This window comes from Protopterus annectens, chromosome 2.part0 (genome assembly GCF_019279795.1).
Source record: "Protopterus annectens isolate FY-2018-M chromosome 2.part0, PAN1.0, whole genome shotgun sequence".
NCBI lineage: Eukaryota > Metazoa > Chordata > Ceratodontiformes > Protopteridae > Protopterus > Protopterus annectens.
Window position 1 is genome coordinate 115,582,763 of NC_056728.1, and position 72,089 is coordinate 115,654,851.

The following is a 72,089-nucleotide window of genomic DNA, read 5'->3' on the forward strand; positions in this document are numbered from 1 at the left end:
AATGTTTTGGTGTAAATAAGCCAATCACACTGCATGTGCTTGCAAGCCAAAATGTAATTGGTGCAGAGATACTGCAAGACAGTAAAACAGTTGCCTATGGGTTAAGAGATTTTACTGTAAAAGACATGTGTTCTGACAAAAAAAGCTGTTAACCATGTTATATTGTTATTTAAAATTCCATGAATACATTTATGGGAAACAAGTGATTGTAGAACATGCACATAATACATTACAGTATACATTAAAGGCATTATTGCACAAAGCACCATATAGGATATAATTAATGTTACTGTATTTACAGAAAGATGACCCGAGTGTGAGTTATAAGTACTGAAAGAAATGTTTATAGCAGAAATGCTAAGTCATTCATAAGTTTGCCAGAGTCAGGAAAATTTGACTGGAGATGACCAAGTAATTCCACAGTTGCCTATGTCTGAGGTATGTTCAATGCACTGAAAGCTATATTAGCAAGGCATGGTGTGCTGGATGTGGTTTATCAGATAATGCCCCACAGTATATATACATGGAGTTCAAGAGATTTTGCGGAACAGTGGGAATTTCAGCATATTATATCAAATCCTAACTATGCATAGCATAATGGTCATGTTATAAGAACACTGATTGTAAAAAAGATGATGAAGTCACAGATCATAAACAAAGACTGTTAGAGGGACTGTTGCTTGGCCTTATTAGAATATAGAAATGCTCCATTAGAAGGTGATCATCTATTGCCTGTTCAGTTTCTTAATGGACATCGATTAAAAGGTTCATAGGAGGCTATTAGGCTAGTGATCCTAGAGCCCTTACAAGTCTAACCATGTCAATCCCAAAGTGCCCCATTTGTCCTTATTAAGTAAATGTATTTTGCAGAACTAGTTTATGGTCAACACTGACTCCCCCTGCCACGAGGACATTGGTGCCACCCCATGGTTGAATTTGTGATCTCCCATCCATTTGTCCAGGTTCTGCTTGAGTCAGTGAGGAAATCTGCCTCACATGAACTGGAAGTTTGTTCCAGAGGAGGGGCAGTCTCTGGGAGACATATTTGTTTCTTCAGCGTGTTCTGTTAATGTCACAGGCTAGGTTAAGATCCCAAGAGCAAGTGGCTCCTGTGCCATTAGATTTGTGGATGTGAAGCATATACATCAGAACATGGTCAAATTAGGTTCAAAACAGACTGAAACCAAATCAATCAAGCAAAATTCTAGAAACAACTAACCACAAGTATTTCTTTTGAATAAATCTTGGCAGCCAAGGTAATCTGTTGTTTAAACTACTAACTGCACAATGTTCAGAAGGAACAGATGACATTTGTTCAGAAGATATGCCTCTTGGTGATTGAGGCAAATATTATCTCTGATGCCTTCATAAGCCTTAAATGATGCTAATTAGTGCCCAGAGATATATCCAAAGGTGTCTCAAGAGATATCTCCCCAAAGTGTTTGTAAAACCAGAGTTTCATGATGAACTATCATGCAACCTGATAAAGAGATTATTACTACAACAACATTTATGAAGATAACTGAAGCAATTTAGTCCTCAAAGTTTTTCTGGATGTGGGTGGTTACTTAGAAGGCCATCTAGATATGAAGGCAATTCATGAACTGGCAAAATGTAATGCCCTCTGGAATGCATGTATAAAAATGTGTTGTTAGTTAAGCCTTTTTGTAGTAGGGAGATACTATATAAAAGGGAAAAATGCACAGGGCCTGAGTTTAAAGTGGATATCCAGGCAAAGATGCAGTATTAATTGCCCTCAGTGAATTATCTGTCTTGTGTTAGTGGTTAGTTATATCAATATTTGCATTCATTCCTCACAAATTGTAGTTCTGTGGGTCCCTCTCACCACCCCCATTCTCAGGAACAAATCCAGATCCAGCAGCCGTTTCTGCTCAGTATCCTCTTGTCACTAATTCTCCATTTTTGCATAATTGCAGCTGAAAGCCCTCCAGGTGTAGCATCTCTAAGCCACTGAGGACCTGATTGCTTTGCCGCCCCCCACTTGTATGAGCAAGGAATCCTCCCACTCTAGCTAAAAGCAAAGAAAACTCTAACCAGCAATCATCCAGAAATAGACTGCAGCCCCTGGTTTAACTCCAGGAGCCTTGTTGTTGCCGCTTGTGTCGTAGCCACTGAGGACCTGATCGCTTTGCCCCCCCCCACTTGTGTGAGCAAGGAATCCTCTCACTCCAGCTAAAAGCAAAGAAAACTCTAACCAGCAATCATCCAAAAATAGACTGCAGCCCCTGGTTTAACTCCAGGAGCCTTGTTGCCGCTTGTGTAGTATAGGTACCAGCTTTTGTAACTGCTGTTATGCCTTGTTAAAATCTGTTGCAGTCAGCTAGAGTGCATACCCCAGGGGCAATAGCTGCAAACCTTCTTCCTCTTAGCCCACCCCCACCCCTTTCATTCTGTTTCACTGTTGATAATTTGTTATATGTGAATGTATTTATCCCCTCTCAGTAGCCATAGCCTTCAGTCCCTCCTCCTCAATACTTGTTCTTCACTAAACACCAAACAGAGGTGCAAAGTCTCCAGCTGCTTTTATCTTTAGCTACATTGTGTGCAGCAAACAATGAGCAAAGGGGAATACAAATATAAAAGAGAATAAAATCCGCCATTACAGACTAGTAAGCAGCATACAACTTCCACCTGTGGTGTCTTCCTACACATAGTTTTTCTTGGAGAAACCTTCCAGTCCTTGAACAAGGGTGCCTGTATGTTTACCTTATTTCCTTGGCTGTCCTTGATAATTGGCTAGGTTTAACAGAGTCCTTTGGATTCTCCCCTGCTACTTTAAATTCCAATTGAAAGTTTCCCTCCCTTCCCCCACCCCCCAAGTGATTGCTCAGGTACAACACACCAAAGGTTTTAAAAACCCTGGATGCCATATTTGCTCTAATTGCAGCTGAAAGCCCTCCAGGTGTAGCATCTCTAGTAAGTGATAGTATTATTTTCTTTTTTTCAGTGTTGTATTCCACACTGTAAACTCACTGTCCCCGCATAGAGTATTACAGTAATTTCTCTCTAAGGTAGCGTTCCAGTTATTTTTTTTATTTTTGCTGGTATAGTTTATATTTGTATATCAGAAGCTTATGTTTTTGTTTTTGCTTGCTCCCAATTTTAGTAAACCTGATTCAGAGTTCCTCTAAATGATAGTTTAGACTACTTTATAATGTCACAGTACTACTAGCTTAAAAGTGATTCCAATAGCTTCTTTCAAAAATAAGGGCATGAATATAAGCTACTTTATTAATTGTGTCTTCATGTAAAGCTTTTTTGTTTGTTTAATTGTCATAACCACTTGCTACATGCTAACTCTTTTTTCTCTCCCCCACGTTCATCTCTCTTTCTCCCTAAAGTACCCTGCTCCCCATTGCACTGTTTCTGATATAGCCCCTAAGAACCTACCTGGTGACAATTGACCCTATCGAAATACCTGTGGTCTCATCTAACAGCCTTATTTTCCCTGCACCCTCTCTCAAGGAAGCAAGAAAGTATGTGGTTGTCTAAGTCCTGCTTGTAAAGCAGACTACTGTCTACTATAGCTTCAGAGGTTCTAAAGTACACTGCGAGTCTGAACAGCCAGCAGCCTTTACCCACCTATCTACCCTGTATCCAACAAACCTCTTCTACTTTATAATAACCCCTTTACTAGCTATCACTCCTTCCCTAGTTCTAAACCAGCTAGCTCCCTTACATACTTATCTGCAGTACTAGATCTGCCCACTAGGTGGCACCCGTATCCCACCCTTTAGCTCTTGCTTATCCCTCTGTATTTCTTCTGTAATTACACTACATCTCTTAAGTCGACCTGCTCTTATTTTCTCACTTACCCTTTACTTCAAATGTCTACACCCACCTGTTTTTTTTTCTCATAGACTTCTGTTTTATCTCTGATCTTTCCCACTCCTGACTTGCCTAACTTTCCTTCAGTTACTAGCATTGCTGATAGTTTCTTCTCTAGCTAGCTTCTCCTTCACTTGTCTCTACCCGCTCCATTCACCCTGCGGGCTCACTCTGCTTCCCTACCCCCAAATTCCACCCACCCCCAGGGTCCTACTCATACCATCTAACCACACCCCTTTCCTCTTCCACCAATTACAAACCCATCACCATTGGCCACTTAACTCCAATTCCCACCTTTCACTTACCACTCCCTGTCTCTCCCACCACACCTTCCACCTATTCCTTTCCATACCTAGTATACCTTTGAGGCTATAACAGCAACCTAACAATTTACGCTTCCAGATGTATAAGCTACCCACCCCAGCCCTCTTACAGAGGTTACTCATACTTACACTTCTACCACCTCTAACTTTAGCTTACCTGCTAACCTCCTATGAACATCCATTATATCCACACCTTCTCTACCTCAATAAGCTATCTACCTCTCCTTCTCTACCTATTTTCACTAACCATGTTAACACAACATCTACACCCAGCTATTTATTAGCAAAATACCATAGGATAGCCCACATTAGATATGACTCTCCCAATCCCAGAAAATCTCTTTTCTTTAAAAGATGGAGACATTCACCCAAACCCTGGCCCAACAACTGCTACTACCACTCAACTCCTCAACCCCAGCCCCTCTACTATCCATTCCCTTACCAAACCACCTAACTCACTCTTATTAGCTCACCTCAACATACGTAGCATTAATAACAAAGTTGCACAACTCCATGCTCTCTTGGAAGTCTACTCCTTTGACATTCCTTGTTTAACAGAAACTTGGTTAAAACCTGTAACTAAAGACAATGAAGTCATCCCACCCGATTATAATATTTTGTGACTTGACTGTGCAACCAAAAAGGGTGGTGGTATAGCTATCCTATTTAAATCTGGGTTACAGATTACTACCTATGACTATGAACCACTTCAAGACTCCAATGCTGAAATTCTTATTACCAAGCTTCAACTTAACACATTCAAATGCATCTATATTATCTGTATCTATCTTCCTCCTGGTAATAACATTGCCACCATAGAAAATATCCTTTTGTTAGTTATCCCAAAATTTACCCCAAGAAACCACAATCCTAGGTGATTTTCACATTGATTGGAAGTGTTGTAGCAGTAGCCACCCTACCAGCCATATTAACCTTTTTGTTTTTTTCTCAAACCATTACCTCCCCTACCAGGATAAACAAGCCTAATAAGAAAGAAAGCACCTTAAATTGGATTCTCATAAATAATCATCCCCAGACATATGAAGCTGGAACCCTCCCTGATGATGCAAGTGACCACTCACTAACCTACATCATCAGGCTTAAATCCAATCTACCTAATCCAACCATATCTAGGACAATTAGAACCAATAAAAACTTCAAACCCGATCTCTTCCAGAGAGAACTAAGACCATGTAACTGGTCTCCCTACACTGGAGGAAGCTGTTAATTACTTTAATTCTAACTTCCTAGCCATACTAGACCACCATGCACCAACCCGTTCTATTAGAATGAGAACTAAATCTGCCTCATGGCTTTCAAAAGAAACCAGGCAAAAAATCCATCTCAGAAATAAATACTGGAATAAATCTCATTTAACTAAAAACCCAGTAGACCAACAAAACTTCAGACAGCTGAGAAATGAAACTAAAAAAGCTCTACTGTCTGACAAAAGGAACTACTACCTACAATTCCAGCAGACTCACCATAATAAACCACAAAAGATCTGGACGAATATTAATCAATTATTACACCCAAGTCAATCCATCACACCAAACCTACAAGGCACAGACCAGGAAAATCCCAAGCAGACTGCTAATGCCTCTAATACCTTTTTCACTGAGGCTATTCAAACTCTTGCCAGTCAGTTATCTACTCAGAACTTAACTATATCCAACTCTAACCCATCCCCTCCATTTCTCTTCCAACCATTCCCAACAACATATATCCCTACCCTTATCTAAAAACTGAAACCGTGCATTCCTTCAGCAGACCTACTACCTGCTGAATATCTGCAAAAGGCAGCCAAATCCATCGGCTATCCCATTTCCATTCTCATCAATAGAACCATCAGTGAAGGACACGTCCCTAAAATCTGGAAAGTATCCCATATTATCCCCCTTCATAAGGGTGGAAACTCTACTGAACTCTCCAATTACCGTCCCATAGCCCTACTGTCTCCCTTAGCAAAGATCATGGAAAAATGCATCCACATACAATTGCTAGACCACCTAATCCAAAATAACTTACTTTCAAACTCTCAACATGATTTCAGACCTTCCCACAGCACTACTACTGTCCTCCTTTCCTTTAATGACTGTATTAACAAAAAACGTAACCTCAATATGTTTTCCTCTGCACTGTTTATAGAGCTGTCTAAGGCATTCAATATGGTAAATCACTGGATACTTATAAATATTGTCAAATCCCTGTCACTAGATGCACTAGCTATAAAATGCTTCCAGTCCTACTCAGATACAGACAACAGGCTGTACTTTGGCTTAACATTCTATCTACCCATCTGCCCGTTAACATTGGTGTTCAAGGGTCCTCTCCTGTTTTCTATATTTATCAACGACCTTCACCTAGCAATCCCCCAAGCTACATGCATACAATATGCAGATGATTCCACACTTATATGCTCAGCCACATCTATATCTGAACTTCACTCCCTTACCCAAAATGTGTTTAACACAGTTGAACAATGGTTTACACAGCGCTGTCTCCTTTTGAGCCCCCAAAAAACTAAACTCCTTTTTACTCCTACTTGTAAGTCCCCCCCCCCCCAATAGACTTCACAGTAACATCCAATAATGGCACTCTCATATCCCCAGATCCAACTACCAAACTACTAGGTATCACCATAGACCTTAACTTCGACACCCATATTAACAATACTCTAAAATCTGTTAATAGAAAGCTAGGCTCTCTCTACAGGATCAAACCTTTCCTCTCTCCTGCAGCTAGAATAACTATTGCTCACACCCATCTAATTTCTACTCTCCTCTATGCCTCACCCATATATACTAATCTCTCTAAAAACAACCTTAATAAAATGGAAAACTCCTACAATAACATAGCCAGATTTGCTACAGGTAACCCTTTCAGAACCCACCACTGTTTTAATCTAAAGCAGCTAGGATGGCTTGAATTACAAAATCAGCTTAAATTCCACCAACTGACCATTGCCCATAAAACCATTTACCAACCTACCAATACCCCTATACTATCTACCCTCATTACCCCTTACAACAATCTAAAGACCTTACAATCATCACATAAACTTCTTCTAAATATTTGTAAATCAAACAACAGGGCTGGGGACTCTCTTTTCTCCAATACTGTTGGAAAATCCTGGAACCTTCTTCCTCACAAACTTTCCTCTCTTCCCTCTATATCACTCTTTAAAACCAAATTGAAACTTTTCCTCAGAACACACACGTTGTGCCCCTGTACTAAACCTGACTGATCAACTAGCTCTTCTTACTTGGTTCAGCCTACTCTCCTCTTCTCAGTAAAAACGTTCCTTTTCTTAATAACAACTTACCTTGTCCTTCTACACTATTACTTACATCTTCAGAATCTCATTAAGGAGACTACTTTTTCTGATATATTGTATAGTTTTAGCTCTTACTTTTTCTTTATGACTACTTGTATACTAATATATTGTATAATTCAGCTACCATCTTTTTCTTTATGATGTATTGCAACTACATTTTGTATTGTACTAATTGTATCTGTATATTTTGCACTATGTTATGAACGAATGACCTCTTTGATTATTCTCTGTACTGCACCTGCAATGTTCATTGTATACATTATTTTTTGTATATGTGATTTTGTTTGTTTCCTCTGAGCTTATCTCCCCGGGCCTCTACTGAAAATGGACATATATCCAGTTAGACTAGCCCGGTCAACAAATGTAAAATAAATAAATAAAATCAGCCTTGTGACCTAACTGCCCTCAGTCCTCTATATATCTATAAATAATACAAGTAAGGGTCCTTTTAAAAGGTTAAGGGGACCCTTTTCTACCTGTCCTGATGTGTCAGTCTGTTTTAGAAAGGTAAGCTAAGTGGACGAAATAATCCTCTGCAGACCCCTTTCACCAATGATCTAGACTACAAAGGTAAGAATAAATACAATATAGAAATAAACGTTTTCGGGAACTAGAAAGAAACCGGAGTACAAAAAGAAAATACTGTTTAGTTATTTATGGGGAGGACTGAAGTCTAAATTCCAATTTTGTGATGTAGCAATTATTTCCTAAACGTAATAAACAGTACTGTCCGATTGTTTTTTTTTTTTAACTAATGTACAGTGTTGTATTACATCAGTTAATTTGCTGCCCCCAAAAGAACTTGGGTATTTTTGTTTTAACAGTATAACCATCTATTTAAGTACCTGCTTATACACGCTACGACCCTCTGTTTGGAAATTGTGCCCACTGCTGGCCTGGGTTGGGGCTGAAAATGGCCTTAAAGTAATCATTCCATTTACCCGGTCAGCAAATGTCTAAATAAAGCAAGATCACCAGCAACAGGTTTAAACGACTTAGTTCCTACGATCTTTCATTTCTGAGAATGGTAATACACCCCCACCCCCATGTATTTATATAGCGAGTCATGTGAGATGGGATTCAGAAATCCGACACAACAAAGTTACACAATAACCAAGTTCAGCGACTGCTTTACGGACATCTCGGGCAACTCTATTTCTGCGCAGAGTAGTAGGAAAGGGTAAAGGTATTTTCCAGAAGTATGACTTTTTACTAGATTATAAAACAATTAAAAAAACAGAGAAACTAGTGGTCTTCAGACTTTGTTGATGAGCTCAGTCACAATAATTCCCCAAACCATGAAAACCAGGTAGTGTTTCAAAGCACCAAGCCTTTATTCGTCACAGACATAAAACGAAATGAAACTATCCTGCCTAGCTGACAAAATTGAGAACAAATAATGCGTAAATGACATGCCACGTTACAAGCGTATGTTGCAAAAAGGAGGCTCTTTCAAGCAACCCAAACAAGAAAAACATTTAAGCCCCTATACAAATATAAGGGGTCTCCTGTTAGCTATTGGCATACCGTAATAACTCTCGATAACTAGAGAAAATTACAATCTGAAGGTAATAGCATGCACTGTCAATACAGCTGTGACTGCAGCCTTCAAACTATTTTGCAGAAAATTACCTCGTGAAGAAACGCACGCTTGGAATCTGAGCAAAATAAGACAGTTGGCTACTAGTATTCATACTCCATGCGTAAGGTAAAAGAAATAACAAGTATGACTGTTTGCTAATGTTTCCTGATGTACATACAATTGCAATATCTAACGGTTCCTTCTAAAACACTTTTATTTACTGACATAAGCTTGAATCCTAAGTGCCGCCACTGCAGGCTATAAAAGTTATATCTTAAGAACCTGATAAAGCCCTTTTTAGACTGTACAGCCCACTGCTGCACTCACTGTCGCCGAATCACTCAACCAAACATCCAAACCCCAAAGAATCTTTTACTGAATGAAACCCATTTCGTTCATAAAAATCAGGCGAGCCGCAAGACGGTGATTGGTTTGTCCTGATCCGCCTCCTGACCATATTTTGCAAATCTGGGATCCAATTACTTGCCGCCAACCAAACCACTGCAAGCCAGTTGACTGCCCCCGCTTACGATTGGCCCCTCGTGTGACAAACAACTCGATGACTGACAGGCGAGCCAAACCAGTTAGTGTCTTTCTTGCGCTGTGCGCGAGCCTCAGGGAAAAGGAAAGGTATTCATTGAGAAAAGCTCATTCAACTTTTCCAAGTGGTGGGATGTAGCAAGCAGATCCTGAATGAATGCCAGCTGTGGATATTATATTTGTTTTTTGTTGTTGATTAAGCTCCTTTTTTTTTCTTGGAAGCTCTTCTGTCGAGGTGAGCTTGCAGCACAACTGATCATTTATTTACTAAATGTGATCGCAGAAGAATGAAAACGGCGTTTAGCATTTTACCTTCTATGTGAGAAGTACAAGTGTACAGTTAAGTCTTTGGGGTCTGTGATGATATCTTTTTAAGTGAATGCGACCGATCGCCATTTTCTTGCTTGGGGAAGCGCCTGGCATGAACGGGCGACCATTTTCTGCTGCTTCTGTGTCTGAAGAACGAGTCGGCTCGTGGTGCTTCTGGGGTTGCGAGGACTGTGTTTTGAGCTGAGGTGTCTGGTAGGGAGGTGGGGGGTGCAATGGTATGGGGATGGACTGCACCCCAGGTTGCATTTATGTCATATACATTTAAAGACCATGTGGGTTTATACAGTAAATCTTAAGAGGATGTATTGGTGTGGAGCTGTTGCATTTATTTATACATTTGTTTTGTTCCTGTTTTATCAAATTACAATTTCCCCACAAATGTCAAGACCCTAACCGTAGAGCTTTATAACGTTTAAAGATTAAGTTGTCAGGTTGTTGTTGCAAAATGTAAGCACTTTTCCAGATTGTAAACTAGGCTTATGCATTTTGGCTATTGTTGTATACTGAAAATGCATTGTGCTTTGTGAGGGTAACTGCCCCCTCCCCCACGGTCTGGGCTGCAGACAATGCACCCTTCTGCATCAGTCGGTCACTGGGTTGTTTTTTTGTGAATGGGGCTCGGCGCTCGTGTCAGGTTACGTCCCACCTGACGCACTTCATTCATAAAAAAAAAAAAAACAGGCAGGGAAAAAACCCTGGGGCCCCTCGTGGGGGAGGAGGGATGAATGGTAGAGTCTGTTCTTTTAACACAGCCAGAGGGCTGCGATCGCTTACTGCTAAAATGAAGAGCGTCCTTCAGAGCAAATATTAGTTATATGCTTACCGATGACCCCCTCACACACACACACACACAAAGCGCAGATTTGTAAGTTAACCTGCTTTTTTTTAATTGTTGTAGAATATGCAGTTTTAGGTAATTCTACTGCACGTATGATATTTTTACAGTGCTGAAGTAAAAAAAAATGTTTAGGTAATTCTTTTTTTTCAGAGGGGTCCAGCCCCAAGAGAAGTTTTGTTATAAGACTATTTCATATGTTATGTAAAAGCAACTGTGGTTGTTGTACTTGAAAGGGTGAGGATTTTAATTTGTTAATATGCCTGCTTTTGTTTTCTCTCCTAGGTTAACAAGAGAAGAGGAATATACACTTTCAAAGGAGAGCTTTTTGTATATGGTGAAAGATTCTAGTGTGGTTTCATAAAAAGAAATTTACAATGGATGAATTTTATGATCAGCAGGTTCCACTCATGATCCAAGGAGTAAGTGTTTTTAACTTATGAGCAGCTTCTATGCTATTGATTTTACTAGTTTGGTATGTTTGCTGAGAATGAGCATTATTAAATTTATGTGTTTCTACATGCTTCATCAGAAATCTGAATATGCTGTTTTAGGGTGGTATGGGAGTTGAAGCGGTACCAGGTGCTACTGACTGTTGAGTGTGGAAAGTTTATCAGTGCGCATTCTGTACGAGGCAATACATGAATTTCAGTAGTTTGCCAGTCAAATCTGTTTAGAGTTTTCTTTTAATCTTCGGTGTCTTCTTGGTGAAATTCATTTCCAGTTAAGAGTTTTTTCAATGACTTGAGTTTTAGGGGGAGGAGACACAGGTTACTGATCTATTAACATTGTGAGTGCACTGGTCTGTGGGACCATTTTCGTCAATGACTTGGTGCCCATATGTTTTCATTTTTGTTCTCGTGAGCTACAGTTTAGTTTGAAAAAAATGGTTGTCATAATATTGGTGATGCATGAGCTGTAATTGGAAAGAAAAGACTGTTGTAAGCCTGGTGGTGTATCAGTCTGTGAAATGGTGCATCCTCTGTTGGTTTTGTGTTGCTCTTCTTTTGTTTGTTGGTTAATTGTGTTGGTACACTTGTATAGGAATTAGTTTTTGGCTAGGGAACTTCTATTTCCTCTTTAAAGGGAAAATTTCACCAGGCAAAATTTGTGACCTTGCATGGTCATTGCCATGGTGGTGTTCCACGATGTCTAACATGAAGTTTGCTGTCATACCGTTCATGCGCAGTCATGCAGTGTTAGTAATTCAGCAACTTGCACACAATACTTGAAGGCCATGGGTTTTGTTCTCCACATAAGATGGTTTTATTTACATTTGATTGTTTCAGTTTAATGTGGTAGGTGGACCATTCAAAATGCCCCTTTTTTCAACAATTTCATGTTTGAATGCAGATTTTAGTATTGTCTAGGAGATGCTAACAGGATGGATGACTTTTTTTAACAAAATGTTGAAAGTTAATATGTGCTTAAAAGTTTGACAAAGATGGTTGTAAATCCGTAGGGGCTTTTGTATAGCTGGTGTTATTTTCTTCCAAGGATAGATAATTTAGGGCTTACTGGTAAATATGATTTGAAACCACAATGGGGGAGACTTTATTTCGGTCAGCCTGTTCCACATGTCATGGTGTTTCATTCCCTTTTTGGTGCATTCTCTCCTGCCAGCTTCTTGGAATTGTTGCACATCTGTTATGGAAGATGAATGTTGGAGACCCTGAGCTGTTGCGTTGTTGAAAGTTGGGACATTTGCATTCAATTTCTTCTGTACTCTAGCTCACACCGTTTGCTGGCAGGCAGGTACCGTGCCTGTTTGTGCTGACTTTTCCTTATATGTGCACATTTCCATGCACCTGCTATGCTCTGCATTAAGTGGGTATATGACATCAACTCTAGGGTATAATTCTTAGAGTGAAATGCAGGAACCTTATTTAGCCTCCAGGATAGTAGTATTTTATTTATTTATTGACATTTGATGACCAGGAAAGTCCACTGGGCCATTTGGCCCATCTTCAGTGGAGGCCCGGGGAGAAAAGCTTCACAAAAATTGCTAGCTACAAAAGTTATGAACGTAGATAGATGATGCATCAGCTTCTAATAATTCAGTGTACAAGATAAAGGATTTTTTTTAATCACAGATGTACTATAGCAGGCTGCAAGGTTTACATTAATAAACAGTAATTCTTATTAATGTACCGTTATACAAATATATTGCTGTCATATGCTAGCTCATATAGCGAGTATGAACTAGTAGAACTGGTATTGTATGCTTACTTCTACCCTTGCAAATTAATTAGTGCCGGGCTGATTACTGAACATTAGATGTATAGGCCATGGTCCGGATTTTATCCTTCTGTGCAACAAAACTGACTTGATGTGGAACAAACATTTTATCTGGAGAAGGTTGTATTCTATAGATTTGGTTATGTTTTAATTTGTGATATTTGATAGATTTGTGAAGTTGCCAGACTTCTTTCTTGTTGATTTTTATATTTGAAGTGAAATGACTTGGTTCAGCAGACCAGTAGCTTCCTTCCAATTTTAATCCTTGTACAATTGATTTATACAAATTCACAATTAAGGCTTTGCTCTGCAAAAAGTAGACTGTTGCTGTGGTGATACCATTGTTGCTGTAGTGATGTGGTGATACCATTGTTACTGTAGTGATGTTCAGGTAATCCCATCTCTTATAAGTGGTTCTACATTTTTGATCTTTTTTCTAGTACTAGGAAGAGAATGCTTTCTGAGACCAAAAGCATTATGATGTAGATCACTTGTACTTAACAAAGTCTGCATTTTTTCCTATATTTGTGGAGAAGATCCTCTGTTTTTTTTTTTTTTTTTTTTTTAATTCTAAGCATATACCCTGCAACAGTTTGTTGTGGAAGAAGCAGTGTGCAGACTGGATAGATATCTTGTAATGGGCAAAAGGCAGAAGCAACTGCACTGACCAAGCAGACTTGCACTAGTTTTCATAATATGGGCCAAGTGTTTAAGCTTCTGCTAGGACACTTTGAGAATGCATTTTAAATTCCAAGCTGCAGGTGCTTGTCTATACATTAGCTTTTGGAGAGATCAAAATGGTTGAAAAATTGTCTGTAAGTAGCAACATTATGAATGTAAAGAAAATAGCATGAACATATTGTCGTGTATGGACTATGTAAGCTGTTCTGATTTGCAATGTAATAGTATCATCATAATTTAGTTACTTGCCTGTTGGCATATAGTTAACCTCTCTGCATATTTGTATTTTGTAGAAATCGCACCCAGGAGAATTTCGTGCAAGATCAATGAATGACAGAAAAAGGAAATTTCTGGACACGGATCTAGCTCATGACTCTGAAGGTGATTGATAATGGATGTTTGGTTTACTGGCTTTTAAGCATACACTCAAAACATCACTCTGCGCTCTAAATAGGAGGCTTATTGTGAATTTTGTATGCTAACAATTAGTTTTAGTCCATATAACATACAGTCAGAATTTGGTGTTGGGGGTGGAATGGTGTGAATGCACCATAAAGTAATGCTTCACATGGTAATAATGTTGCAGATGGAGAAAGTTTAATTTGTGGGCCTATTTTATTGTTGCAATAAGGAATATGTGCTTTCATCCATATTTTCATACATTGTATGAATGCTGCTTTGCTTTGGAGGTGTTCTAATGGTGCACAATTTGTTTCTCCTTGCAGAACTCTTCCAAGACCTGAGCCAGCTGCAAGAGGCTTGGTTAGCTGAAGGTAGGTTGTGTTCAAAAGTTAAACAAAAAAACAGCAGTGTAGTATTGTCAGAAAATGATTTACCCTATGTTTTCTGTTCTTGTTATAGCCCAAGTGCCTGATGATGAGCAGTTTGTCCCGGATTTCCAGTCTGATAACTGTAAGTGAACCTATTTCTTTCTGTTAAGTAGAAGTCCAAGCATATAACCATGCTGTTTCAGCACCTTGCTTGCACAATGTTTTGTTAACTGGCTACTTGCCAAGAATATTTTAAAAATATGTAGGATGTGTTGGGGAGGGTGTTTACATTTCTGCATCGGAGAAATGAACATTGGCGCTTTGCAGTGTTTGCCCCCCCCCCCCACACACACACACACTTTTTTTTTTTTGCACTCTGTTTAGAAAACAAATACAACTGCCCTTTTTGTGTTAGTTTAACAGTTTTCAGTCTAGCATTTTATACTATGTAGAAACTGAAGAAATACTGCTTTGTGAACTGTCACTGCAATTAAATCTCCATTACGTTTTGATGTTGGCATAAGCAGTTCAGCTACTTTTGTTAACAAAATTTAGGGTACCTTAAGTGGACATAAGGTCTAAAGAGCAGTTTGGAAGTACAGTTTGTGGAGTGCATATGTGGGCAAGTCTCGTTTACTAGGGATAATTCCCATAATTTTATAGAATATTGGCTCCACAGCAGTGAGGCAAGCACAGCTGGTTTTAGTAAAGTGTTTGTAGTTACTGTCTTTAACTGTATCATCTTTCTCTGTGTCTTTTTTTTTCTGTCTTCAGCAGTTACACTGTGCAATACCTATCACTCCACCTTTAGTGAGTGCTATGTTATCACATTCACTGCCTGACGCAGAGTTAACACTGGAAAACGGTACTGCATACTTTTTTACTGTCAACTTCATGTCTTGCAGCATTTTTTTACTTTGTTACAATTCACTCTCAAACTTTCTTTAAATTCACCTTGTGAACATTTTAAACAGCCTTCTTTTGTCTTACTTGTACCATGTCTTCACAATAGCATCATGGGAGTCATGTTCAGAAATAACATTAGTTAGTGTGTTGCACAACTCTTATTGGCTTTCTTCCCATGCTGCATGCAAGTAGTTTGTGCAGTTAGGGCAGTCCTCATCTGATTTTTGTGTGTGTGTTTCTCCCCATTTCATATTGTTTATACTAAATTCTGAATCCGTAGTTTGCCATGTTGGGACTTTTGATTTAAGTCTGGAATACCATGTAGGGTGCATAAGAAAAATCTCTTTTCTGTCATTTTATGGAATTCTTGGAATTATAATTCTTGGAATTATGCGAAACAGTTTTTAAGCTGTAATTATTTTTTTGTTACACGTGTAATTATGTCTACAGTGTTTTGTATGTGTGTAACTTTTGTAAATGTTATGTAAGCATTTGAATTTGTGTGATAATGTTTGTAGGAGTTCATAGGTAGGTAGTAGGATAGCTGCCCTTGTGGACCATTTTTAAGTTTTAGGCAATTTCCCTTGGTGAGAATCAAACCCCGTACCTCTGGAAAGTAAGCCCCATAACCATTATGCCATCCCATTTCTGTCTTTTTACAAATATTTTTTAATGTGTTTTGTCTGTATCTATCTGTAAATATTTATGTAAAATTTTAATTACTTTTTTGATATTGTACAGATGTACAAGATCAACAGGTAGTGGGGTTAAGCTATAAAGATTAGTGTGGCCCCTGGCATCCAGATGGCCTCCAGAAGTCTTAATTTTTGCATGATTTCTTGTCAGAATTTGAAATAATTGAAAATGTTCTTTATTGCAGTTGTTCACAGGTTTGCACTGACCAGTGTTTACTTTTGTCTTTAGGAATTATAATTCCCCCACCTTTATTCCACTGTGTGGTCATATTTCTGCAGTGGCCTGTTCTCCCATGTCTTCATTTTAATGAAAAAATTCTCACGCTGAACATATTTTATAAGTTCAGATACAACCAGGACCTCCTTACATTGTGTTCACTATTTTTCTTCACCTGATTTAATTCTTCTTTAAATCCGTCAGAATGGTTGTCATGCTGTGCTTCCCCAATTATGCATCTTGTATCTTCATATCTGGGGGGGGGGTGTCCTCCTTATAATACAGTTGTCCCCACTTGAGGAGTTCTAAGTACGAGACACCATTGTCACGGTATACATTCACAATCCACTTCAGCAATAATCCACCCCCATGTACATCCATTGACGAATATGACTGTTCACCTCCCCATGAGTATTCATTGATCAGATAACATGCATATCCATTCAATTCACTTTGTCTGTCTCCTGTATAATCCCCCCCCCCATATAAAGACATTGTCTCCTGTATAATCCCCCCCCATATACAGACATTGTCTCCTGTATAATCCCCCCCATATACAATACAGACATTGTCTCCTGTATAACCCCCCCCCCCATATACAGACATTGATTGGACTATGTGTTTTTTGAGTCTTAAAATGGTATGGCTGTATTTAACAAATGCCTTGGTGCATGTCTGTGTTGTACCTTTATTGGTGTTTGAGCTTTAATTGTTTACATGCTTATTTTCCGGTCACTGTTATGCAGATTTTCTTACGTTTTGGGACATGTTGCACTATATTTTTTTCTTTCTTTCTTGTTGACTTGTCTCTGTTATACTTGTATAAGGGTGTTCTTACCTGCAAATGGTCTGAAAGCTATTTCTAAAACCATTCACCTTGGCCTCTTTCCAGCTAGTGCTCTAGTTTCCTTTTTTTAACAAAGTTGCCTGATACCAGTTAGTTTCTCACCATTTATTACTTCATCTTCTAGTAAAAGTAGTATGTATAAAGTAGTAGTAGTACATGCCTGTATTGGTAGCAGAACAAAAGCAGGTGTGCATAAACAGAAAATGCACTTAAAGGGAAATAGTTGGGCAGATGGGGGGGGGGGGGGCATGAAGTCTCTATCTGACCTGAGCACCCGACTTCATGAAAACACTTTGCTATTGTCCACTCCACTGTTAAGGGAGTATGTGTGAGTTTAGCACTTAGGACTATGTGTATGTACAGCCTTCATCCTTCTCTGCAGCTTCCGTCCTTATAGTGAGTATTGTGGTTAATGTAAAACCCAGGAGACTGTATTTCTGCTTCAACATTTTCTGCAGTTGTTGGATTTGCATGCAGTTAGGTTTTGCATGTGTTTATCTTACAAGCGCAAGGTACAGAGTTTGATTCTCATCTCTGAAAACCATGACTAGGCTTCAAAAAAGAGACACCCTGAGATCATTAGCCTAGTAATTAGTAATTACCTGTGAACTTATGAAAATATCATGCTAACGCTGTTTTACCTAGAACATCTGTATCTCCTATTTATTGCATTGCAGACATAATAGCTTGTCAACATCTGATTTACATGACATTTGTAGTGTATTTCTGACTCTGACTGTTGCAGTTTGCATTGGTATGAGACCTGTTAATAGTGTCACTACATTTTCTAGTAGGGCGTGTAGTTCATCCCTTCAACACTCATTTTCAGGAAAAAAAAATGTTTTTCATCAAAACTATACATCTCAGTCCAAAACTTCAGAGAATTATTCTGAATTACTGCCTTAATTAGGTTTGATGTTCTTTGAATATTTAGTATGTAATGATTTTACTTTCTATGAGTATGTGTAAGATAAGTATTTTCTTAAACTTGCCTTCTGCCAGTTTTCCTGATCAGTGCTGTTATATTTGCTGCAATTACTATGCATGTGAAGTAACTCGGGTGAGTTGGGTGGGAGGAAGACTTTGAGAATCGATGGTCTTGATCCTAGGTTATCGGCTAGTCACAAAGCATACTCTGTTTTCGAGTAGTGTAATTAGCAGCTTGAGGAGGACTAAATAAAGTTGACCTTGTGCTGCTTGTTCCCCTGCTGCTTTTAGCACAGTGACGATCGTCTTGGCTTCATCGAAAAACAAGTGTCCCCCTCATCTGTTTAGATGATAGTTAAGCAGAAAAGTAGTCTTTAGTGTTCTCTACAACTTTTTGTGTATAGACTACATTGCCGATTTGTTTAGTGATCTGTGCTTCGGCACTTTTTTTTGTGTTATTGGGTGTGTGAGTCATTCACTAAGTGCTTCTGTTGTTGCTGTACTGTTCCCGGTTGCTGTTTTATAACCTCGTCTATTTACTTCAATCCATCAGTGGTTAACCTTCTATCATTCTTCATCGTGTAGCTAAATGTGATTCGATTAAGCATGGAAACCTAACCGTGATTCTGATAATGGAAAGAAATTCCATTTGCTGAGTGAAGCAGCTTCTAATGATTACCTCTATCTCCTGTATCTCTGTGCCCATGTAAACATAAGAGTTTAATGAATCTGTAATTCTTTACCTCCTGTCTCTCTGTTCAGAGCTACATTATACAGTCTATCTGCAGTTTGACGAGGCATTAATTCTCTTATTTGTTTTCCATTCTTTTTTTTTGGGGGGGGGGGTTATTGTTTCTACTATATGGAAAAATACACTACGTAACAAGAAAATATTCACATCAAGCCGTGTGGTGATCAAATAGTGGACGCTGTGGGGAAGGTGAATATGCCACAATTAAATAATGTTTGCACTCCTGTTATGCAGTTTCCTAAGTGGCACTGCCAGTTAGTGTAAACATTACAGTCTGGCTTCACAGGTTCCTTAACGACTCTGTCCTGTGCCCACACATACTTTCTATGATCATTGCCATATCTTTCTTGCACCAATAGTTGAGACTTAGCAGTGTGACCACTTTTACGGTAACTTATCTGTTCATTAACCTTCCCATCCATTTTAATTTGGTAGGCGAATTGTAACCTTCCCATTTAATTTGGTAGGCGAACTGTAACCTTCCCATCCATTTTAATTTGGTAGGCGAACTGTAACCTTCCCATCCATTTTAATTTGGTAGGCGAACTGTAACCTTGGTATAACCTTATGTTGGCTAATTGATTTTGCAGCTCTGGAACTTCGTGTTTATTTTTACCATTTTTTTCTCTGCACGTTGGAGGAGGGGAGTGCAATATTTTTTTCTCCATTCTCTGTTCTACTCAGTCCCTTCTCTGTTCTGCTCAGTCCCATTTGCAGACAATCTTGATTTGGGTTTATTCACAAACAACTCTTCAGAATTCAAAGTTCTTTTCTTCAGTTTTGAGTTTTTATTTCTAGCTAGCATTATGTAATAGTGCGTACATCCATCCATCTGTCCTCAAGCCCTTTTACCCATTTTTGCAGACTGGGTTGGATCATCTAAAGCCAAGGTTTACACCGATGTTTGTATGTAAAAAGGGTAGCATACTTTGAAGTGGCCTGCCAACCCAACAACCCCATCCCCCATTTTTGGGGTGCTCCTAGAGTACATGGGATGCTTTAAGTGGTATTTAGGATGAAAGTAATGATTACAGAGAAAAAGTTGCAAACTACACTGTTTTATAGCCCAGAGGATTATGTTTTGAGCTGTGCAGAAGTTTTACATACTATAGTATTTGTATTGTTTTGAAGAAATCTGTTATGTGGGGCCAGTACTTTGTTCTCCTGTGCTAACCTGGCTGTGTAAAGGTTGGCTTCATGGTGTACATAAGCAGAAAAAAGGCAGGTAATGCTGTCCTCATGAATATTCAGTTTATAAGACGTAGAATGTAAACCAGTGTTTGTGTCTGGGTGAGGTGGGGTGCACCATTTATGTGAGTATAATGGTTGCTATCTTTAGGTAGTTTAGAGATTTGTGATGAAGCTTTGTTCTGTAAACTGTTTTGACACCTCTCTTATTTAGTAAACGGCATACAAAGTGATGCTGATTTTCTACTACAATTTGAATCTAGTGAGCAGGAGAATTTATTCACCTCTATAATTTAAGTTTTTTTCATGGGGGTGGCCATCATTAAATTTAGTTACTGAGCAGTGGATTTACTATGCAGCAAGTACTGTCCTAGGCTTGCAGAAAAAAAAAATCTGCTTCTTTGGGGTTCAGTTTGCTGTGTAATTCCACCCCCCTCCATAAAAAAAAAAAATATATATATTTTTTTCATCAATGCCATGTTAATTTAAGGACTTGTTGAAAACCAGAAGTACATTTAAAACAAATGTATTTTTCACATTCTTTAAGTGGCATCACCCCCAACATACACAAACATGTGGTATGAGGGTTGCCTATAACTTTAATGATTTTTCAGGAAACTCAAATACTTTAGTAGTTGGTTTATTAGCTGAAATAATAGCTTGTGATAGTTGCTTTGTCAGGAAAAATATATATTTGTGGATATTACCCATGTAGTTTAACTTGACTGCAACAACAGAGCTGAAGTGATAGCTTTTTGGGTACTTTGTAAGGTAAAAAAAAAATAATGCTTTTTTGGATGTTGGTCAGGTTTTAGGTTTAACCTGCCAAGACAGTCGTTGCTGAGAACTGATGAAAAATGTTTTATCTTCATAGAGAAGAATATTTAGACAGCAGGTCTCTGTTAACAACAAGTCTGATGACCTTCTTCTCCCCTACTTTTTTGAGTCGTAAGTCTTGTTTTGTTTTGAACGAAGCATAAAAGTTTGCATGTCAGTGAGGGGTGTTTCCTTAATGGCCTTTCAGTGAGTACACCAGCTGTGTTGTGTTTGTCAGGAAGAAAATGACACAAGCTAAAACAGCAAAGTTTTATTATTTTTATTTTTTGTGGGGGAGAGTTCCTTGGATGATTACTGTTAACTCAATTAGAAGAAAGGAAAATACATTTATTTGCTATACAGTTCAACAACCCATTGTGGTGTGTGTGTGTGGGGGGGTAGGATTTTGTAAGTAAATAAATAGTTGTGTATTTCAAGTATAAACCTCTCTGGGGAGGTTATCTTGAAACTCACTAGATGATGTGTCTGCATTAGCGGCACTGTAAAAATGTGTGCCATGTTTGGTCTGAATTACCACTGGCTCAGAATGCTGGCTTAGTACCACCCTGTCATTAGGAGGACACGCCCAAGTGAAGGCTGCAGTCATGGCCTTTGTTAAAAACCTGCTGTGTATGCTAGTAGTTTTGTGCATGTGTAGTCAGCTTACAGTCTTTTTACTTTGGTACCTTCAAGAAAATGTGTAGCTGTCAAACATGGCAGCCGAAAGATGTCTCTGCAAGAGATTTAATCGCTGCAGGTTAAATATTTGCTTTTTAAGTGTGGGCCTGCATGTACTTTGATAATGTTGTGTTTTTTCTTTTGGGTGCCCTGGTTTCTTCCCATATACAAAAGACTTGATATTGGGCCAAGTAATTTGTGTGTGTGTGATCTTGGACTGGTGTCACTGACTGTAAGTAATTGGGTAGAATTGTATCTATTTCTGTTGAGGCTGTTCAATGTTTCCTATCTGTTTCTGAATTTGCCGTCTCCGACAGGATGGCATCTCCAACTCATTCCAAAGTTCTCCAAACAATTGTTCCATCTCTCTGACTCTAGATGAGGTTAGCATTTCTCCACAATTTATAACCATATGTAGTATCCTGCCTTTGCCATCTGAATCAGAAGTGGCTTGTTAAGTGTTGATCTGCATTAATGTAATGGTTACTGCTTCGAAGGAAGTCGAAGAAGAGTTTTTAGTCCTCCTATGTGGACAAGCACAGCTATGTATCCTAGTTAATCAGTTTGAAGACTTGTATGCCTAGCCAATATCCAGACAGTGACCAAAGGTGAGAATCAAACCTTGTGAGATAAACACCTTAATCATTTTGCCAACCACCAGCACCCTTTTTCTGCTGGGAGTACGTGTTTAGATGCCAGGTTACACTCCTGGTTAGCCCGAGTTTGCATGCAGTAATAAAATTATTATGGCATTTGGCAGCAGCAAAGTGTAATTGGGCATGAACAGTATATGTTTTAGATTGCCTTGCTTGGCTCTCATTGGCTTATGATAAGCCTTTTTTTTAATCTGCATTGGTTTATTCCAGTACCATGTTTTCTCTGGGAGGAGGGGGCTGCACTTATTGCTGTTTTGCATATTTTCTGAGTGAAGTGCATCTGTAATGAGCATCAGCAGTTGTCCGGCTTTAGTGTTTCAGCATTTTCAAAGCGGGGAGTTGTCCTTTGCCCATGCATAACTTTCTTCTCTATTTATTTAGGACAAGACTGAAGGAGATGGTTGTCTTGGTGTGTTGTATGATTGGGGGACAAGATTGAAGGAGATGGTTGTCTTGGTGTGTTGTATGATTGGGGGACAAGATTGAAGGAGATGGTTGTCTTGGTGTGTTGTATGATTGGGGGACAAGATTGAAGGAGATGGTTGTCTTGGTGTGTTGTATGATTGGGGGACAAGATTGAAGGAGATGGTTGTCTTCTTGCGTTGTATGATTGGGGGATATCTTTGCATTTCGTCAAGTGTCTTGTATCCAGTTGGCATGTTTTCACTTCAGATGTGCTATAAGGCATGTTGCATGGTAATGGCAGATTGTCAGAAAGGCCACAGAGTTCAAATTCTATATTCCCGGGCTATTTCCTACTTGATGGCTTTTTTTATTGTTACTTAGTATAGTAAAACTTCTGTTATACCATTATTAAATGAAGGTTAAAAATAACTTTTCATTTTTAGGCTTTAATATAGCAGTTCATAAATGTCCACAGATGTTTGGTGCTAGAGCCATGGGCTCAAGCTCATTGCCAAGAAATGTATAGTTATCCCCTTTGGGAAAAAAAACATGTACCCATGAATTACCACATAGGTGGCAGTACACTAAACACCGAAAGTGTGATAAGAGACTTGGACACAGGTGGACAGTGGTCTCCCCTTCGATAACCACATCGCCACAACAGTCAGGAAATCCTATACATCTCATCACTAAAGGGCTTTTCATCCAGAAAAAGGAGGTCATTGTCCCACTGTACTCATCCCTCATTGGACCCATTATAGAATACAATGCCCCATTTGGTATGTACCTCTCAGGACATCTGCAACAACTGGAAAGGCCGCAGAAATACCTCACTAAAAGAATCACAGGCCTAAAGCAGATGCCCTACGCTGACAGCCTTATTAAGCTCCAGCTATACTCTGTTGCATATCGTCTACTTGGAGGCGATCTCTGCTTAACATACAATGCCATGTCAAACCCAGAACTGTTGGACATGCTACACTTAAAGAAATCCCAATCCCTCAGAGCCACACGCTCCAGGGATCTAAACCTTGTCATCACAATAAACAAAACATGCTGGAGGGATAGGTTCCTGACCCAGAGACTCCCCAGATTCTGGAGTAGGCCGCCCATACATGTCAAGCAGAGCACCTCTTTGGCCCTCTTCAAAGGGAACCTTGACTATTGGATGGGAGAAAGGAAATTCACCCCGGGGATCATGTCAGTTGCCCTGCTACACAGGGGTACAGGGAAGTAAACAGTGTGGGAAGAAATAGCCAGGGAATTGTTATGGCTAGGCTTGTATAGGCCCTAGGGCCGATAGCCTAGTACCAACCTATGAACATGTCCAACCCATACATATTTACACATGGACGTATATGGGATGATGTATTCAGCCTGTATAGTTTTAAATGTGGACTTAATAATGTATATTTAATCCTGGAACTGTCCTTTGCAGTGGACAGGTTTTGCTCACCTTTTTTGTAATTGCACTATCTGCTTCAGTAGAGTGCTTGAAGTGCCCGTTTTTGTGGTTTCATTACCACTTGTTGATGCCTGCTTGCTTGGTTGAATTTTCTTGCTTTCCTTTGTAACTGATTAGGTTAGTTTTGCCACCTGTTCAAGCCATTTGTCTCTCACCATCTTCATATAGCTTGTTACAATCTTGGCTCATGTTCGTATCATTTTCTGTTCTCTAGAATGTTCCTAGCGATCCAATATCGCCCCTAAAAATAGAGCACTACTAGGACATACAGTTCTAGCTGCAAACTCTGGTTGAGTGTTTTGATGCAATTGTTTTCTCCAGAGGGAGTAAAATGTGTGTGATTCTTGTCTTTTCTTATGTAATCATATTAATATATTTATTTTCACTGGGTCCCTGTAAGGGGAATAAGGACAGTATGATATCCAGACAGGCAATAATACCATGGCTGTTTTGAGTTCAGTGTTGCAGTCCTTGATTTGATCATATGCGTAAGCAAGATGGAAGGGGGAGCCTGTCTCTTCACAAGTGTTGCAGCTATGTGTTTTGGTTGGCCGATTTTTGGTCAACTGAAATAGAAGCAGTTGCTACCAGGATGTAGCTTTTAAATGCTCTCATGGTCGTATATATAGCGAATGTGTGCTTGTCTAGACATCCAGGAAGTGCGTGATGTATTAAAAGCCTCTGCATTCCAGTAATTCATTTTACTTTTTGTTTAGCTCCTGTGATAGTTCCTGTGTGTACCTATATTGTGCTCTACCTTACTTCTCTTCCCCTTTGTGGGTGAGGGGGCTGAATTCCCTTAATCTGGCTTGCCATACCTTCCGTTCCCCTCCTCTGTCTTCATGTCCTACTCCTCCATCCTTGCACTTTCCTCATATCATTCCCCACAGTTCCTCCAGAAGTGCAAATGTCAATAAACAAATAAGTGCTCAAAGTAGTCCCAGCTCCAGCCTGACCAGTGACTAGTAAAGGCACAGTTTAGTAGGTCTTGAGATTCTGTCCCTTTCTATACATGTCCCATGCCATTTGGCTTTGCCACTATTATCACGCTTACAGTGGAAGCTTTCTGTGACTGTCCTCTGTCTACCCCTGTTTTTTTTTTTTAACCCATTTCTACCACTTTTGTCATTACCTTGGCGCAGCTCCGCCCCCTTGGATAGGTCTAAGAGGAACTGCCATCTTTGTCTTCCAACATAGTCTCTTAAGTGTCTTCTCATGCTTGCTTGTCATCTGATGGTGCCCCCCCCCCCCCAATAAAAAAACACACTTTTTTCTGATAAGTTGGTGTTTGGGCAAACTAATATTCTAAGTCATGAACTGTTTGGATCCTTTTGCAGTGTCCTCTAACTTTTTGTACTTCTGAACTAACACAGTCCTACATTGTTTTTGTTTTGAGGTGAGAAATAAATTAGGTTGTATGAAATAGTTTAATAACATTCTCTTCTTAGTGTAGCTCTGAGCTAAGATGGTCCACACTGTGTTTGTTTTGATATCAATTGAAATAGAAGCAGTTGCTTCCTGGGTGTAGGTCATGAACTTGTTCATCATAGTGTAGCAAATGTATCTTTAAAAAAAAAAAACAGAAAAAGCAGTGATAAATATAATTTTCTTTACGTGCCTATTTTGTAGTTGTTGAATCGTGTTCTATTTTCCTTCCTATTCTCTAGTAATGTTCCATGGGCCTCCATCAATGAAAATAAAGCGTGAAATGCCCAGCCCCTCGTCCGAGCTCTCCTCCTGTAGCCATGAACAGAATTTCCATGGTAGCCATGGTGAAAAGTGCCTCTATAGTTATAGGTAAGTAGCTGTATTTGAGTAAAATGCACAGCCTCAATCTGAGAGGTAAAACACTAAATACACACACACACACACACACACACACACACACACACACACACACACACACACACACATTATATCCCTTTGCTTGGAAGGGTTGTGTGGGAAAACATTTTCAAGCATAAAATAAATTGAAGCATTTACCTTCTTGTTTATAATCTCTGTCCTAGAATTTAAAGAGCATGATATTGCCCCAGTACAGCCCACAGTCCTAGAACTTAAATGGAATGTAATTGCCCCAGTACAGTACAAGATATAAACCTGACTAGAGGTTCAGTACCTCTCTAGGACCACTGACTATGCTGTTGGCAAGTACATTTGTGTTTGGCTTTTTTCTCTTGGTGCAGTGTGAGATTGAAAGCATAGGAGTGTATTCCTGCTTTGTACTGGTGCATTTATTGCTGAGAAGTCTGCCTGGCTTCTGGGTTGCTTTCACGTGTTCTTAGGAAGAAATGAGAATTGTCTGTGAGTCATTCTGCTGTAAATAATTTAGAGGAGAAAATTCTGCTGTAAATAATTTAGAGGAGAAAATTGTAATTGGTTCAAGCATTCCATGATAACTGACAAGTGAGGTTTGTAGGACAAACTTATTTTAAATAATTTATAAGACTGTGACCCTAATCTTTTGTTAATGGGAGTAAAATAAGCTAACCATGATGGAAAGCATAATTTACACATTTATTACCTGCATTTTTTATATTCTTGTGGTGTGCATATTGTCTGACTTTCCACTATATTTATTCTCAAGCTGCGACCTCTTCCTCACAGCTGAAAGGTACCACTAATTCCCATGTGTGTTCTGTGCACAGTGGCAGGTGTGAATTGGTGATTCAAGCTGGTTTTACAAGGTACTGAAAAACCCCTTTTTCCATTCACAGTGCCTATGACAGGAAGCAACCTGCAGGATTTAAGCCATTGTCTCCACCTAGCACTCCACTATCTCCGATCCATCAGAATTCACCTGTCCCTCCTCCAGCACCCACTCACGTTTCCACACCGGGTCCCACACAGGTCGTATCTCCTGCACCACCAGCTCCTCAGCAGCTGCTGCTTGACCAGTCACCACAGACCTTTGCTGTACCCCGGCCACCACATGCATCAATGGCAATGCCGCACGCTGTGTCCGAAAACCAGTTTCCTTCAGAACACAGGTAAGAATTTTCAGTTGTTCTGGATAGCTGTACAGTGCTTTTTTAACTGGTAGTGCTAATAGGTACAATGCAAAAAAGTTGTAATTGTACAGGTATAATCATAATTTAAGATGATACATTAGGCATTTTTAACTTGGCCATTTTTGAAGCAGGACTCCCAAAACATATCTTTGACTGAAAGTCAATGAGAGTGTTAAAGCTAACATTGTCTGTTTTATTTTATCAATATGCAGTTTTGTGCTTTTCGTAGAATTAATTTATTTTGATTTTAGTTTGGTAGGTTTGGGCATTAATCTAGGGCTTGACATGCTTTTTGTGGCCTGCAAATTGGCAGGAAGAAAGCTGCACCAGCAAACGGGTGTTTTATGAAGGCTGCACTGCAAAAACTCCTCCTTGCATAGATACTTGCTAAAATGGTAGTCCCCATGAACAGCGAGACTTCTATTGTATGTTGTATGCTGATTTGTGTGTATAGTTGGTTCTCTCTTGTGTAGTGATGTTTGAAAAGGGTTAGCATGAATGGGATTTTACTGTGATTGAAACTGTGATTGAAACTGAGGTCATCTGTGCTTGCTTTGGTCAAAGTATTTCAAGTACGTCTGATACAGAGAAGGCATGGATACCAGTGGAATGTAAGCTGGGCTGTAGCTTGGAAAGTTGAGCTTGCATCCCGGATGTTTATCACACAAGCAGCTCTTGGTTTCTTCTGCTCCTGCAGTGTTTCAATGTGCGTGCCTTGGGCTTTGGCCTGACCTTTCTGGAAGTGGCCTTTCCTGTAGCAGCATACCAGAGGTGGTCTAAGTTTTCAGTCTGGCAAGGAAAGCTCTAATGCAAGTGGAAATAGGATAATCCAGCCTTGTCAGCTGTAAGGGATCGCTTTTACTAGGCACTCTGGTTCCATTTTGGATGTATAAAAACCATGATTTATGGGAAGTCATGTTACAAGGTGTTGAAAAGATGCCTCAGTCATCTTTGCTGATTTTGTTTATTTATTTGGGGGGGGGGTGAAACATGGACTGTTAAAATTAACCCTTTTTACTGTCGTTTTCATTTATGGGAACCCTCTGTCTGTGCTACAAGCTTGTGTGTTTTTGAAGAAATAACTATAACTGATAAAATCAGTGTCTTACTTAACTTTATGTTGCTGACAAGTCATTTTTATTTTCTATCATGTCTGTTTTATATATGGTGTCAAAGGATATAGCAAAACACTACAGCTGCAAACCAGTTTTCACATCCCTTTGGAGAGAAGGCACTGGAAGGCAGGCACACTCTGTCTTGGAACAAAACAAACCTATAACAGTGACTTTCAAAACAGAGCACAGGATTAGATGTTGAGGAAATAACCTAAATAATTTATTTTGAAGTTAGAAATGTTAGCAGTACTGTGATTTTTGGCTGATCTGTCCATTCATGAATCTAACTGGGACCTTTTTTACAACAAGGTGCAGGACCCTTAAAACTGCTTTGAAAGCTGAAAAAAAGTCACCATTCATATTTCAAAGCCCCAAATACTCATATTTTAACATTTCTGTATTTCCAGGTTTCAGAGACAGCTGTCTGAGCCTTGTCACCCATTCCCGCCTCAGTCTGGAGTTCCAAGGGATAGTCGTCCAGTCTACCATAGGCAGATGTCTGAACCCATTGTTCCAGCTCCTCCTCGGGGCTTCAAACAAGAGTATCCTGATCCAGTTTATGACCGTGGGGTCTCAGGGGTTGGTTGCCCTACCACTTTCCAGACCCCTATTGGCATTAAACAGGAGCCAAGAGATTACTGCTATGATTCTGGTAGGTATCGTTTTTCACTAAACATTGAACTGTGTAAACTTTCTTTTCTGGGAAGGTATATTGGCATTGTAGCACTAAAATTGTTTAATGGTTCTCATTTATTAGGGATCCTTTTTTCAGTCCCCCCTCAAAACTTGAGAATTTGTTGTGATGAAAAGTACTTTTTAAAAGCAGATGTTCTGTACACTCAAAGCTGTACTGTAGACCATGCTACCCACACATTGAGATATTGATGTGGGGGGCAGAGCATTTTATCCCTGCATTGAGATATTGATGTGGTCACTGTAGTGGGTGTTCTGCAGCCATTTTCTCTTTTATTTATGTTTTCCTGATGAAGCCATTTCTAGTTGGTGTAGTCACTTCTAGAAAAATCACGTCTCAGCAGATTCTTATTAGGCACCTGTGTATATTTCTGTGTGACGCAGCTATAAATCTCCTAATCGCCTTTAGACTTAATATCACTGTGTGACTGGGTGGGGGATATACAGATATTCTAAACATATGGTGAAGGATTGAATGTAATGTGCTGATTTTACAATGCAGTAAACTGAAGTGGAGCTTTTCAGGTTGTCTATTCCCTTTGTCAGAGCAATGTGTGCATTTACTGCATTTATTGAAGGGGGTGGTGATGCACAATAAAATATTTGCTTTATAATTTTGTGTGGGCTGACTTGCAGTGACTAACAGATAAATGATAAGCGTGACGTCCAAATGCTTTTAGTGGTGATGTATAAATGCTTTTAATGGGGAAGGGCTGTGAAGTTTCAGACTTGTGTATAATGGGTTTCTCATCTTAAATACAGTACTGCTTCCTGGTGAGGTTTGGAAGCTAGTTGATAAGAATGACTGCAGTATCTTATGCCATTCTTGATGCTTCATAAATGTTAAGATAGCAACATAATCTGATATTACAGGCTGCTTGAACTAATTTTACCATAGTCTGTGTTGGTTTCTGCCAGTTATACAGTCTAGATCATTGCCAATGAGTTCAATGTAGAGGCGTTCTTGCTTATTTACAGAAAGAACTCTTTGTCACTGTCTTGGTATAGGAGACCCACATTTAATGCATGCAGCTCAGTGGTTGCTATGGTAATTACTGACAGATGGTGGATGTCTTCGTGTTTGAGTCATCTTTACCTGGTTATGAAAGGGAAACAGTAGGCTGATCATGAAAAGCAAAGGCTCCCTTATTGAAACTGGGTTTTGTGGGTGCAGTAACACTGAACGTAAGTTACATTTCCTGTCAAGTAAGGGATGCTTAGGATGAGTAAAATGTACACAGTTTTTAAATATAAAATATTACTGTAGCATCTCTATCCTCCCTTTCTGCTTGCTTTTTTATAATTTTTAATGATTCATTCCCCTTTCTCTTAAGTTGTGCTGTCTTCAGATGTGCAGCTGGTTGATTTTAATCCTATTTTTAAATATCCACTTAAGACCATGTAAATGCCAAGGCTATTGCTGTTCTTTGACAAGTTTGCTGACCATTTTAGGACCTAGATCTATGGACTTTTATAACACAGTGTAAGCATTAAAAGGAAATGACTTGGTCAGAAAGTGGGTTTTGAAAGTGTTTGCATTTACACCCTGCCATGTTGCTGCAGTTCTGTATCATGTTCTGTGCTGCGCTTACTGCATGAGATCACGTCGCATGGATTTCTGTGATTTGCAGTGATACTCTGCAGGTTTCCATTGCCATGTTTAATCTCGTGCTGAAAGAAACAAGATGGACACACAGATTTTCTCATCCATGTGTAATCTTAAGCCTTCCCTGTTTCTCTGTGTGTGTGTGTGTGTGTGTGTGTGTGTGTGTGTGTGTGTGTGTGTGTGTGTGTGTGTGTGTGTGTGTGTGTGTAAGTAAGGATTTTGGTGAGTGTTTTGCTAGCTTTTTGGATATTTTTTTCACCATCGTGTCTTAACATGAACAGTATGATAAAGTAGTACTTTGAAGCGCAGTATTTTTATTTATTTATTTATTTATTATTATTATTATTTTTTTTTTTTCAAAGTAGTGAGGTCTTAGACAGGAAAACAGATTTGTCTTTTAGAGATCACTTGCTCAAAAATTGCAGAGAAGGAAGGCCGATAACAGGTAAAATGTGGCTTCTGGCAGAAGAGGGAGTATTCCACAGATTGGTTGGTTGTTCCTTACCCATTTAAGGCTGCCATTTTAATGGTCAGACTTGGAAACTAGAAACATTGGCCCTGCAATTGTGCAGAATTCACACACCTCGCCCTGTTATCCAAAGCTGTTTACTCCATGTGTTCTTTTGTAGGCAGCTGAGGAAACATGATAGGCAAAGAAATGTTCTTTGCAATATAAATCACTGTTCCACAAAAACACAACATAGAGTGGGGGGCTGTGCCCCCCATTCCCCTACTTAAATATACCAACTCCGAGATCGCATCACAGTGGAGAAATGGCAAACTCCCGACAACAGCCCGTGTCCTCGCTATTTTGGTTCGGTCTTTTTAGAGGTCGATCAACTAGCGTTCAGCTTTGATATAGACCCTAACAGGGCAATAGATTGTGTAACAGAAAAAAAAAATCTGTATAGAGGGCAAACAAATTCTGGCAGCATGCAGATGGGTGAAAACAGCAACAATTTTCTATGTTATGCACATTGTGCAGGAACTGAGTATCAAATTTGTGCTGAGAAGCCAATTGTCCACTGCCTGAAAATTCCAAACTGGTCCAAACTGCTTTAAAAGGGACAAGCCAACAGGACATTCAGACGCCCACTTGACTCCTGCTTGCCATTCCCTTCTAGTGGCTAGTTGATAGCCACTCTCCCCGGTGAGTGTAGTTGTAACTAGTGGGGGATGCTGGCGCTCAATGGGTAATTATGTGTAAAAAAACACACAGGGGCTCTTGACAGAGCTATTACCCACACGTCATCATTGCAAATGTGGTAGGCATTATACTAGTTGATGACGTGGTTGGATCTTGGGCTTTGACTGATTTGTAGATGGCTCACAATGGGAAGTTAAATTTTTCTTTGACATTTATTTGTGGAGTAGTTGCTTGTAAACCAAGAGTAGAGTTGTGTAGGCAGTGCTAGTAGAAGTTAAAAAAAAAATTAAAAAAATTGTTGTAACAATATTTTTTGTTCTGTTTTCCAGAAGTGCCTAACTGCCAGTCTTCATATATTAGGGGAGGTGGTGGAAGCTATTACCCCAGTAATCAGGAGGGTAAGTAGCCACACAAGCTCTTCTGCTATGTTTTTTGTTTTTCTTTTATTAAGATGAAAGCAAGAAGGCTCGCATAGTAAACACAGCCCCTAACTGTTAAACTGCAGCTCTGCTTCGTCTGACAGCTTATTTCTTTTTTTGAAATCCCATACATAAAGATAGACTTTTGCATTTCCAAACACCATTTCTGATGAACCTTTGGGCACTGCGTTGCAAAGTTTGACTGATTTGTGCTTTACTCATTGGCATTTTAACCTTTTGTTTTAGTATCCTATGTTGATGGAAAAAAACATGCTGTTTTGGTTGTATTAGCTGAGCATGAACCAATTTTTCAGCTGTCTAGTGCTTTTTGAAGGTTAAATTTGTTCTGTCCTTGGGTAATATATGAAATATAGACAGTTGATGAATATTTTCCTTTCTGTATTTTCAGGTTTCCCTTATGACAAAGACCCTCGGCTTTACTACGATGACACTTGTGTTGTGCCAGAAAAACTGGACAGTAAGTACACTTCCCATTTTGATGCTTATGGGTAGATGTATTTTCAGATCTTACTACTTCATACTGCAAGCAAATAGTTACTGTAGGAATAGTCCTGTAGGCACTCTGGAAGGTTAATTATTGTTGGTGATAGCACAGACAGCTATAGAAATGATAGTAGAACAGTCTGAGGTGTGGAAAAAGAAAGTCGCTGGTTAAATCCTGATGCAGCTAAAGCTAGTTTTTGGGTGGGGGGTGGAGGCAAAAAGTGAGCATGCTTCCTTTCTTCACTAGTGAAATACGAGGGCTTCTAATCGCCATGATTTCTAAAACGTGTACTAATTGCCTGGAATTATAAAACTGGTTACTAATCACAAAGAATTTTGAAGTAGGATACTTCAAGCCACAATGCCACTTTTTTTTTGTTTTAGGGTAGTTAACATTCGCTGTACTAGGCCTTAAGTAAAGGGAAAGAAATCATGGTAAAGAGAGCTTACAGTAGCAACGTTAAATGGGGATTCACTGTTGTGTTAATCTTAGCACTGGTTGCTTATATCTGGAATATGTTAAACACAGCAAGTACATAAATGTACTTTTATGGCTGAATCTGACTTTTGTAGAGAGGTAGATGAAGTGCTTCATGATTCTGAACAGAATTTAACATGCTCTCTTCCATTTCTAACAGGTAAGGTCAAGCAAGAATCGCCTGTTTATCGAGATGGACCCCCTTATCAGAGAAGGGGGTCTCTCCAGCTTTGGCAATTCCTAGTCGCACTTCTGGATGACCCTGCCAACTCTCATTTTATAGCCTGGACAGGCAGAGGCATGGAATTCAAGCTGATTGAGCCTGAAGAAGTTAGTAATATTATAATCATTTTATTGCAAAGTTTGTCCTGTTTGCTTTTCACAGGCTCGTTTCTTGACTTTTGCTTATATCGTTACTCAGGAATGTTCTCTGCAAATTACACAGCAGGAACATGCAGGCTTAAAGCTCAGATTGTTAAAGTTTTGTTTTTGCTTTTTCGGGTTGGGGCAAAGTGGAGATATATATGTACTTGTAAATGCTTTGAGTACAAAACTGCACCAGAATGGGATTGTTGTAGAGGGGGAAGGGGTAACAAGGAAGTTAGCTCTCCTTTCCTCAAGGTGCAGTGACCATAAAGTACAAAATATTTTATTTGTACTGAGTAAGTTTGGTACGGGTGAATCTGCTTGGGAAGGGGTCATTCTGTCATGCGAGGAAAAGCACTAATGTTCTTCAGATTCATTAAGTACATGGGACTAGAAAAAAAAACAGCAAAAAATAATGCATTTATATAACTTTGTTCTTGTAGGTTCAAATTACATTTGGTAGGCATTTTCCTGAATCAATGTCTTAAGCTATTGGATATTTTGGTGAAAGAATTTCATTTTTAAGAAGTGAAAATGGAGGGTAGGCTCACATTAGAAATGCTGAAATACATAAACTCTGCTGTGTCATTGGACACTGCAGAGAGCTGTAGCCTTCTAGTTTATTGTTGGAATTCAAGGCTATGCACTGTACAGTCCATGTGCTGTCTTTGGTGAACGGTAGATATTTTGTAGGTGTTAAACCATGCCATTTGGTGGCTCTATGAACTAATCCGCTGTTCCATTGCCTTTCTCTGCTTTTTTGAATGACTGGGCACAGTTGTCTGTGTGCATTCATGTAATCCTCCATCCCTTTCTTTCTTTCTTGCATCTGTCCAATTCATATGACATGAGAATTTGCTCTCCAATCCACCTCTGTTCATTGTTGCAGGAAACCTTTCTATTCTGTTGTAGGCACCACTTTTGGACATGGGTGAGTGAATACCCTACCAATGTTCCCAGCCTGGGGAGGGGTTGTGCATCAGTTCCTCTACTTCCATTGTTTTGCAGCCTCCTATACTTGAGGTGCAGACCCATGGTGTTTGCAGTCTGTCACAAACTAACGTGAGCTTTGCTTTTCTCTGGTGTTCCTGTTTTGATGTCATTAAGTAGACAGAGCTTGAGATACATACACTGCCATATTTTGCCACACAGTTTCCAATGTCACTTTTCTTTCTTAATGAGTTTAAGACCTATAAGTTTTGTACTGAACCTTTTGCATCCTATGATTATTTTTCTGAGCCTTTTGGTCCAAAAATTGATATTCTTTGTTTGCAAAATGCAGCCTAGTATTGTCACAAATTTAGTTTTATTTCGATTCACAACTATTCAAATATTTTTTTCTGTGTTATGCTTTTGAGGCATGTCAAGAGTAGGATGTGGTACTTTTGATATAATCTGTTAAAATCTTCTTATGGGTACCAAGGTTTGCTTGAACCATACGTATGGAAATGTGGATCTTATGGTGGATCATTTTGTTTTCTGCCTCTTTAAGGTGGCTCGTCGTTGGGGGATCCAGAAGAATAGACCAGCCATGAATTATGATAAGCTCAGTCGTTCTCTTCGCTACTATTATGAAAAGGGTATTATGCAGAAGGTACGTTGCGTAAAATAATGTGCAGCTATAATTCTTTTGGAACCTATAGAAGCTGCTTGAATGTCCTTTTTCTTTTTTAACTTGCTTGAATGTTTATGCAAAGTCCTGTTTTAGTCTTAGGCTTTAATTTATTACCAGTTCTGTGCTGCGTATCAAGTGCAACTGTTTTAAATATTCAAAAGCTATTTTTCTCTGCCTTTATAAAATGCACCGAGGGAGGCAATATCACTTCTGTGGCATGCATTTGTAGCAACATAGCTGCCATTTATAAGGAAGAAAAAAAGTAATGAAACTTAAACTCTGTTCTTGCATTAAAGCTAACCTCTTATATTTGTAACATTCCAGGTTGCTGGTGAGCGATATGTGTACAAATTTGTTTGTGATCCTGAAGCACTTTTTTCCATGGCCTTCCCGGACAATCAGCGTCCATTTCTTAAAACAGAATTGGTGGACTGCCCCATTACAGAAGAAGACACAGTACCCTTAACACACTTCGAGGACAATTCGGGCTATTTGTTAGATGTAGACCATTGCAACAACTTACAGTATACAGAAAGCTTTGCATACTGATGTACATGGTGCGACACCAGATGGGACATGTAGCACTCCACAGCTGAAATCGGAGCAGCATGTATTGAAATGTTGCACTCGGCTGTTTTCAAAATTGAGCTCTTCAGATATTTTTGAAGAGCTTGCAGTACACTGGAGCTGGCCACCTCTGATGGCGATTACTTGATTACTACCTTGTAATTTCCTAATGAGGCATTCATACGTGTGATCTTCTCCAGTATAAGCTCCCTCACTGTGGCCGTGGAGGGAGAGGCAGCTCTGAATTAACTAGGCCTTGTTATGGACACGAGAGGTGTGAGCTGCATTCTTAGGTGATGCTCTGAGAGCTTGGATAGACTATTTGACTGTAGTGGTATTTTTTTCCCCATTATGACAATCTTGCTTTGCATTGACCACAGTACTTGTAGCTGCCTTTTTGATGCAGAGAGAATAAAGGGCTGTAATTTGCACAAACGATAAGTTTAAGGTATTGTATCTGGCATCAGATTTGAGTCTGTTGCACACAAATCCATCAGTGCTTTACCTTTCAGTGAATCCAACCTGAGATGTCAGTAATTACAGAATGCGTGAACTTGATGTGGGTGGGTGTAGATAGAGAATCAATTAATTACCCTGAAAAGACAACTGTTATAATACATCTCCTTGCTTAACTGTATTCTGCAACCTTTTGACTGTTTGGAACCATATACTGGCATTTGCCCGTAGTAGCTTTAAGAAAATTATATGCATGATCTGCCCCCAACAGCATTCTGTTATAGGACAGTATTTCTAAGGTTTTGAAGAATTTTTAAGAATTTTTGTAGTTCTTTTTGTATTTATGGCAAGGACCTTATTTTAATAAATATTGCACTCCTTGTTTTTTTTCGTGGCGGGTTTGAAACACTGCGATTTTAAGCTGCTGTCAGATGTAATTTATTCTGGCGGTTATAGTACCCTCAACATTGAGCTGCTTGCTTTGCAGTCTTGCTCAGAGCTTTTATTGCACCTAGTAGTTGGTTTCTTAAAACCTTGCTTTTTCCTGCATATTGTGAATGTACAGTATGCCTTACAAAAAAAAATATTGGCACCCTACAGTTTCTTTTATACCAAGTGTGTAAAGCTCCCTCTGCATTTATAAATGTGTGTGTGTGTATGTGTGTGTATATGTATATGTATATATGTGTGTGTGTATATGTATATGTATATATATATATATATATATATATATATATATATATATATATATATATATATATATATATATATATATATATATATATATATATATATAGATTATAAGAGAGAGTTTGAGGGGGAATATATATTTTTTCAGAAGACCGCGATTTTGATTTGCTGTAAATATTGTCTGTTTGCCTTTCTTTTTCATTCTTTCTTTTTTTTTAACTATGTGTGACATAGACTTTGGTTATGAAGCTTGACATTTTGTGGGCAACGCATTTCTGTAATATCCTGCTTCAGTATTTTAAAAATGATGTGCAAAAGAATTGCTGACAGTGAGGATGCAAGTTTTACTATTTCTTTGCCATGTGCTAATTAGTAACACGGAACATGTGTGCTGGCAAAAAGTTGATCAGAAATTTATATTTTCTGTCATGTTTTCACTCTGCAGCTGAAGTGTACGTCACACACAAACGTGTTTACATTCTGTACTGTGTACAATAAGGTTTTCCTTGTTTGCTTCCATTTTAGCATGTTCATCTAATTTTTAAAGCTGCCAGTTTTGTGATCTGCTTACCTTGGCATGGGTAATTCTCTTCCACTTGGTAAAATAATTTTATTGGCATTGTGTACCACAATTATGTAAACGTGTAAGCATTTGTAAAGTGGATGGGAAATTACACGTATTGAGATGGTAAGGTGCCATTTCTACCCAATGTCTTAAGGAGATAACCCTGTGGCAATTTTTATTAGATACCAGAGACATTGTGTACCTATTTCTTAAATTTGTTCAAATTTGTAAATGTAATTGCCCAGATACTGCCCTTTTTTGTACATAAAGTTGCTTCATATTATTGGATGTATTCATAACCACAATTAAATATCACCTAATGTATGGAACATCTAGGGTTTGTGTGCTGTTCATCTTGTTTACTAATGGATGGAACATCTAGGCTCTGCGTGCTGTTCATCTTGTTTACTTTACCAGTTCTGTTTCTGCTAACCTGTAACAGTATACCTCATCATACCCTTTTTTCCTTCTAAAATACTAACAAAAGTTAACTTCATTTCAAATGAAACAGACTGTGCCCATGAAGTGCAGTTTTACCAGAGCCTGAGATTTTTGTAAAGGAGAAATCTTGGGATGGCTATGGCAGGCTTCTGAAGAACCTAAATGAATAAAGTGCATGACCACCACAGCTAAGGCACTTGATCAGTTTAATAGAGAAAATTGACCAGACGTCTGATGAAGCAATTTGTATATCTCGAAAGCGCTTACTGTTATCTGTCTTTCTTTTATGTGCTGTGCCTTCGCTGTAGTGGTCTCCCTCTTTGGATTTAATTGTGTGCTGAAGAACCTGTTCATATAGGATGGTTAACATTTGTATATCCACCAGTTTTATTTGTTATGGGGTTCAGTTATGTCTCTCTCTCTCTCTGTCTGTACCTTTGACAATATAAAGCTATTAAGAATAGAGGATATATTTTTAAAGAAAATATTTTTGGTCTTCTCTTAATTGGTTTTGAACTGCCAGTAAATTCTAGAAAAAAAGCTGGAATATTCTTAACACAAGTAAAACTGGACAGTGGACTTCTCATAAATGGCTCAAATGTACTAGGAAACATTACATGTAAGCCTGTCATAGCAGAAACTTAAACTAGTAACACAAGAAAGTAGCTCTGGAAAAGAATCCAAACTTGAAATAAATACTTGCCAAACAAAAGTTAAAAGATGCTTGCAAATAATATATAGATTTTAAGATCTAACTACAGTTGTTAACACTTGGCACAGCAGATCCCTGATAGCTTGCCAGCTTTGTTTACAACCGTTTTCACATCCTGACTGGTTTGGTATTCACCCAATAACTGTCTTGTTATTATTGTTACACTAGTGTATTGTTGTTTAACCACCATTTTCTATGTAACCTAATAATGTTATTTAATCATTGGTTTCTATGTGCACATCTGAAGCTTTTCTCCCCGGGCCTCCACTGGAAAAGGACATGTGTCCAATCAGACTTTCTGGTAAACAAATGTAAAATAAACAGAAGCCCTTACAGCTACAAAATGTACAGTTCGAAATTGGGAAAGAATTCTTATAACAATAATGTGTTTTCGTCTCCTCATCTTCCCACCGATGGGTAAAGGTCTGGATGGTGCTTCCTCAGGTCACTTTATTTGTGCCTGCTTGCCTTGCCAGAGTGGGAGATGCCAGTTGGATTACTGTCTGCCCTGGCAAAGTTGGTGGTATGTATCGAGTTTTCCCTGCAGTTCCTCTGCTGCAGTCACATGAAAGAAGCTCTTACACTCCCTGGTGCACCGTACATGAGCCCTTAGAGAAAAATGCTAGCCTGCTTTACATGGCTGCACATACTGGAACCACATTACTTGAATCAGTGGGCAATGAGGTAGTTCAAAGCATTTTGGTGTGACACTTGGCAGTATAGCTCCTAGCCCTTGGCCAGGCAAATATAAGCATCGTAGTGCTAACTATGGTCTAATGGAAATATATAATTTTGAACTTTTTTGTGTCAGTAGAGGTGATTCAAAACTCATTTGATTGCTTCTGCTGGCATTAAGTCTGTGCGAGATTGGGGAATTTGCCCTTTCCCCACTGTAGAGTGGTCTTGGGAGTTGGTGTATATAATTAGCATGGGGGTGTGGAGGGTACGGGGGTCTTGACCCCCCCCGCCACAGCAAATCATTTTGCTTTCAATCTTTCATGATCAAGGTTTAGCCTTTTGAGATTTGCGAACTTTTATGTTTTTCTAGAACATCCAGTTTAATCATTTGTTATGTTATGGGTACAATTCAGAGATGCTAATGCAAAATGAGGCTGCCATGTCAGTGAGTATTGCAGTAGGGATATGAGGTTTCCAGTACACCAGGAGCAGACTCCTATCCATGCAAATCCAATGGACAGCAAGCATGGCTAGCAAGGCACTGCTAACACTGTGGAACAGTATCCAAATGCTTACACAGTGGTAGTAGTACATAGGGGCCTCCATAAGGAGGAAGAGGGCAGTGCTGAGTTAACTGTTGGCTGTCAGATGCATTTGTATACTGATACACATCTATAACAGTCAGATGTACATATCTTGTCATGGAAGTGAAGGAATGACAATGGCCAGAAAAGTTAACAACACAGGAAACAGAGGTGCTACAATGGCACACACAATGGATGCATATCCTTGATAAGGATAAAGCAGATAAGGTCTTCTGGGACCAGATATGCCAAGGGTCTGGTGCAGGGCATCAATTTTGTCAGTGGCCATAACTAGGTAATAAGTAGGGGTGCATCTCAGGGTCACAGACCCATACACAGGAAATTGCCATAAGGGATTTGAACCCTGGGGAAGACTATCAACACAGATGTCTGCAGAAGAAAAGGAATTTGTAGTATCTCTCATTGTTGGGGATAGTGTGAGAAAAAACTCCTTGTGTGTCTGTAGGGTAATTACTCCATGTCTATGCCTACAGGAGAGTGACTTGCAGCTGTGAATGGTGTACACCAGCAAGTACATACATTCCTGTCCTCCAGAGATTTCAAGGTAGGCCGCAGAAGTGACTACCTGTACTAGAGGGTACCTATGGGTTATATATGTGATTGGCATGTAACAGTTCGTGTGCCATATGGTGGGTGGGAGTCAAATTTATGCTCCAGCATTACAACGGGCATGTTACTTGTGCCGAATCTTCTGAAGTGGAACCTGTGAATGCATACAACAAGTTGGAATATTTCTGATGTCCACAGGTTACTTGTGGCTGAAGCTAGCATCATGTGCATGACACTGTCAGTGGTGCTACCAGTGGAGGACACACAAAGTAGAGGGGATATAAGGGGACAGAATCGACACCCTTAGCATCATTCCATGTAGTCAGTGAAATGTCTGCTTCATCTCAGCTGACAACTCTAGTGCAGTCAAAGCTTTTTTTTACATGCCTCAGCAGTTTTAACCAGATATACACACAAAGCTCTGCTACAAAGATAGTACATGGGTACAGTAAAATAGCTAAATCTGCAGCAAGTTTGCCAAGCAGAACATATCAGTGTTATGAAGTGACTAGAGATGCACCATAACCATTTATTCTGCCAGCTTGTAATAATGTGTAGCATATTTAGTAAACCAAGTAAATATTCTTTAACAGGAAACTTATTGCAAAGGAATAACCATACCTACAAATCAGATGAGAATCTAATACATAAACTTAAAAAAATCTGTATAATAAGCATTTGTGTAATGTGTGTATGTATGAAATGTTTAGTACTACTGTTGTATAAACAAACGTCTAACATGTCAGTGGTGTTTTTCTTCCTACCCACTGCTGAAAAGGGTCTTTCTTTGAACCGACTTGGTCTATTTTAATTGGCAAACGTAAATGGGAGTATACTCACTATAGTATGAAATCTTGTCTCCACAGTAGTTCAGAAATCCTTCTGTGTGGCTTAATTCATTCACAGTCATCTCCTCTAGAGCTAAATGTACTTGTACCTCTTAAGGGCCATCACTGAATACAAAAATATATGCCAACTATAAATAATATTGCCAAACTTGGGAGACGGTGGCGATTCTTAACTAAAATTATCAGTGATCTCAAGTCCTTTTGCTTACCAAGCATGACACAGTCCTCTCCTTGTATTAGGGTTACCAACTCCTTTGAGGAGACCTATCCCTTACTTTTTGAGCCATAAATGAAGCACCCCTGTTAAACCACATGCACCCCAGTCCCTGGCCCCTTAAACGCCCTTTTAACAATCTCAATATATATATCCACAAACAAATAAATAAGACTTGTTAGCAGGAATGGTATTTAACCCAGCTCATTTTATGACTATGGAACAAGCACCCACACATGTTAAATACAGCAATATTCTGGACCCTTTCAAAGTTGATCTTGATAATTGGACTGACATTTATAAATGCTTCTGAGTTGTCCTGCATAAACCTAGGCAAAAGGGATGAACTGTACTGAGAATTCTGCCATATTCTTAGTGGTGTACAGGCTAAATTTCTGCATGATCCAAGACCTCTGTTAATTCCTACCCCCTTTCTGCTTTGAAGCTCCAGGTCCAGCCTTGGTAGATTCATATCCCTGTAAGTGTTACCCTACTCCTTTGATCCTCGATAATCCTTTGTCCTCCCCCAATACGTCTGCGGAAGGGTACATGTTGATCTAACTCCTACCTTAATCTTAATTGCTTGGTCACTTGTTCTACCCCTGCCTTATTCCATGCCCCATTTTTGTGGGTTTTTATGTTCTTTCTCTCTGCAGACCTCACATATGGTGACTTCCTTTCTGCAGATCGGTACTCAACCTCTGTTTCTCCCTCCTTTGCCATCTGTGAGAAATGCAAACCAAGGCAGTTTGTGTTCACCCTCTCTTGTTATCAGCTCATTGTTCTGTGAAACCAGGAATGTTACCATCCCCTCCTGCATCACTCCTTAGCAACTCACCACAACTCCTTGTACTGCAGACTATTACTATGAAGCCATGCTGTTAGCTTTATCCTGAAAGGTCACTGATGCTTAAATGCACAACAGCAGGCACTCTGCCCTCCCTTTTGATCTCTTTGGTCACTTCGTCTCACATCTTAAGAGTCCAAGACGTGAGACTGGTTTCAACTAAATCTGGTCTTAGATTTTTAATCCATCTTTGTGATCCAATTATCACAAAAACCTTCTATGTCTCATAACCACTACCCATCATATCTGTAACATTTCCACGTACACTTCCATGAGTCAGTCACCTCCTTGTCAGTATTGTCTCTTTCCCCTGCTGTCAGTGGGCTTATTCTCATCCCTTCTGTTTCCTTTTGTTCCTTTAGAATTTTCCATTGTTCTGTCTCTTGCCTTCTGCCTGTTCTATGTCGCCATATTGCTCCCTGTCCTATTTTTGTTCTTCAGTGATGACTTTTGCAGTGACGCATTTGACAATATCCCAATCTCCCTTCAGCACTTGTTTTTACTGTTTGCACCATACCTTTTATGTTCATATGTCCCTTCTTAATTTGTGCTACCTCACTTGTCCAATCCTGAGATCCTGCATCATCTCACTGTCCTTTATCATTTTCCCCAGTCTTTTCCCACTGAATCTTTCTGTTACAGTACTGTTTGTCTCCTACTCTTCAGTCCTCTTCTGACTTTCCTCCAATTGTCGGTCACCTGCTATGTCTGGCTCCCAGGACTTTGATGTGGAGGCCTTGGCAAACCAATGCTACACCTCTTAAGCTTGTTACTACTGTCATATCCCAATATCTACTTCTCTAACCTTTTGTATTATTTTAAGTCTGTTTTTGAAGATATATTTTTAACCTATGTCTTGTAAGTTTTATCATTGTTCTAAGCAAATGACAGACAACTGACAAACTGAAGGATGACAAAACAATTATTGATGTAATTTATCCTAAAATACTTTTCTGGTGGACATTGGATTCATTGAGCTCACAATTTCTTTCTGTTGAAACAATTTCACAAGTCTTTAAGAAGCATTTGTTCCCTGGTCCTTTCAATCAATTCACCCCTAACGCTGCTGTCATACAGATAAATACTTTCCTTAATTATCCACAGACAAAAAATGGAAGATGCTTATCTACTAATTATAAGTCAAAATATCAGTTTAAAAAATACTAACCCGCAGTAAACATTTTAAGATTTAGTATGAGTTGGAAACCAACAGTCGTTAACACGCTAAATAGAACTTGAAAAAAAGTATTTGAGTTATCAAGTTGTTGAATAGAAATACACAGTATCTATGTGAAAAGCAATAATTAGTGCTTTTGGTGTATTGTGTAGTACTTGCCTGCAAATGCTGGAGCCTGAGCATGTGGCTGAATTCCAAGTGGTGGAAAGAAAGCTTTAAGGCGATACTCCTGTAAGAAGTGTAATATACATTTCAATTAAAAATACTGTGAAAGTAACTACAATTGCTTTTTTGTGTCATTGTAAATTTATATAGGGAAACAACTTGTGTGTCTTTTTTTTTTTTTTTTTTTCTCTCGTTCATATTGTATAAATGTAGTACTTATTTTCAAGATTTTTCAGGGAGCAGAAGATTTCTTCTTACATTTGTAAGATGGAAGTAAATTGCTTAGATGTGCATCTAGCAATTGAGCAGCAGATGTCTGTTGACCATCAATGTTTGTTTCAAATATAATTTGTTTGGGTATTATGTATTTGCGTATCAATATATGGTGCAGTTTTAGTTCCGGAGGTCTAGGGTTTGATTATCTACACCCTCACAGGTCTACTGTGTGACCTTGAACAAGTCACTTAACTAGTATCAATCCTGAGTTGTCCCTGAAAGAGACTGTGTTTTCCAGTGAGCCTAACTGGTTAACACATAGATGGTGGTATTGTTATGTTTATATGAAAGGATCTGGGTTATTTTTTGAGTGAAAGGGAAGGTTTAGGTTTTGTATTTGCTGCTGCCATGTGTTTTCTGGAGCTACCCATACTGGTTGCAGTCAAGAAAAAAAAAATACTAAAAGCACTGATTCCACAAAAAATTGGGCAGAGACCCAACACTCAGCCATGTGATACACCATTGGTAACTCTTTTCACTTTCAGAAGTGGCACCTGTGACTAAAACTGTATGTGTTTTAAGAATGTAAAATACTAATCCTAAAAACAGCGGAAAACTCATCCTTATGCTTTTTAATAGTGCTGCCTGCCACTAACAATGCTAAGCTTTCCTATCCAATTGTGTAGATTTACCTTTAGCATTGCCACCTATCCATTTTTTTCCAGACTATATGGAAGTCAAACTGATTACCGGTAGTCTGGAAAACACTGTACAAACTCCAGTATTCTGTCTCAGAAAAAGAAACAGACTATCGAAGTTTGTTAAATCTGTGGATTTACCATGCTTTTACAAAAAGCATAGTAAAGCCACAGAAAAAAAGGCATTGTGAATGGAACGAGGCATTCCCCTCAGGTGATGCGATGGTGACATCGCAAAATGGGTGTAAACTGGGTGAGATATGGGCGGGGTTATATGAGGTGGAAGAGTGTGGAGTCTGAGTCCAGTTTTTGCCACAATGAAAAGTGGCGACCCTATTTACCTTTAAGGTGGTAAGGGATACTATGCCTGACACTTACTGGAAGTTTTTTCCACTGGTGAGGGATATGTTGAGATGTGACTGGGTCATACCAGCATGTCATTTATATTTATGTGCTAATGAAGTTTTAGTTCCTATGACTAGGTATTTGAGGTACCATTTGTGCTGTGAAGTAATAAGAGATCAAAGAGGGTTAGTAATTTCATGGCTTGAAAGGCTGATAATTAAGATTTTTGAGGTGGTGATATCCCTGCTCCGGGCCAGTAATCAAGGACCCTCAATCCTCACCACAGACACTGGTGAGGGACATTCACTTGGAACAAAAATGAATACACACAATATTTCCAGATGCAGCTCTCTACACCATGTACAATGTACTTTAAGAGCACACAGGGAACACACTCCCATCCTGAGCATAAGTTTCCCTGTCTCTCACCATGCCCCAAATAAGAATCTTCACTGATCACAGCCGTAGAGTTGAGTCTTCAGTTGAGTGTTTCAAACCAAGTCTTCCACCACCCTTTCTGTGAAACCAGCATTGTTGTTTCTTGCTCCATGTAGTTGACATATGTATACACACACTCAGATTTGATTTTCACACACACACACCCATGCACACCTGGAAAAGGTTGGCACTGATTTACCAGCTATGCCCCTGCTGCCCAGAATATAAGGTACATACTACCACCAGAACACTTAAAAGCCAGCTACTGTAAGGCTGTTACTAGGGTACCCGATTATACTGAGTAAACTTAATACTAATACAATTTGTATTGTTTATTGCTTTCAGGAGTGGCTGCAGTGTCACCAAATACTAGTACTCTTAAAGGTTAAAATATTCTCCAAAAGACCAACCACAATGAAATGTTTAAATATATCTAATAACAAATAATAAAATATGAACATGAAAATACTAAATATCTATTTACAATAAACACCAGAGTTTTAACCACAGGAAATATTAAAAAATAATGATTGAAAGATTCACACAGATATAGAAAAACAATACCTGACTAATCTTACTAGATTTTCCTGACTGAGCTAAAGAATTACTGTTCCCCAGTTCACTTACCAGAGCAAGGCAAGATGATTTGGGTGAGTAGTCCTTCGTCAGGATTCAAAAACAGACTGTTCTGAGACTTGTCTCAAATACAATTAAAAACATAATTTCAGTGCTGGATTACAGAATGACATCACATACATCTGGTCATCTGACTCTGGTTCCCACACTACTCTCTCTACTAGAAATTGAACCAGAATCTAGCACATATGTGTCATACACACAGAGATCTTTGCTAAGATGTGTTATAGCATCTGGAAGCTATAAAACCATTTCATAAGCTTCTACCCTTGCAGGCTAGCAATTGGTTCACCCCCCTAAAGACAATACAGTAGGATTCCTAGTCCTGGTTTTCACAAACATTTTGTCTCTGGCTACAATCAGAACTGTAAGATATTCCCTGAGATTCATGAAGCTTGGCACAAGGCTGTTGTTAGCCTTGTGCCCGACCATGTGGCGTAGAGATGGCGCAGCAGCACCACATGCATGTTAATGAAGGTGCGCTGCCGTAACGACCACATGCATAGGAAACTTGTACGAGTGCAGGGGGCGTGTCCAAGTGCTGCATGGAGGTGTGAACATGGCTGCATATGCGCAACCTAAATGCTGACTAGTACAGCCTGCCTCTAATTGTAATCACTCCTGTCAGTGTCCGTGGATACTGAAATATATGCAAAGCATACAAGACATCACTGCAAACAATACCTTACACATTCGCATAGTGGCAGTTGGATATAGAGTGCTTAAGGCACTGTAAAGCAGATGTAAGTAGGGTTACCACCTGCCCCACCTTGTGAGGGACGGTCCCTTTTTGGGCAGTTGTTTCCAGACCAAATATAATACAATGGCAAATGTCCTGTGATTGTAGGAAATATGCCCCATATTTCATGTAACAGTTGCATAAAACAGTTATGTAAAATACTCAAAGTTACAAGAAACAGATTAAGCAAACAAACTGCTACAAGAATAAGCTTTCATTTCGGCAAATAAGTAAGGTTCTAACCTTTGTACTGTCCGTGGGTATGTGTTGGGCTGTAAAATCTGATGTGTGTCCCGAAATGCCCCGCTTTGGACATATGAAAAGGTGGCAACCAGAGACGTAAGCGGGTATGCAAGCATGTATGCGCGACGGTAGGTGGAGGGTGATGCAACGGTATGGGAAATGTAAATGAGCATGTAGTATATGCATGTGTATGTACAGACCGATACACACACACACACACACATATATATATATATATATATATATATATATATATATATATATATATGTATGAATGAAGAATGAACATGGTTACAATATAGAAAATCCCTGTAATAGTGCTGTTATATATCAGGATGGCCATAGGTGAGCAGACCTCTGCATCCCCAACCACAGGTAGGACACTAAAAGTAGAACAAACGGTCTCCCCTTGCTAAGTCTGACTTTCAACTAGGTACTGGGAAGTCCCGGTCCTTAGTCAGACAAGCCTAAACCCGGAAGACCATATGAACATCCTGATAATCGAACACACATATGTGTCAAGACTATAGGCTTTGGAGGTCTGAATATCCTCGGAGGGAGTCAACATGCGGCACAAGTCCAGAGCAGTAGGGAATAAAGAATGGCACATGTGTAGTAGTGCCTTTTTCCCAACAGGTAAATGGATGCTTGCTGTGTAAGTGAAGTGATGAGGCATGTGTTCGGGTAACTATGCACCATGGGTATACATATAAATGAGGCAGAACACCAATAGTGTAGTGGTTAGAGCATCCGCCTAACGAAAAGGCATTCACAGTTCAAGGTCGACAATAGCACATATCATTTTCCTTGTGGAATAAATGTTGCTCTGCCGTAAAGCTGACATTTAAACATATAAAGGTGAACGTGTGTATCGCATGGGACTATTAACCAGATCCTTTCAATCAAAGTGGTATGGTCATAATGTATAAGGCACAAATAAGCGACAGTAAGCATATGTAACGCACAGTAAGCATAGCGCCTACGCGGGTGTATGCAGCTCCCAGCATAGGAAATGTATGTTTGTATGCACAGATGTTTTATATATATATATATATATATATATATATATATATATATATATATATATATATATATATATAGTGTGTATAGATATATATCTACATAACATGAGAAATTTATATAGATAGATATATATATATATAAAGAATGGACATTGTAACAGTAAAGCATACACAAGGGATGTGAAGGGAATCAAGAGCAATGTTGGTATTATAAAGTGCTTTCAGCGTATGTCATAAAAAGCTGTCCAGGAGTGAGCAGGGCACCGTTACTCACACCACAGGCAGGGTTTTACTAGTGGGAGTAACATCATTGAAATGCTAGGTCTATTTACACACAGACTGAATGTAGTCCCATGCTGGGACCTCCTAAAATTGGAAAGTGCAAATGGCTGTATTCCATAATCCCAGGAAAGGCACGTATGTGCATATATACATGGCGGGAGACCTTATGAATACACGAGGTGGGACAGAATGTGTGTAGGGCCCCAAAAGCTCTGGAGAGGGAAATGTGTAAAGGTGTGTCATGGCTGTGATAAGTGGATAGTGGATGTTACGCATGTAAATTTAACACGGGTGGGGTGGAGGAACTATGGGTATGCAATTATGGATCCAGGCGTGCCAGGGTTGGATGGGCCAGTTCTAATGGACCACCCTGTGGAGGTCCGCTAGGTCGTAATAGGTATATATGCATACAACAGTATACGTTGAAGTACAAATTCTGTAACACATGCATTCCATTTGTTGACATAAGTAATAGGAATGTGCCCATACAAACATCGACAGCACATGGAATAATAGGCTGTGCAGAAGTGGGACGGGTCGAATCACACTATCACATTCCAATTACCATCGGTAATCCATACATGAACATATAGCGACATCTGTCCACTGTATAACGTGCTACATACCGATTACAAGATAACTGGAGTGTGTCAGCGTTATAATGAATAAGGCACTAGTATGCTGGTGAAGCTTATAAACACCATTACGCATGTGTAAGTGCGTATGAGCGGGGAATGTATTGACACACTGATGTACATATATATAATTATATATATATATATATATATATATACATACACACACATATATATATGACAGCAAGATATGAATATACATATGAATACATATGCAGATATGTCTGTATATATTAATGTAAATAGATATATATATATATATGTTACCGTAAATATACACATGTATATACCTAGGTTATGTTACAGCAGTTATGGGTAACAGGTTTAGACCGGGTATATGTTGGTGAGAGGTCCACTCAACAAACGTCTACTTACCACCACCCCCAGCTAGACCGGTGAGACATACAGACAAGCAATAAAGGTAAATACAACACTGCTTCCCAGACCACTGGCAGGAAACTACCAGTGGGAGAGATCTACAAGGTCTACACTTTTAACATAGACAGCGACGTCCCTTGCAGGACACCTAAAATTTGGTACCTTCAGCCAATGGGGGAACACAATTACGATCAGGATGTAGCTGTATATGGAACAGTAGGTTGTGCAAGCCTGATAACACATGGGTTGACACAACGTACAACATGTGTCCCGACACGGGGAGAGTGGGCAGTGTGTAGGGGTGTGTTCATATCCCACCTGCGTCCACCTGCACCCACAGTAAGGATGAGTGCTGTAGAGTAGTGGCAGGTGGGTGAACTATGGGTATGCGATTATGGAGCTAGGCGTGCAGGTGTTGGCTGGCAGACACATATTAGGACTGCCCCGTGGGTGTAAGTAATATTCCGATGTGGGTATAGCAGATGCCCATACCTCCCAAACTGTAAGAGCACATCTACTGGACAGTCCATAAACCATTGTGGGAATACATAGGGACCATATCATTGAACTGTCCCCGATTACGAATCAGAATCTTACACAGTCCCAACTAAACCATCCTAGAACTAGTGATATTAGGAGGAAAGGTGGCGGAATACACGTAATGAATAATGACAACATGTAAGAGTCATAAACTGCATGCACCTCAGACAATGTATATGAATACATATGTGCTCTGTGTCCATCAATGTGTCAGGTTAATAGCACCAACCTTCTAAATGTGTCCCTGATGTCATTATGCAGTGTCCCTGATTCAGTGTTTATTCTTCCCCATTCGTATGAGAGGTCTGATAGTGATAGAAAGCACATGTTCCGCCGACTACCTTAGAAAGTTGATAGAATAATAGGTTTGGGGTTACCACCTGTCCACCTTTGCGAGGGACACTCCCCTGTGGGCAGTTGTGTCCTGCATAATAACTGTAATTAAGGCAGATGTCCTGTGATTTAGGGCAAAGACTACCTATATTGTCTGCAGTAGTAGCATAAAACAATTGTGTTCCTCTGAAACACCTAAATATTATAGGTAACAGTATAAGCAACTATAGTGCTACAAGAGTAACCTTTTATTTAGGCAAAACAGTGAAGTACACCCCTTTCTACTGGCTGTGGGTGTGTTGCCCTGCAAAGTCTGACATCTCTACATACAGGTCCTATAGGGTTGCCACCTTTCCAAATGGCCAGAGTGGGACATGCTCTGTAGAAATGTCAGACATTCCAGGACTAAACATACCTACAGCCGTGCATAGTACAGGATTACACTTATTTGCACAAATAAAAGCTTAATCTAGTTGCATTTGAATTGCTTATGCTACTTCACATAACATATAGAAGTGTCATATATAAAATAACTGTTGTATGCAATTATTAATGAAACGTAGAATATAATAATGTCCTGTAATCTGGACATATGCTACGTCTTGATTATTTTTGCACTGTCCCTCGCACAATGGGACAGGTGGTAACCCTAAAGTTCTACCTTGGCCAATTGAGAAGGTGGCAAACCTATAATAGGTATGCGGTAGCATGACCCGTCCAACGAATGTGGGTACCACAACCCAACTACTCATTTGTAATGCAGGGTCTCAGTTTCCATGTATCAGTCAGACGGGAGCAGAGTGTATGCAGAACACGCAAATAAGATTAATTCACTGGACAGGCCGCTGATTCCATACAGTCAAACACCGTGCCGTCGCCTAATGGGCAGCCATTCCCGATACTGTAGTCATGTAGTCCGATGTGATAGGCATTACAAGGTGGGAGCAAATTGTAAGAGGAACACACAATTATGAATGATTCACCTTACAGGCCGCTGATTCTGTACAGTCGAATACATGCGGTTGCCTAATGGGCAGCCATTCCCGATACTGTAGTCAGGAGTGGCCTTAGGTCAACTGATGCCCTAGGCAGAGGGCACAATGGCACCCCCCAACACACCACCCAGTGCCCCCATCCTGGTCTACCTACACTAAATAAATACTGGTAAAGTGCCCCCACTAAAGCGGTGCCTGCTTAGCTGGCCTATGCCTAAGGCCGGCTGTGACTGTAGTCATGTAGTCCGATGTGATAGGCATCACAAAGTATGCCTAAGAGGAACACGCGAATATGAATGATTCTCCAAACAATCCGCTGATTCTGTACAGTCGGACGCCATGCCGTCGCCTAATAGGCAGACGCTTTATACTGTATTCATGTATTCCGATGTAATAGGCATCGCAAGGTGGGAGCACATTGTATGAGGTACACACAAATATGATTGTGTCACTGGACAGGCCACTGATTACGTACAGTCGAACGTGATGCTGTTGCCTAATGGGTGGCCAATCCTGATACTGGAGTCACCTGATACTGGAGTCATGTAGTACGATGTAATAGGCATCACAAGGTAATATTGTGGTTCTCGCTCACACCCAGGGGTGTGAGTGACAGATGCAAGCGCCAATGCCGGTGCATTAGCAAGTGCGGGATCGAGCGGGTGTAAGCGTGTTTGGCTACCAGTATGTGAGTATTGCACTGGTTAAGCAACGTAGAGGCTAATCGAGCATAAGAGGCTGTAACCAGGGGATATCATACAGCGCAGTCATTCAACAGTATAGGAATGTATCCCATCATGTAGATGTCCATGTGAGTGTTTATGTCCAGCATATAGGTACATACATATATAGAGTTGTATCAGGGACATACCATGTGGCAACAAAGCATTACAAACGAATGAAATGGGAAACACTAGCAATGCCTGTATTATGTTGCTCTATTTGATCACAAGACTCCCTCAGACAGACATGTGTCAGTCATACACGCAAATAGTTGTACATTGGCCGCATACATCACTCTGCGCATGTAATGTACATTAACACAACAGTACCTGTCCAATCATTATGTGTGAACAGTACTCCTGCAATGTACTGTGTTCATCATCATCACCATAAAGGTAAATGGGGTAACCATAGAGGGACCGATAGTGTTTTGTGTACAATGGGGTCGTCCTCCTCACATGTACCTGGACCATGTAGGAGTGATGTGCATACCAAGACCATGTGCTTGAGGGACAGTGGTGAAGATAACAGTAGTGTGTTATGATGCATATTACAAGGGTTTCATGTGTCCAGTGGGCACGTGTGTGTAATGGACAGCTATGTATAGGGCAGATGGTGTCCTAGGAGCCGAATGGCCTTATGTGTCCGTAGGTGAGGGTCAGATGTTGGGGAAGGAGTGTAGATATGGCCATGGAGGATAAGTAGGAGAACAGAAATGACAGCATACAGGGTTGGTATATGACACATGTGGGGGGGATACACCCTGGATGGAGATGGGTCTTTGGCATTCAAAAGCCCATGGGAACAGTGGGATGGAGGTCTCCAGCCTTGGGCAACTGCCACTGCACCTACACAGCTACAAAGGAGGCAGTGCTGGGGGCTGTCCAGGAGGGGCAGCATCACACTGTAAATGTGACACTCCACCCTTGAACTGGCATATCTGGCTTCGTAACCCCTTAGGGAACCACCTACGCACCATGTCTGGGACTGCACGACAGCAGATATGTACCTGTCTGGTCCCGCTCCAAAGGGGGACATGCTCTATCCTCAGTGGTGGTACCACCAGAAGGTGGTGCAGAGCCAACAGAGTTTGATGTTAATGGCTGGGCCCCAGATGTGCTAGTGCCTGGTGCCATGGTCAGCTGAAGTGGGGCAGGAGGATCTGCTGGGACCTACCAACCCATTCAGCCTATGGTGTTGCATTTTAAATCCACATATGGCTTAGTGATAGACAACAGCATACAGGATTACCTACGACTGTATGCATAGATATGACCAGCAACCCAACACAACAGATGGTATACATTTGCAGAGGGAGCACAACACATGCATATATACTGCATGACAACTGTAGAATGTGTAGTAGATGTGTGACCGCAGCTATGAACAGTTGCCCATCATTGGCTTGTCATTGGGAATCCCACACAGTGTCAGTCATACCACTGTCTCATGTGACACATGTCCAGTCAGGGATGCGATAGCAGTAACACATCCCTATCATCATGTACTGTCTGCAATCCCCACACCATGCTTCTGCTGTACACAGAAGTGTGTTCAGTGTGTAACACAGGAAACAAATGGTTGCACACACTGACCTGTTCACAGATGTCCCTACAGACGGGGTTCCCTCATGAACAGAGTACTGTCATGTCTGTATTTTAACATGCAGAATAGCCATTACCACACACATGTTAAACAGGCAGTAGTCTCAATGCAGCATAGCTACACTTACATGCTGTAGTTGTGTGGCACATCACCCTTCTGTCATTAGGCTATTTCCCACTGTGGAAAATGATTGAGGTACATCCAGATATCATCTGCGATGCCGTGTCAGAACACCACATCCAGGTACCACTCACAGCGACTGTCATGGCCAGATAATAACATGTTTCCCTAGATAGTGTACTGTGTTTATCATGCGGATGGCTATGGGAACACCATCACAGCTGTACCACATGCAATCAGCTAGAGGAGGACTGCAATAGGTGCAGAGGCCATCACCTGACCATTTCCATCAGTTACAATACACATGCTGCTGCTGTGCAGGTGTACACCCTCACATCCACCAGAGAGTGTGTGTGCGGGACAGGCAATGTACACCAGGGAAGGGCTTGGAGACTTAACCATAAGCATCATCTGCCACACACTGAATAGTACAGGGGCAAACCCCTGACTACTCATTATTATTACATGTGCATGACATTACTACATGTGCCACAGAGGCGACATGTTGCAGTGCTGTAAGAACATGTGTGTAGGTGAGTGAGTGCCATCTGCAACAGATATAGTAGACATACATTAGGTGTGGCACACATGTCAGTCCACATGAACGGATGCCATTGTCATCACAACCACACTCTAATGGACACACATTGACACCTTTGCCAGGGCGGCAAATACACAATGTAACTGCTTAGTTTGCCACACCGCAGTAATGCACAGGACCACATGCACCACAGGGGATATCTGGAGGTTCTATGGGCTAGGGCATGTGAAAGTGCTTGACAACTGTTGGTATGCCAACGAGGTTTATACTGGGAGTGACTGTGGTTGGGAGCATCACAAACTACACGCAGACACAGAGTGCCAGTACTGTCATGCAGGTATGCATTGCTCCATGGGTGTGTAGTGTTTGGCTGTGCAAGATGGCTGTACAAGGCTGGGTGAGGGGTAGTCTTTGCCATCCCATCGCTTCACCTGAAAATGGTGTGCAGTGAAGGGGTGTAGTGTATGCAATGTCCCACACAGATGGGTACTGCATTATCTGGCCTGACATCCTGGTTACCAATGTGTAGGGCCATAGCTTTGCAATGCATGCCATGTCTGTGTTTGATAGTCCTTCACATGGACATTGCCTGGGATGTGCATGTCCCACAATACTGTACAGTGACATGTACAGGTGTACCTGGTTTGGCAGACACATGTAGTGTACACAGCTTGTTATACCCCGATATGCCAATACTGTCCTGGTGTGGCGAAACCTGCTTATAGTGAGCAGGTTGGCCCTGCACCTGCATGGATAGAATGGACAGGTATTCCGTGGTGTCAGTGGTATGGGTCCATACAGGCCACATGTGTACAGCATTGTCTGGCCTTAGTGGATCACATATGATGGCACCACATATGTTGTAGCCATTCAGTGTGGGACATAGTGAAGGCACAATGTCCGCATATATGTCCCTATTGTACCACTATACAGGGTGCCATGTCCTCTGCAGGCCACTGCGGTCACACCATGCCTACTATCCGTCCTCAATGTGCATGTTACTAGCAACATAGTCGGATATCCTAGGCAAGGTTGTATGTGCATGGCACATGGGTGCGGGACATATACTGGGTACTAGTAGGGCTGTATACTTAGTTCACCAGCCCTTTTGCCAGATATATGGGTATGGCTTGCCAACACAGTGCTGTGGCTGACTGACAGCTGCACTCCTTGTGAGGTGGCCAATGTGTCATAAGACGGATACTATATAGGAAAACTACACAACCCGCTCCCAAACATGTCCAGTGGTAAGACAATCACGGCCACCACTACACAGGCTCTGACAGACAAACACACACTTGCCATGTCCTGTATACAAACCCCTACTGTATCACACTGCAGCAACACGCATTTAGGGCACGCGCTACGGCGAATACTAAAAAGCGTTGTACTTGTCTCACGCAGGCAGACACACACACATACACACACACACACAGTTGGCATGTCTGGGATTAGAACACTGACCTAACTACTTATTACACTACAGCATTACGCAGTTACAGAACGCGCTACTGAGATTACTGGGACACAGCACTCCCGGAGGTGTATTTGTAGATGGGTGACATCATCGGCCTTGATAATGGTGGGTATAAAATGTATGGAGCATGAGCAGTATAAAAGCATTACTTAGTCCTCAGGCAAATGGGACAAACACACACATGGCAAGTGTGGGACTAGAACACCGACCTAACTACTTTATTACACTACAGCATTATGCAGTTACAGAACATGCTACCGAGATTATTGGGACACAGCACTCCCAGAGGTGTATTTGTAGATGGGTGATATCATCAGCCTTGATAACGGTTGGTATAAGAAATGTATGGAGCGTGAGCAGTATAAAAGCATTACTCAGTCCTCAGGCAAATGGACACACACACACACATACAGCAAGTGTGGGGCTAGAACACCGACCTAACTACTTTATTACACTACAGCATTACAAAGTTACAGAAAGCGCTGCTGAAATTACGGGGACACAGCACTCCCAGAGGTGTATTTGTAGATGGGTGACATCATCGGCCTTGATAACGGTGGGTATAAGAAATGTATGGAGTGTGAGAAGTGTAAAAGCATTACTCAGTCCTCAGGCAAACAGACACACACACACACACACACACATGGTAAGTGTGGGACTACAACACTGACCTAACTACTTTATTTCACTACAGCATTACACAGTTACAGAACGTGCTACCGAGATTACTGGGACACAGCACTCCCAGAGGTATATTTGTAGATGGGTGACATCATCAGCCTTGCTAACGGTGGGTATAAGAAATGTATGGAGCGTGAGCAGTATAAAAGCATTACTCAGTCCTCAGGCAAATGGGGACACACACACACACACACACACACATACAGCAAGTGTGGGGCTAGAACACTGACCTAACTACTTTATTACACTACAGCATTACGCAGTTACAGAACGAGCTGCCGAAATTACGGAGACACAGCACTCCCAGAGGTGTATTTGTAGATGGGTGACATCATCAGCCTTGATAATGGTGGGTATAAGAAATGTATGGAGTGTGAGAAGTATAAAAGCATTACTCAGTCCTCAGGCAAATGGGGGGACACACAAACACACACACACACACACATACACATACACATGGCAAGAACACTGACCTAACTACTTTATTTCACTACAGCATTACACAGTTACAGAACACGCTACCGAGATTACTGGGACACAGCACTCCCAGAGGTATATTTGTAGATGGGTGACATTATCGGCCTTGCTAATGGTGGGTATAAGAAATGTATGGAGTGTGAGCAGTATAAAGGTATTACTCAGTCCTCAGGAACACACACACACACACATACAGCAAGTGTGGGACTAGAACACCAACCTAAGTACTTTATTACACTACAGCATTATGCAGTTACAGAATGCCCTATCGAGATTACTGGAACACAACACTCCCAGAGGTGTATTTGTAGATGGGTGACATCATCGGCCTTACTAACAGTGGGTATAAGAAATGTATGGAGTGTGAGCAGTATAAAGGTATTAGTCCTCAGGCAAACAGGGACACACACACGGCAAGTGTGGGACTAGAACACCGACCTAACTAGTTTATTACACTACAGCATTATGCAGTTATAGAACGCGCTACCGAGATTACTAGGACACAGCCCACCCAGAGGTGTATTTGTAGATGGGTGACATCATCGGCCTTGCTAACGATGGGTATAAGCAAAGTATGGAGTGTGGGCAGTCTAAAAGCAATTTAGAGTCCATCGGCAAATGGGGTCAGACATACACACACACACACACACACGCCATTGGCGGGTATGGAACACCTGCCTATTTACAGATAACTATTACAATACTACATACTTATGAATCGCGCCACGCAGACTACACATGTCAAGGCTGTCATTATGACCATCTGGGAATGCGGACATCAACAGGGATGCTGGCAGTTAAGATGTACATACCTGTGAACCTGTGTGTTTAAAGTAGGAATCCATCCTGACCTGGAGTATGCCCATCTGTGAAATGGACGACTACTACCACTATACAAGGTTACAATGGCCATGCCCATACACAGAGGCACATAACTGACACAAGGTGTCACAGGGCATGCTCACACACTTAGTAGCACAGGGCTGTTCGGAATGCACTATGTGTCCATCTACACAAGGATATACTGGGCATGCTTATACACTTAGTAGCACAGGGGGCATGCTCACACACTTAGTAGCACAGGTCTGGTCGGAATGCACTACTATGTGTCCATCTACACAAGGATATACTGGGCATGCTCATACTCCTAGTAGCACAGGGCTGACGGGGATGCACTCTGATGTTAAACATGGAGGGCCACAGTGGCCATGCTATTACAGGTAGATGTAAAATACACATTGTAATGGGCTCTGGTGTTAGTAGTTGTCATTGTTAGCGGGAACGCTGCTCTACATATATTTGACAACGGTCTTTTACACAACATCAGCTGTCATTCTGGGATGACATGGCTGACAGCAGGCAGGCCTTTGTCACATATCACATGCATCCATGATACAAGGGAGTGTGGTTATTACCCAAGTCGCATCCGTCCACACAGTGCTATTTCAAGGCAAATGTCCTAAACACAGGTTACCTCCCATACACCTACAGGACAACTGCATTGTTTTCTTATGCTAACCAGTGCTAGATGTGCAGTGTCCATATTCACAGCTGGTCACTGTAGATCCAACAATGGGGAGTACTGACATCTGTGCAGTGAGGAACACCTGGCTGATGTCTCTGTAGTGCACAATAGCATTACCACCATATACCTCAGAACCAGACATGTGGGCCATAACACAGGTACGGACCACTCCAGGTGGTGTACCCACATACATAAAGGCCACTCACGTACTGACCAGTCCCCCCATGAAAGGCATCACAGATGAGCCATGTGCAGGACACAGTGTCACATGCTGCATTCTAGGATGTAAACTGCAGACATCACCATGCCCTCGGACCACCAACACGCAACCATACATATTGTATGACATAGAAGAGTACACCACCATGTGACCATTGACCTGTGTACTGTACTAAGCTCTACATCAACTGTAGAGAGTACACATGTACTGACACTGTTGCATCATGTGTTATGCAATGCAATGATACCACTGTCTATAACCAGGTCAGCTGTACACATACCAGTGGCCCTCTGTACTTTCCACCATTAGCAGATGTCTGTTGCTGTACACCAGTACACACCCTCATGTATGGATATGACATGCATGTACCTGCCCTGGGTATGTACATGCTGCACACACAACATACCTGTAAATAGCATAGCTGTTGTAGTCCTTTGTGCAAACAGGTGGCTACAGCCATTACACACATGCACATGGAATGTAGGTCCATGGCTGCTGAATGCTAACAGTACATAAGGTGTGATATCAGTGTTGACAGAGGTAACATCCCCTCTGTACTGGTCACCCATCATATCATACAACAGTCCATGTGTCATGTATGTCATTACACATATCCACCAATTGCAGTGCCTAGAAACATGACCAAATGTCAGGATTGTAGGACCTACACACCTGTACACTTAGTGTTGTGCATTCAGATAACATGCATGTGCAGTTGCTGATGTATTCAGGTGGCCTGTATCCTAGTACATCATGCAGCTGCAATGCTGCCTCAACATTGCCAACTGTATATGGTGATATGCTGAATGTACAGAAAGATGTACCACAGGTATGGACAGATGTGTTGAAATAACTAAGTGGTGGGGCATCTTTGCAGATGGATGTTTGCTGTGGACAGCTCACAGGTGTGTCACAAGCGGTCTTACAATACCCTGTGTAACTGGTAAGCAATGGTTTCATTAATGGAAGGACATAACACACAACTTAGACAGCAGTTAGGGTGACAGCGAAGGTAAATCACTTGACACCTGTTAATAGATATGACGTCCCTAGTGCATATATCAGCTCTGTTGGCACAGGAAGCATCAGTACAGTTTGTAATGCATGCAATACTGCTGTACATCTGACATACATAACATGAGCTAGGCAGGTCTGAGATTCACAGTACTGGCATGTGTGGTTGAGTGTGTGTCCATATATGTCACATATTGTGGGGAATACATCTCAATTGTTACTCTCCTGTACACTAGTGTACACATCTGTACAGACTGCAATGTAGAAAGCAGAACATAGGCAGGGGCGTGTATCTCACACATGTGAGGTATCTGTATGTTCATGACATATGTGTATTAATTACTGAATGCCACAATGTGTGTATGTAGGGCTGACTGGTCCCTGGGGTGAGGATGTATGTTACCATACTGAACTGATAAGACCCCTCCCACCATCTAGGCAATGCATTCTACTATCCGTGTTGATGTCCCCGATCTTAGGTCGTACTGACTACCTGTACATGTGTATTCTCTGTGGCGCATCATGTACGTGCACAGTACTGTAATGATGATTTGCACATAGGCAGGGGTCCTCATCCCACCAGTAGCAACTGTGTGCGTGTGTGTGTTACTGTGTCGGTGAAGCCATGAGTGTGTGTGTGTGTGTGTGTGTGTGTGTTACAGTGTCACTGAATACATGTGTGTCAATACCTGAGTGTGTGGGTGCAGTTGTGTGTTGGCATCCTGTCATGGGAACGTGTATTACTGATTCCCATTGAGGCATCACACTTCCCACTGGCCTCTACCCTTGTAATCAGCTAGACCACTCTTTTACCTCACCACTCCATGTATCTGTACCTGTGATGTCACCCTTTATGGATGTCACATCTGTGGCCACAGTAGCTTAATACACAGCTATCATGCTCTTGAAATGGTAGACGTGTTTGTAACGTGGGACATTCTCACTCGTATGTGGCAGCTACATGGTGCATGCTGGTATATTCATACATACCTGTGAGTAGTCCCCATTGACATATGGGACACAACTGCAAACACTGACATCCACCGACATGTGCAATTAGACCTGAAGAAGGACAGCAGAACATCATGACCAACATGCATTTACTGTTGTTACACAAGACACATACTGTTAACAGTATTGTACACCTGTACTACATGGTATATCTGCTGCCTGTTAACAGTCCTCAACATTTGTAAACTACACATATCCTAGTCTGTTCACCCTGTGCATCAGACCATATGAGCATGTCCCTGCACTGATGGTGTGGATGTCAGGGATGCAGCACAGGCATCATCATATGCACAGGGTGTTAATGCTTGCCGGAGGCCTAGGCTGCACTGTTGTTACACAAGACACATACTGTTAACAGTATTGTACACCTGGACTACATGGTATATCTGCTGCCTGTCAACACTCCTCAACATTTGTAAACTAGCAATATAATCCTAGTCTGTTCACCCTGTGCATCAGATCATATGAGCATGTCCCTGCACTGATGGTGTTGATGTCAGGGATGCGGCACACACACACACACACACTCATGGCTTCACCGACACAGTAACACACACACGCACACAGTTGCGTATCTGTATCTGCGTATGTATCTTACTGAAATTGGTACACCTTGTTTGCTGTAGCATAGACTAGATCCAGGCCTGCTGAATATAGCTTTGTTTATATGCTTGTTTGTTTGCTTGTTATTTCCCTGGAATGCTAATTCCACCTAATACGCGGCTTCTCAGCACTTCTGTGGCTCACTAGTGATATCTGCATTGCTTACTGTACTTATTTCCTTGTTTCACTTGAAAGAAAGTTACTGTTTGTCGTTTTTGCATTTAAGTTACCTGTAACACATTGCACTTAAGTTACCTGGCACTTGCTCACTAAAGCAATTATATGTCAGCACTAAAAATTAAAAGCACTACACCCTCACTCCCCACTGGCCCTGGTTTTCAATTATTAAGGAATTCCCAATATTATTCTAGCATGTCCAAAGGTCAGTTGTCAATCTCCTCTCCGTCCAGCTGGTGAATCTGGGAATCTTGAGGCAATGTTACAACTGCCTCATGTACACAGACAACCCTCTCCTCCTCCCAACAAATTCCAACACATGTGAGAGATGCAACCATATAGCCAAACTGGAGGCTAAGCTCTCTCAACTCAGTACTGTCATAACCAGTCAGGAGGAGAAGGAAACCATACTCACTACAATTCCAGTCTCACATAGACCTACCACGACAGCAAACCAAACACATAATCACACAAAAACATACTCGGAGGCTCTAAATAAAGATCTGCGAAGCAGCAGAGACCTCCAAAGCAGACACCCAAGCAGCCGCTACCCCAAAACAAAACACGTGCAACACATATCTCACAAAGCCAGTGTGCCAAACAGTCACAGCCCTTAAGACTAAACAACACACCTGATACACTTATAATAGGTGACTCTATCGTCAGGCACACTGACGTCCCGCTCACGAGGCTGAACAAGGAGAGGGTCACGGTGAGCAGCCTGTCGGGTGCTAGGATCCGCCACATAACACAAGCACTCAGGTCACTCCAAGGCAAGTACAAATATGACTCAGTCATTGTCCATGCTGGTGTGAATGACCTGAGACGTACCTCCCTGGACTACATGAAAAGGAGCTCTCTGAGCATGTAGCCCAGGCCGGTATGACCCTGACCTTGAGTAGCATCTTACCCTCACCAAGAATGATGCCACAATATGAAGACAAGATGATCAATTTCAACAATTGGCTTAAGTACTGGTGTCATTCAAAGGGGATCCAATGCCTGTCAGCTTGGGATGATATGCTCGACAAGCCACGATGCTTCGCTAGGGACGGCTTGCACCTGTCACCCCTGGGCTTTCGGATATTGGCAAAGGCTCTTGCTACCCCCATAGTGCCTTTTTTAAGCAAGGCTCAAAAGACAAACCCACCTCCATATGTATCACAAGGGATAAGAAACTAAGAGTAATGCTACTCAACGCCAGAAGTCTAAACCTCAAGAGGCACGCACTCGAAACTCTCCTTAGCATGGAGAACATCGATATCTGTGCAGTAACAGAAACCTGGTTCAGGGATCCCGAGAGCACCCCAGCAGTACCAGGTTATACCTCATACCATGCTTTTCGGCCCCAAAACTTGGACCGAACCACAAAAGGAGGGGGAGTATCGATATTCATCAAAGATACCCACACCTCCAGGTTGGTGGCAAAGCACGAAGCATCAGAGACTATCCATGTGCAACTAACAGTGGGTAAAACTGCCTTCCAGTTTATCGCCTGCTACAGACCACCCTCCCAAAACCAGGAACCCCACTCGGCCTTCCTGAGAACACTGGAAAATATGAAGGTCTCTCCAAACACCATTATATTGGGCGACTTCAACTACCCAAACATAGACTGGGAGCATTACTCTAGCTCCAACACCCTAGCCCAAAGGTTCCTAGAATTTATAAACTCAAATGCTATGGAACAACTTGTTACCACTCCCACAAGAGGGGAAAACATACTGGACCTGATCATCACCAACATGGGGACTCTATGCTCCAGACCAGAAGTGTATCCCTCACTGGTAAGATCAGACCATAAACTAATCTCACTGGATATTCACATCCCGACCCCACCCCTGCCCAGAAAACCACAGTGAAAAACTTCTCTAAAGCAAATTTTACACTCCTCAAAACTGAGGTGGAATCCTTCAAAGCCCCGGCCTGTGGAAAATACAGCCCAGACCGCAGAATCCTTTATAAACGCATTCTATGAACACCTTCAGGAATGCATGGATCATGCGATCCCAAATAAAACCAAGACCCAATCCTCCAAAGGCAGACGTCCTGTCTGGTGGACCCCAGCCATAAACAAACTATACAATAGAAGGAGGAAGCTACTAAATGATAAAGCAAAATCCCAAAAGGGAAGGCATCACTGATCAGTATTAGCAAAAACTATGGGCACACATAAAATTGTCTAAGGCCAGCTTCGAGAAAAATTGCACAGGACACTAAGGATAATCACAAGGCTTTCTTTAGTTATGTTAGGAACCTGGGTGGTAATTCCCAGATATGCTCAGAATTAGTCCAAAATGACAAAAATACACGAACCCACAGACATTGCCAACATCCTAGCTGACAGGTTCAGCGCAAACTTCTCCCCTCCCACCAAAGGGCAAATATCTATCCCAGCAGAGTGCTGCCCCTGACATCTCAGATGCTCAGGTAAGAGCCGCCCTCTCCAAAGCAAAAACACAGCATCAATGGGACCAGATGGTGTCCCGGCTCGTCCTACATGAACTCAAAGAAGAGCTAAACCCAAACATAAAACTACTGTTCAATCTCAGCCTTACTACAGGATATGTGCCCAAAGAGTGGCGATAGCAACAGTGGTCCCTCTCCATAAAGGTGGTGCCTCAACGGATCCTGGAAACTATCGCCCCATAAGCCTGACTAGCTTGGTCTGCAAAGCTATGGAAAGGATCATCATGGACCTCATAAATAAAGATATTGGGGACCTACAAACACTGGATCCTACCCAGTTCGGCTTTGTTAAGGGCAGATCCTGCCTCTTAAACCTGGTTGATTTCTTTGAAACAGTCACCAAGGCCATTGACGAGGGGAAGGTGGTCCACACAGCCTACCTGGACCTGGCAAAAGCCTTTGATACAATACCCCACTCGGGCATTATAGATAAGCTCACCAGCTTAAATATAAACCCCTATGTCACTAGATGGATTGCAAACTGGCTCAAGGACAGAACCCACATGGTTAGAATTGCTGGAGCCATGTCAGACTGCAAACCAGTTACAAGTGGTGTCCCACAAGGCTCAGTCCTGGGACCTCTCTTGTTCGGTATATATTTCTCGGAGGTACAGGCCAACACGGAAGGACTGTGGCTGACCAAGTTCGCAGATGACTGCAAACTGGGTGCCATAATCGACTCTCCAGCCGACCCAAGCATCCTCCAAAAGGGCCTCATAGAAACAGACAACTGGTGCCAGAGCCATGGCCTCAAGCTAAATGCCAAAAAGTGTATAGTCATCCCCTTTGGCAAAAACAAACTGCCCACAAATTACCACATAGGTGGAAATCCATTAAGTACAGAAGAAGTAATTAGGGACCTGGGGACCCAAGTTGATAGCAATCTCTCATTTGACAACCACGTGGCCAAAGTGGTTAGAAAAACATTTTATATAGCCCACCTAATCATGAAGGGATTCACATCTAGATCAGGGAGGTCATCGTACCTCAGTACTCATCCCTCATCAGGCCCATAATTGAGTACAATGCCCCTTTGGGATGTACCTTACCAGACACCTGCAGCAACTGGAAAGACCCCAAAAGTACCTCACCAAGAGGATCAAAGGGCTCAAACAGATGCCATATGCTGCCCGGTTAAAGAAACTCCAGCTCTACTCAGTGGCATACCGCCTGTTCAGAGGAGATCTGTGCCTGACGATAAAGCCATGTCCAACCCGAATTAATGGACATGCTGCACCTCAGAAAATCCAAATCCCATCGAGCTACGCTCGAGAGACTTGAACCTCAGCACTGAAATAAATAGGACATGCTGGAGGGACAGATTCATAACCCAGAGGCTCCCTTCACTCTGGAATAAAATCCCAGTCCAGGTTAGGCAGAGTCCCTCATTGACTCTCTTCAAGAGGAATCTTGATGAGTGGATGGGAGATCGTAGGTTTACCCCGGGTATCACTTCTGTGTCACTGTTAGATAGAGGCATAGTATACTAACCTCGAAAAAGGGCATAGCAAAATAAATTTAAAATGGGTGGCGAAAGCCAAACACATTCTGGCTAGGCTTATAAATGCCCTAGGGCAGATAGCCTAGTATGAACCTATGAACCTATGAACCTATCATCATATGCACAGGGTGTTAATGTTTGCCAGAGGCCTAGGCTGCACCATTGGATGACATCATGTGTGTGTGTTTGGGCCTTTGATCTAATTGGGCGTGTGTGGGTGTTATGTATGTGTGTGTAGCAGTACCCTATATATGTGTCCAATGTGTGCATGTATGTATGCACACAGTTTTCCCATGTGTCTGGCCTACACAGGGGTATTATTGACAGCTGCAGACTGTACAGGTGAGGTTTTACAGTTCACGGTGTCCGGCCACGGACATGTGACCTGTGCCTGCCAGGGGTTGCACAGGCACTACCAGACAGAGGTGCAGATTGGGTACTGTCTGATGTCACTTGTCCACTGGAACCATGTCCCTGTTGGGACCATCCCAGGCCATGTACACGTGGCCTGCTGTGTCGTGGTGTGGACAGCACAGCAACAGATGCACTGCTCCTGCTACTGCCACTATAGGAGCGGGCATGTGAGGTAGCTCGTACACATAGACCTGATACAGGTGATGTAGCAGGCCTACGTCCATGTGCCCGACGCCTCACTCCTACAAGATGTTCTAACACAGACAGCTCATGCTCGTGGATTGTCATGCCATGGTCAAGGACTCCAACCATGTCACCCAACTGTCTATCCAAAGCATCGGCAATCTGCTGTTGAGCAGAACGGACAGCAGCCCTCTGTAGCCTCTGATCTTTTCTGTTGCGCCATTCAGCATGTACCTGTGCCTCCATTACAGCCTGAAACATGCATCTGGTGACACCAGCTGCTGCACTCTGTCATGTCAGGGATATATTGAATTCTAACTGGAAAATTCTTTTGGCTAATGACAGTTTAAGGACAATATTAGGCCCTCAGTGTCAGATGTCATACAGACGAGGCAAGAATTTGGGAGGGCTATTTTCACATTACAAACATAGAGAAGGGGGAGGAGCGGTATATCACCAGACCACTATCAGTGGAGATAAACTAATTGGTACTTTTCCATGTGGTCATTGCTGCTCCTGCCTACAAGTCAGTACACTAAAAGAATTTACCAGTGCTAACACCAATCATGTATTTAAAACAAGGGTGTTTGGAAATTGTAGCAGTACATGGATTATTTACTTAGCTACCTGCCAATGTAAAGCCTTCTATGTTGGTCAAACCTCTAGATCTCTTAGAATAAGGATGACAGAACATCGTAGTGACATTAGGAACAAAAAAGAAACAAATGCTTTGTACAGACATACGATACAACATCCCAATGCTCAGTTTATGTTCATGATCATTGACAAAATTCAGGGAGATAGGAACAACCAACAAGGTTGGCACACCATTTTAAACCATAAGGAACAATATTGGATCACCAACTTTGGATGTTTATTTCCCCCAGGTCTGAATGACCATCTGTGAGTTTTATACAATACTGGGTGGCTTAATAATTATGGTAACAATACTATGTATTCATACAGATCAAGAATTAGTATGAATAATATAATGGTGGTTAGGTCTACCACAATTTATATTCGACCAAGTATGGTATGCATTTTATTAGGATACAAACATATATATACATGGATTTGTATTCGTAACTGTCATGATGGTTTGAAAAATTGGGTAATGTATGATTATAATGATGATTTAGTACCATTTACAAGGAGATCATTTCAAATCATTATAATCAATATCAATAGCTGACAATGAGGCTATATTTTTCTACAGTATTTATTAACATGTTATATGATCACTATTTTTCATTTTGTTTTTACTAACATGTGGTTATCATACCAAAAAATATATATACCAGTTGTATATAGATCTACTATTTTCTATTTTTCTATTTTTGAATACCAAGGTATGCACATTTAAATACACAGAGAGTATGTTACTGGTTTATCACTATGGAATTTGTATGCACATATGATGATTTTTTTCAAAACTTTGTTTTTTATCTTTAAAAATATGATTTAACATTTATATTTCTGGCACTGAATGTCACTGGTCGTATGCTTTGTAACTAAGATGGTATATGCATTTTGATACTCCATCCACTAGGTGGTGCTGTACCACTGCTTCCAGGTAATTAGAGATCAGTATAAATGCAGGCTGCTTTATTTCACATTAAAACATTTTTTGTATCCATTGATAAAGGTTGAATAGCCGAAACCGGTCTGGATTTGGAGAAATAATAAATTATATTTTCATTACGGTGTGTTCACTATCGTTCTTGCTGGTCGTTGGTGGTTTTACATTGTTGGTTTGACCCTGCACGCCATCCTTGCAGAGCGCATTGTTTGCTGTTGACATTCTTGGCTTCGCTGGTGGTTCTCGATAGTGACACAGCATTTCTGTGTTAGAAGCATCTTTTTGGCATCCTTTTGGTATCTTTTCAGTCGTTTTTTCTTCGTGAAGCAGTGGATGTTATCATTTTTATTCAGCATCAACCATATTGGGTAATTGTTTTGTTCTAATTGGATGGGGAACCAGCATTTCGACTAGGGAAGGATTACCTTGAGAGTGTTTCGGTTGACATGTGGATAAGTCTGGGGGCCTAAAGCGAATTACGGAGGTTTACTCTTATCACTCTATGGCAGCTGTTTTATAACTTTTTTCTGTATATATTCGGGCACAATGTTCCATTCATTGGATTCAACAGTTGGTGGATTACAAGCCTATAAACTCAGGAATAACCCAGGTACTGTGATTACTGGCAGGACATAAATCTAAACTTTTAGTTTCACTTTATCAACCATTAAGTAACATTTAGCGATCTTTTTTGCATTGGCGTTGTTAGAGGTTGGCAGTACTGGTGGATTACAGGCTGGTGAATCGTAAAATAATGAAAGGCATTTGGATCATCGTTGATGGATTATAACTGGTGAATAACATCATTTTGACTTTAACTTTTGAGATTTATTGGATCTCGAAATGTATTAGTAAATGGTTGATTCTAAATGCTACATCCTTAAAGACCTGGTATATATGCAATTGCAATATTATAATGACATCAGCTATATGTTGTGACAGGTTTGTTTCATAAAGTGGGATACATCCTTATCCATAGAGTGTAAGAATTTGAAACTATAATTGAAGTGTCCCATTCACTACAGCTACTAGTGCATGTGTGTATATTTACAAACTATTGAAGCCATAGTTGGTTTGGAAGATGTAACAACAGGAATAGATCTATAGTAGTACAGTACATTTTGATCAATGAAAAGTTAATTCTATTCATAACAGCTAAATGGAAGTGTAGTAGGGTATACTACCTTCACTTTATTTTTGAGTATGAACAACCATGTTTGTTACAGTCATTTAATGTGTGAAAAGCCATCGCTTTGAAATTGTATTTCTTGTTAACATTTTGGATTAGGTTGTCATATGTACTACCTGGACTAGTTAGTGTTTAAACTTCTGGACAGGGAAACATGTGCTAAGGAGTTTCAAAAGCTCAATTGTCATATGTCATGTGATGAATAATAATATATTTTAGTATACTGTTTAGTAGGAACAACAAGCCTATTCAGCATTGCATTATGAACATAGTGTATATATTGTTTTCACAAACATATATGTGCCAAGAATAATGGAGACATACTGATAGACACATATATAGACAAGTGTGGATGTTTATGATTCACGAGTACAGTTTATTCCTAGGTTGTGTTCTTTGACCAGATATATTACAGTGTAATCTTTGGACAACATTCATATATATTTTTTATATTATAGACACCTAGGTTCTTAGTGCAGTCCCTGTTAAACTAACACTAATTTGGATATATTGTTTGAAACAGAATTTGTTTCTAGTTGGTCAAAATACATAAATACATTTTTAAAAAATGGATTTGGAGCAATTACTAATGGGATTATGTGCTGATCGGCATGACATTGGAGTGTCTGGTATGAATAACATGTCAAGCAGTAATCCGAGTGGCTCAAATATCAATACTAGCAATGGCTGTGAAATGGCCTTCAACAAATTTAATAAGGATCTTAAAAACTTACGGGCCAATATATGGCATCTTAGACTTTTTAAGGCATATATTAACAAGGATATTACACCAAGAGGACTAAGAGTCAAGTTACAGCCTTTGGCCAGTAGGTCGGAGGACAGGCTGACCAAAGAATGGAACCAAGCTCTTCAACAATCATCAATGATGTTTGTTAAGATCCTTGCTTCTTATTATGAGAGAATGGTGGATATTTGTTTAATGGAAGTAAAAGCTTCATGTGAAGAATGTAAGAAATATGAATCACAACCAACATATGCCACTTTTGTTAGCAAATTATCCAAAGATTTGGATAATTTTGACCAACTAACCAAAGATAGGAAAATACGTAAGTTTAACAGGGACTGCACTGCTTACCAAAGGGGTCGTCCTTTTGATAAATCGAAAACTGTGAGATTTTATGATTTTGGTCAAAGGACACCAGGAAATAAACCTAAGAAAAGGCCAAGGTCTATCCTGAAATCCTCTGAGAAGACTTTAGTTACTACTTCAGGGGAAGACTCATCATGCACAGATAATGACTGTAATAACTATCAAGAATCACCTAGAAGCAAAAAAACTAATGTTCAGTACCCTTTAGACATACAAACAAGCGATGAGGGGGTCGCAAGCAGAAATATAGGAATAAGATCCAGTTCCATGGAAGGACTGATACAAACAATGTTGAATTGACAGAATTTGGGTTTCATAATGTTTTGAACCTTTCTAATGTACAACTTACAGATGTAGAAACTACATTACTCAATAAAGGACTTGGTTTTATTCCCGGATTTTTCATTGATGAACATAGCATTGTTAAGGATGTTTTGTCTTTTTGTCGTAACCTGAATTTGAAATTATTCTTTTCAGATAACACCTCTCAAAGATCACTTGATTTCAAATTTTTGAAATCAGACTTTCAACCGCCCATGAACAAACATGTCTCTATTTTCCAACAATCTGTACTTAGGGATTTACATTTTCATCATAATGAATCATACATTCTGGGCCAGAATATGTCACCCATGGAAAAGGTAGCCTTGGAGGAATTAAGGCATAATCGCGACATTGCCATTCTGCCTGCAGACAAGGGAGGTGCTGTGGTGGTAATGAACATTGGGGAATACCTCAATGAGGGGAAAAGACAGTTAGCAGATACTAGGTGTTATATGCAAATGTACATCGACCCGACTGGGGTCTTTAAAAAAGAAATAGACTCTTTTCTTAAACTAGCAGAGGATGAGGGTATTATAACAAAAAATACAGTTAAACATCTCACTGTAAAGGACCCACAGAAACAAATCTTGTATCTTCTTCCAAAAATACATGTCTATTTCAAACCCCCCAGGTAGACCCATTGTATCAGGGATAGGGTCCTTGACTGAACCATTATCAGCATTTCTAACACAGTATCTTAAACCCCTTCTAACATTGGTCAGGGCCCGACTACAGGACACCACGCACTTCTTACAAATTTTGCAGGATACATAGCTAGAACCAGACTGGTTAATGTGCACGTTGGATGTTAAATCTTTATACACGAGCATTCCACACTGGGCAGGATTACAATCCCTGCAATACTGGCTTGAGAGAACAAACCTGTATCCTCCGGGTTTCAATACCTTGCTTGTCTGCATGGCAGAACATGTATTAAATAAAAATGTCTTTTACTTCCATGGAGAATGCTTTTGGCAGTTACAAGGGACAGCAATGGGAGCTTCCTTTGCACCCATCTATGCGGATTTGTTCATGGCCTATTTTGAAGAATGTATGATATATGATACATCACATAACATTTACATGGTGGAAATCGATATCTGGCAACAATATTTGGATGATTGCTGGATGGTGTGGAAGAAGGATGAAGTATATTTACAGGAATTTATGGATTACCTCAATGGTAACATTTGGGGTATTGAGTTTACGGTTACAAGTAACATTAGTACTATCGACTTTTTGGATGTTACTGTTTACCGTAACAAAGATGACACTCTAAGTACTAAAACATTCAGAAAATACCCTCAATACAATACTTTGTTACATGCTTCCAGTATGCACCCGAACCACACCATCCGCAACATCCCTAAGTCTCAATTTATGCGTATTAGACACATTTGTTCATCTCAGGAGGAATTTGAACATGCCAGACAAGATTTATACCATAGATTTCAAGACAGAGGATATAGAGACACGGACATATATCAAGCTTAGTCATGGAGCAACAGCATAGATAGAAGGACTTTGTTACAATACAAAAAATCAGGGCATGCTCATCAAGAATCTATCTTGAGATTTGTTACCACATATGGCAGGAACCAACAAATTGTCAGGGATATATTGAATTCTAACTGGAAAATTATTTTGGCTAATGACAGTTTAAGGACAATATTAGGCCCTCAGTGTCAGATGTCATACAGACGAGGCAAGAATTTGGGAGGGCTATTTTCACATTACAAACATAGAGAAGGGGGAGGAGCGGTATATCACCAGACCACTATCAGTGGAGATAAACTAATTGGTACTTTTCCATGTGGTCATTGCTGTTCCTGCCTACAAGTCAGTACACTAAAAGAATTTACCAGTGCTAACACCAATCGTGTATTTAAAACAAGTGTGTTTGGAAATTGTAGCAGTACATGGATTATTTACTTAGCTACCTGCCAATGTAAAGCCTTCTATGTTGGTCAAACCTCTAGATCTCTTAGAATAAGGATGACAGAACATCGTAGTGACATTAGGAACAAAAAAGAAACAAATGCTTTGTACAGACATACAATACAACATCCCAATGCTCAGTTTATGTTCATGATCATTGACAAAATTCAGGGAGATAGGAACAACCAAGAAGGTTGGCACAC

The 72,089-nt window shown here is 40.6% G+C and overlaps 1 protein-coding gene across 4 annotated transcripts; it reads left to right on the plus strand.

Moving 5' to 3' along the window:
- The first annotated feature begins 9,704 nt into the window (after positions 1-9,704).
- Positions 9,705-36,397, plus strand: ETV5 (ETS variant transcription factor 5). 4 transcript variants are annotated; one of them, XM_044060603.1, is made up of 13 exons: positions 9,705-9,721; positions 11,082-11,218; positions 14,009-14,096; positions 14,441-14,488; positions 14,577-14,627; positions 25,704-25,833; positions 26,754-27,026; positions 28,570-28,814; positions 31,938-32,006; positions 32,437-32,505; positions 33,170-33,339; positions 34,868-34,969; positions 35,315-36,397. In XM_044060603.1, exons 2-13 carry the CDS (start codon positions 11,174-11,176, stop codon positions 35,537-35,539), a joined length of 1,515 nt encoding a protein of 504 aa, XP_043916538.1. In that variant the 5' UTR covers positions 9,705-9,721; positions 11,082-11,173; the 3' UTR covers positions 35,540-36,397. The 4 variants fall into 4 exon arrangements, with proteins under 4 accessions (XP_043916538.1, XP_043916537.1, XP_043916539.1 ...); XM_044060602.1 differs by lacking the exon at positions 9,705-9,721 and adding an exon at positions 9,728-9,866; XM_044060604.1 differs by lacking the exon at positions 9,705-9,721 and adding an exon at positions 9,954-9,970.
- Positions 36,398-72,089: the final 35,692 nt, after the last annotated feature.

What these genes read in the sequence shown, in the direction of transcription:
- ETV5 (XM_044060603.1), top strand. Translation starts at nt 11,174, where the DNA reads ATGGATGAATTTTATGATCAGCAGGTTCCACTCATGATCCAAGGA. An exon ending in TTCCACTCATGATCCAAGGA is followed by an intron (nt 11,219 to 14,008) that starts GTAAGTGTTTTT and finishes TGTATTTTGTAG; the next exon opens with AAATCGCACCCAGGAGAATT. An exon ending in AGAGGCTTGGTTAGCTGAAG is followed by an intron (nt 14,489 to 14,576) that starts GTAGGTTGTGTT and finishes TTCTTGTTATAG; the next exon opens with CCCAAGTGCCTGATGATGAG.